This window comes from Ailuropoda melanoleuca, chromosome X (assembly GCF_002007445.2).
Source record: "Ailuropoda melanoleuca isolate Jingjing chromosome X, ASM200744v2, whole genome shotgun sequence".
NCBI lineage: Eukaryota > Metazoa > Chordata > Mammalia > Carnivora > Ursidae > Ailuropoda > Ailuropoda melanoleuca.
The window spans coordinates 110,486,407-110,550,728 of record NC_048238.1 but is presented as its reverse complement, the minus strand read 5'-3'; the positions used below and the strand labels follow the sequence as shown (position 1 = coordinate 110,550,728).

General features: G+C 49.1%; 1 protein-coding gene across 9 annotated transcripts; it reads right to left on the bottom strand.

Annotated features, from left to right (window-relative positions):
* Positions 1-3,597: 3,597 nt before the first annotated feature.
* On the bottom strand, positions 3,598-63,087 carry ZNF185 (zinc finger protein 185 with LIM domain). Of its 9 annotated transcripts, none has more exons than XM_019792885.2 (23): positions 62,899-63,087; positions 49,147-49,225; positions 48,855-48,978; positions 48,407-48,472; positions 46,348-46,386; positions 46,179-46,256; positions 45,469-45,558; positions 44,506-44,592; positions 43,429-43,512; positions 43,076-43,117; positions 41,678-41,761; positions 36,047-36,133; positions 33,209-33,313; positions 32,064-32,159; positions 28,746-28,835; positions 22,886-23,083; positions 15,138-15,335; positions 12,684-12,794; positions 11,707-11,787; positions 9,490-9,561; positions 7,807-7,909; positions 6,903-7,001; positions 3,598-5,953 (listed from the first exon to the last, which is right to left on the bottom strand). In XM_019792885.2, the coding sequence occupies exons 2-22, from the start codon at positions 49,178-49,180 to the stop codon at positions 6,903-6,905; spliced, it is 1,968 nt and encodes a 655-aa protein (XP_019648444.1). In that variant the 5' UTR covers positions 49,181-49,225; positions 62,899-63,087; the 3' UTR covers positions 3,598-5,953. The 9 variants fall into 9 exon arrangements, with proteins under 9 accessions (XP_019648444.1, XP_019648445.1, XP_019648446.1 ...); XM_019792886.2 differs by having other exon boundaries at positions 43,076-43,114; XM_019792887.2 differs by lacking the exon at positions 28,746-28,835.
* Positions 63,088-64,322: the final 1,235 nt, after the last annotated feature.

The following is a 64,322-nucleotide window of genomic DNA, read 5'->3' as shown; positions in this document are numbered from 1 at the left end:
ATGGAGGGGGGGTAATCAGAGGGGGGAATGAAACATGAGAGACTATGGACTATGGGAAACAAACTGGGGACTTCAGAGGGGAGGGGGTGGGGGAAGGGGATGGACTGGTGGTGGGTAGTAAGGAGGGCACATATTGCATGGTGCTGGGTGTTATACGCAACTAATGAAGCATCAAACTTTACATCAGAAAAAAAAAAAAAAAAAAAAAACTTTAGAGAGACATAAACATATTTCCAAGCAAAAAGTAGGTTAGGAAGCACCCAGAGGAAGAAATGTGCTGATCACATTATGAAGAATGCAGCAGACAAAAGGAATCCCTGAGGGTCACAGGCAGCATTCATGGGCAAGGCCCAGTGTTTAGAAGATATTCAGAGAGAAAGGAATCCTACAGATGGTGTTAGATGACAGGCCTGTCACATAAGTTGCTCCCTGGGAGACAGCACTGTGCAGGAAGTGTTCAAAAACAGTGCATAGAAAGGAGAGCCTGGAGCATGGGTCTTTCAGATGGTGTGGTAGAAAACATTCACAGGCAGAGAGCATGTTGCAGAGGCCATTTGTGTAGAAGAAGGTTGGGAGGAGATAGTGTTAACAGGGAAGCTCATCAGGAAAGCAGTGTAAGTCTTTCTCAAGCAGAAAAGCTTGAGAACAGGCAATCAGTGGTTTACACAGTCAATATAAGGCTGAATCAGCAAAGATCAGGGAGGCTGCCACTGGAACGTAAGGAAAAAACCGAATGATTGAAGCTGCCTAAAGGACTGTCATGGATGATCCTCAGCAAATTTTCCAGAAGCCACTGGGAAAAAAAAACCATGTGTACCCTATGTTTGACACCCCACAGTGTCCATTGGTGCTGCTAGAGAATAAGGGCTTCTTCTCTTCTGCCTTCCAAATCTGCTATAAGTATCTCTCGGAGTACTTGAGTACCTGGAGGATTGAGCCCAGAAGCACTCTAATGATGGATTCTGGGATGTGTATTTCTCAGGATTCTCCCTTATATTGAGGAGAGAATGTACAAAGAGGAAACTATGCTGTCTAGTTGCTAACATCCAGCATGGCCCACCTCTGTGACCACTCATCACCCATAATACTCTTCTATCCATATTTTTCTCCTAAATGATCAATAGCAACACTACGCTTCTGCTTAGTATAATGCAAACATCCTTCACATAGGTGACTATGACTTCACCTTCTCCAAGAAGGGGTGTCAAAAATCCCATTAGACACACTCTCATTATCTGGAGGATGTCTGTTCCTCTTCTAGTTCTGTCACAATTACACTTTGATATACTGTAATCCATAAACTACATTATAAGATTAAGCACCATCCACACAATTTAAATGAAGATTAATAAATGAGAGAAGGAAAAATTGAGCTAGTAGATTCAAATATATAATAACAAAGCAAGACAAAATATGCATAGCTTCTATAGCTCTTATTTCAGCTAGTCATAAGGTCATAGTATTTATAACTTCCTTCTTCCACCAGTATTTCAAGTTCCCTATGACCTCATTCAGGTGGTTGTGGTTGTTTACCTGATGGGAAGATACAAACCCTCATTCTTGACCAGTCTCAGCCCTTAGTGGTCCTGCCTGCACAAGTCACTATAGTTTTCCATTAACTTATATTATTGGACAAGGAAACACTAAGAGACACTCTCAGAGGATCAGCCTTCTAGGTTGCAGACATGGTCCTTCCTGCTCCCGCTGTGTAGCAGCAATACTACTTTCCCTTGATAATCAGGAGCAATCAGCCATCCAGTAACCCTCTTCTTTGTTGGTTCAGTGGTATGAGAGGCCCCAAATTGCCAGGTGGCAGTCTAACTTTCAATTCAATGGAACCAGTGTTGGTTCCCCTTGTGAAACCTTTCCTCCCTTGGGACCTTCACAGGGAGACAATATTGTGCAAAGAAGCATCACAAGAGGAATGCATTCCGTGGAGAGTCACAGGTGGAAGACATTCATAAGCAGAGTCCTAAGAGGACACCACATGAGGATGAATGGGTTGGGGGCCCTCACAGGTGTAGATCTATGGGGGAGGAGACTAAGTACTGGGATCAACCTGCTTGGTGGAAACCTGGTATGCTAAGTGATTTTTCAAAATAACACTACTGTATTTCTCTTTTAGGTATTTGTGCCATATACTGTCACCAACAGAGCTGTAGAAATATCTGGTTAGGAGCTACTACTGTAGTCCTTGTCTTTTGAAGTAGTAAATCCTCTTTTTCCTTTCCCAATTGTACTCATGTGGCCAAGATGGTGACTGAGGTTAGGGTGAGAAAGTAGCTCCAGGGACACTAATTCAATAGCTATTGAACATTGGGTTCCAAGGTCCCTGCTCAGTAGTTGAAGGATTCCTCTGTCATGTCTGCTATCTTTGGACTGACTTTTTTTTAAAGATTTTATTTATTTATTTGAGAGAAAGAGAAAGAGAGTGCGAGCGAGCACACAAGAAGGGAAGCATCAGGCAGAGGGAGAGGGAGAAGCAGACTCCCTGCCGAGCAGAGAGCCTGATGTGGGGCTTGATCCCAGGACTCTGGGATCATGACCTGACCTGAAGGCAGACACTTAACCACCTGAGCCACCCAGGCAACCCTGGACTCACTTTTTGATCACTTTTTTTTTGGTCCCTGAGCTGGATCAAGACATGGATAGCATGCAAATTATATTTTTGGAATCAAAACTCAGAAGCACGGATCACTTGACAGAATGACAATTTGACAGGATTCTGTAGCACTGGCCTCAGGGAGAAAGATGAAAGTCTTGACTATTGGTACACATCTGGAGGAATGGGGTTGGATGTGTGTGTGTGTACCTTTGAGAGGTGTTTGAGAGATACATATATTTAGAATTACTGTCAAAGAAGAGTTGATGGGGCCAGGGGTGTTTAAATGGGAGAAGAGGTGATGAAGGGAAAATCCAATAAGCATCATCATCTAATTTAGGGCTTAGCATATAGGACAGGGATGATAGATTACCAGTGGGCAATAGCTAAAGGGAAACATATTCTAACTCAACTGAAGAACGCATTTTCTGAAACTGGACCTGTCCACAGACAGAATGAGCTTGTATGGGACTGAGCTGGTCATTGCAAGTGTGTGATAAAGACTAGATGGCCATCTGTCTGCAATGGTAATGAAGAGGAGGATGGACCCAAAAGAATAAAATATTCTTTATTAAGAGCTGACGAGTCTAGAATTCCACACTTCCTTACATGCATGATTTCTAGGTTCTGCTATTTTTTTCTCTTTAGATTGGATACTTCTTATTTATTTACTTTTGTAAAGAATAGCTTTGGGGGCACCTGGGTGGCTCAGTTGGTTAACCATCTGCCTTCGGTTCAGGTAATGATCCCAGGGTCCTGGGATTGAACCCCAAGTTGGGCTCCTTGCTCACTGGGGAGCCTGCTTCTCCCTCTCCCTCTGCCTGCCACTCCCCATGCTTGTGTGCCCTCTCTTTCTCTGTCAAATAAATAAATAAATAAAATCTAAAAAAAAGAGAATGGCTTCAGGTAATAGAAGAAAATAAATTACACAGGGAAATACACCAAGTTATTGCACTTTAAAAAGGAAACCTTAACATTGACAACACTGACACATGTTAATATCTCAACATTTATTATAATTGTGTACACTAATTCAAGTTAAGCAAATGTGATTAAAACACAAGACAATTAAAAAGAAGCAAAAGTGTAATGCAACCACCACTCTTAAGTCTGCAGAAGTCTGTGTCTTCTTAGACATGAAAGAGGCTGTTTTGGATAGAAATCAACATTTATCTTACAAGCTTTCTATCAATTTCTTGCATATTGATTTTAAAACCCCTTTAAAGGCAGAGTGTAGCTTAAAGGTGGAGAAGTCAGCCTGTCTTGGACGTCTTTACCTGTACTCCACTAACTGGGCCTATACTGACTCGGGGTTGGTACCTCCCTCACTAAGGAGCAGCCTTTCTTTCCCTTTTACTCATTCATTCAGCACCTAGGTATCAGTGCCTCCCATGTGCTGAGTCCCATGCTGTGGGCTATACGTGAGGAATACCAGCTCACATTTAGTGTTGGTACATGACATATTGTACCACTTTTCCCCTCCAGAGCAAATCTAATGCACATCTATGCAAATAAATGGAGTGTTCCTCTCTATTCATTTGGTGGGAAGACAAATCCACCACCCAATGTGCATAGGACTCAAAAACCGGAGCGAGATGGAGACATTTCCTGATTAAATCAAGAGAAGAGACCCTCATTTTTCATCAGAAAAACTCACAGGTTGTTCTTTCTCTCAAGGACCTTGCACAGTGATGTTCGTCCCAAAGGCAGAGGGGCTTAGCTGAACCTGAGCAGAGTATCAGCTGACTATATGGATGGGCCTGCAATCTGTTAGGACGGCCAACAGGTTTCTGTGTTCCAGGTACTTGGGACCCCAGTAGTTGCTGCTATCTTGGGACAGTCTGTAGTGAAAAATAAGTTACTGAAGGCCCTGGGCTCAGATCAGGTAGTTTACTGGGGTTTCCCTGGGTTGACAAGCTGTTCTTTGGAAAGGTCTGTGAGTCAAATCTCTACCCAACAGAGAAATCTGAGTTCAGAAGAGCATCTTAGTTCAGAATTGTTTTCATGGGAAGGGGAGGAGAGGGAAGGCAGGCAGTTTGGCATTTGTGGTACTTTATGGGGAGACCTAGGATGCCCAGAGGAGAAGCATGATTTAAAACTTTCCTGTCTTTGTAAGAGTATGCCTTAAGGGAGGCCTGAGGAGGGCAGTGTTACCTGGTGAAATGAGATAACCTCCGCACAGTGCTTGGTACACAGTCACTACTATATCAATGCTTGGTATTGTGGTTACTGTTACTGAAGAGAACATGGGTTCTGGAGAGAGACAGTAATGGTTCCACTCAATGCAATGACCATCTTCTGAGCCTCAATATCTTCATCTGTAAACTGGGGACAAGAATACCCTCTGCATAGGATTACTATGGGAATTAATGCCATCACTTTGTGATAATGCGTGATAATGTAGTAAGGCCTTGAGAAATGCTAACTGCTTTTCTCCTTTCTTAATCCTGCTGGAGTTGATACACCCTAAAACCTACTTTAGATGATTTCCCTGTAACTATTGGGAATTGAAGGCAAAGGTATTAATCAACTACCAAGATTCAGACACAGATGTTTCTTTGGTCAGTGGCCTTCTAAGAATCACATCCAATAGAATTTAAACTTAACTGTGTAGGCTTTCTAATACATGCCCACATGCCTGCAGGAAAAAAAAAACCTCAATTATAATGAAAAGTGGGAAGGCAAAGATAATAAAAATCTGTTATATAACTCAATCAAAGGCAACTAACTACTTTTAAACGTGTATGGAAAATTAATTATAGACATATATATACCTATATATATCTATCTATATAGATGTAGATATATCTCAAATAGACAAGCCAAATATTACTCTATGCCAATCCCTAGCATTCAATGTCTGCAATTTACCCACCAGACATCATCAAAAGTCTTCAACCTGGCCCCTCAGAAGCTTCAGGGGATCTCTTGCTTTCAAGTCCCAAAGATACGCTTAGAACTGTGACTAGAATGTGGGTTTGCTTCTGTCCCAAAAGTCAGGACACACTGAAAACCATGCTCCTGCCTATTGTACGGGGCTGCCTAAACTCATCAGGAGGCCAACCTGCCTTAGGAAAGCTAAGATTACATTCTTGTTCAATCCTTTTTTCTTGAGCCTGAAATAAAATCATGGACATAAAGTGCTTTCTAAGGTATAAAAAGCTACACACACAAATAATTATCATAGCATCATATTCTACTGGATGTAAGCAGTTCAACTGGAGAGGGACAAAAGCATGAAGAAATTAAATGGGGAGGGAGAAAGTGAGGGAAGAGGAGCCAGCAACTTGGGGCAACTGGGGACAGCCAAACTTGTCCAGGAGTCATCAGCTTCTTCTCAGCCTGGAAGAGCTAAAAGAAAATAGTAGTAGCCATGAGATTGGAAATACACATCCAATTCAATAACCAGTCAATCGATCTTGGGGTGGTTGATATTTCCAGGCATTAGGAGTAACAGTCCAGGTTAATGTGCCTTCTAGAGAGAAGGCAGAACAGGCTTATAGCTGGTGGACAGCCTGATTGCTACCCATTCCCATTGTCTTCAAGGTAGATATGCTGCTCTGTGCTTCTAGCTGAGGAGGTGCGAAGGAGGAGGGGCTGCCAGGATTTGGAAAGGCAGTGTCCTATGGGCACCGGGCCCCATGCAACTCAGACACCTCGGTCAATTCTTCCGGCTTTTAGCATGCAAACCTGTCTTCAGGCAGTGTTGAAAATGCAGTCCAGAGGCTGCCCAAGCAGCCCTTCCTGGTTAGGCCAGCCCTAGGATGGCACCATCCCCTCCCACACATGCTCCCCTGCTGCTGGACTCCCACCTGTATCCTGTTTTATTGAACACCTTGGCTTTTGAGTTCTGATCTGATGCTATACAAGCAATGGTGGAGGTGGTCCAAGGGAATGTAGCAGAGAGCCTTGGATTTGAATTTGAAATCCTCGGTTAGATCCTGATTCTGTCATCCACTAGCTAGGTGTTTCCCCAGGCCCTTTTCCTTTTTAGGTCTTTATTTGCTTGTCCTCAAATAAGGCTAACAACATAGGCCTGCCCAGCATCCCAAGACAGCTAGAGGGCTCAACTGAGGTGGTGCCTGGAAGGTGCTTCTTGAGAGGAAGAGATCATGATCCCTGCAACTTAGAAGTGTCTGTGGAGAGGGTCTTTATTTGTGCCACCTAAAACTTCAAAGGCTCATAGGGCTTCCCTAAACATAAAGGTTAAGAGAGGTAACAGTATCCTGGGTTGAGACTCGGAGAGAGATCAGGGCACATTTCTTCTGCCTAATAACTTTCCTGGCTACTTGGCACCCACCTAGAAGAGCTTCTCATAGCATTTCCTGCAATGGATGGTGTCACGGTGAATGAAGATCTGATCCAAGAGCTCACCCATTGGTTTACTGCAAATCCCACACTGAAAAAGAAAGCAAATGAAGCAACATAAATGGGTGGAGTGTGGAGGGTGCACCTGAGCAGACACTGAGCTGATGGCACATCCTGGACTTTGAAGCAGACAATAAAAAAGAGTAGAAAACAGAGACAAACCTCAAGCAAACAAAAAAAACTCACACAAAGTACCCGGCAGGATGATCACATAGTAATTAGGAGCCCAGGTTTCAGAAATGGGCCTGGGTTTGAGCCCTAAATCCACTACTTACTAGCTGGGTGAGCTTGGGCAAGTTACTGAGGCTCTCTGAGCCTCTGTTTCTTCATATATAAAACAGGCACAGTGGCAGGTTACCATGAGGATATAGTGAGGTAGTCCCCATGTAGTATTCAATCTGGGGTCATACACAAAGTAAGTCATTGCTGTTATAGGAGGGCTGTGGGACTTCAGTTGTGATGTTTAAGATCCAAAGAAGGTGATATGAAAATCAAATAAAAGGGAAGGCTGTTACAGGAGCGTAGCTCTGCTGTCCTCATGACTCTTGTACCTGCCACTCTAGTGGACACCTAAAGGACAAGAGTGGCCAGCTATCTGCAGAAGGCCTTCTGGCAGACAGTCTTGAGTAAGAGGAGTCATGAGTCTCCAGGTGTCTGGGTCTCCAGCGATCTCCAAGCCTGCCCTGGGCTGAGCCTTCTGCTCATTCAGCTCCCAGTCCTGCTGAGCCTCTGACATGGAGCACAATCACACAGAGATCAAGCCTTCTTCACACTCTTTGATCCACGAGGGCTCCCTAACTCTAGACCATGTCAGCAGCACCACTGTTCTTGCTTACCTTAAAGCAATAGTCATGGCAGCAAATGCCAAGATGCTCTAGGGTAATCTTTGGACAGTCTCTGATCTCCTGGTTGCAGTAAGTACAGATCCTTCCACTTGTTCTGTGAGATAAAAAACAAGAACTAGGCAGTCAGGTTGACATGCAGACTACTGATGTCATGCAGCCAGATCTTCTGGTTTGATACATCCAGGCCTAGATGCCCAGATTCTCAGCCTGCCATTTTTTTCTGTAGTGTACAATTGGTTGCATATCCTTGGGCTGGACTGGGTCTCAGCCCACTATAGACCCTCATGATATTTCCAGAAATTGGTCATGTATCTTCTCCCTACTTGCAATCATATGAGGACCACAGGACCTCCTGGTATGATTCTTATTCCAGGCAGCTTGCCTCTCCCTGACCCCTTGCCTAGCATATTGGGGTACTATCCCCTCTAGAACAGGAAGACCCTTCTCTTCATGCCTGGGACCACTAAACCCTGCCTCTCAGACTCTACACTCTTGAACTCACCCTGCCCCACGATACTCCAAGGAGCATCACAAAGACAGTATGGCTGTAGAGCCTGATGGGACCTCATGTTGAAGTTTTAGATACTAACTTCTAGGTTGAGTATCTCCCCACTTTGAGGATTCCTGTCTTTGTTCTTGAAAGTCACCCCTGCTTTCCCTCCTCAGAGAGAACCTGCTGAAAGTGCCTGCCTGCCCTGATCCTTCAGGTGTAAATTGGGAGTGCTTTCTTCCAGAGATTTGAGTATGCTTTTGACAGGAGCTAGGAGTGGTGCGAACAACCTGGAGCCACATAGGCTCCTCCCTTCAAGGGCCCAGAATCACCATTAGCATCTCAGGTGCCTCCATCATGCTGCTGGCCCAGGGCTCAGTCTCTTGACAGTGTTGCTAAAGACTCCTGCCTTTATTAAAGACCTGTATTTTACCATCACCAGTTTCAGCTCACAGTTAGTCAGATAACACAGTAGAAACATCCCTGACCTAGGAGTAGTCAGGGACCTGGGGTTTAGTCCTGGCTCTGCCACTAACTCACTGTGTAACATAAGGCACATTATTTATTCTTTCCAGGCTTGTTTCCTCCACTGTGACCTGAGTGAACTGCATCTCTAAGATTCCTTTCTCTTCTGTTTCAAGAATTTTAAAATAGGACTTCTTTATCATTTAAGACCATCCTGTGACCACTGTCATCTAGTGACAGCTTTTGAAACTGCTGAATGGGGCACTCTCTGCACCCTCATTCAATTCAAATGAATGGCTCTCTCTGGCTTCTTGATGATAGCAACCCACTTTTCTTCATTTTCCACCCACTACTCTCTTTTGTAGTTTAGTTTAGTTTTTTTTCTTTCTGGTCATCTGTGCAGGTTTATTAAGTGATCATTTATATTCTAATCCCAAGGGCCTCTCCTGCTGACATGAGCTCCCTGGGCTTCAGATACCACCATTTCCCTTCTCAGTAGCCCTTTGAGTTTACCCTCTGGTCTGAACTGGGTTCAAAGGTTGCCACAAGTGTGACATCCCAATAAGGGAAGCATCATCCAAGCAGCAGTGTGACAGATCTGCAAGTGGATCAGAAGCAGCTAAGCAGAAGACAAAAGCAAATGGACTTAGTGAGGAAATGTCCCTCAGCTGTTTCTTCTCTGTAGACCTGAGAGCTCCCTGGTAAGATAGTAGACTTACCTCTCAGAGTACAGAGCGCTGTCACATGCAAGTTTCTTGTCCATGTCACATGAGTCCTCAGTGCTTCTAATACTGCAGAGAGTGTGATGGGGAAGAGAAGGGCAGAATATAGGAGCAAGATGACTACCACGGTCATGAGTGGAAATGCTTTGCTATGAGACATGATTCTGCATGACCCGCCATCATGTTATGCTGAGTGTCAGGGAAAGCTTTGAACTTCATGCCAGGGAGGCATAATTCTCTTGGAGAAGAGCCCTTCCAATGGGGAGCAAAGAATACCTGCTATGCTGAGGAGGATGACAAGAGGGATGGCTACGATTCACTGACCAGTAGGACAGGATCAGGGCTTTTCTCCCCACATATGTGTCTGTGTCACAGTGTGACGGTCACCAGAGGCCCACTCACAGCACAAATCAGACATTAGGAATGGGAACAAATAAAAGAAGGAAACATTCTAACATATTACCTGTGCTTGAGTTACGGGGGGATTGAGGTAAAAGGTTTTTTTTCCTTTTTGTATCTTCATTTTTCAATAATATGACTTTTTTTCTTTAGATTTTATTTATTTGACAGAGAGAGACGCAGCAAGAGAGGGAACACAAGCAGGGGGACTGGGAGAGGGAGAAGCAGGCTTCCCACTGAGCAGGGAGTCCGATGCGGGGCTTGATCCCAGGACCCTGGGATCGCTCCCTGAGCCGAAGGCAGACGCTTAACGACTGAGCCACCCACGCACCCCAATAATATGACTTTTGATAATAAACATAAATGGTTAAAAAAAAACCCTATTGCCAGGAAAGTGTGACTAGCTACATGCCATGGGACACATTTTAATGATACTGCCATTCTCACAGGAGCCATGTGGCAGCCCTAAGAGGTAGCCAGAAAAACTTTTGCACAGAGGTTAAGGTCATGCTTGGAGTAAGCTGTGAGCTAGAATTTCAGTCCAGGTTCTGTTGTTGTTGTTGTTGTTGTTGTTTTTTCCTGAGCATTAAGTTTATCTCTAAGCTTCCTGGAAGGTAAAGCAAAAGGGGAAATCACACTAAACTATACAATCCTCCAGTAAATAAACTCAACTGCTTTTTTCATAAGATATAGCATTTTAACTGAATGTAAAATTCACTTTTAAAATAAATTTAATTGTAAGACTGTGTAAGAACTAAACTTGACAGAGTGGTGGGAATGGGTGAAGAAAAACCGGGAGACAGAGTACAGTCAAGTGACACTCATAGAGGCAAATGCTACATGGCAAGGACAGCTCCCTGAAGAAAAAAAAAAAGCCACAGAGACAGAAAATAGATCAATGGTGGCCAGGGGCTGTAGCTGGTGGTGTGGGGGATTGCTAATGGGTATGGGGTTTCCTTTTGGGGTGGTGAAAATGTTCACTCTTTAGAGTGAATTTTATGATATGTGAGTTGTATCTCAATAAAGTTATTCACAAAAAACACCGTAAGGAGTTACAGATGAAGAAACTAAGGCTCAGAAAGCTTGAGCATCAAAAATGACCCAATCAATGGGGTCAAGCTGGGTTTTGAACTTGACACCTACGGCCATTATTCCACAGTACCAGTGAAAGGTGGTTGAGTCCCCAGGGGCCCAATCCTGAAATAAGGCCAGGGTATTCCTCTCTGTTACTAAAATCCTCATCCTAGCAGTGAGATGATGGGTCATAAAAAGAAAAAAAACAAAAACAAAACAAACAAAAACAAAAACGCTCCCAGAGGAATGCTGTGTCAGTGCAGATTACTTTTTGACTGAGGTGGCATGAAGGTATCTTTCCACGTGGCATCACGAAGCAACCAGATGAACAGATGATGAGTGAAAAGTTATGCATATATCAGGACCTGCAGTCAAATGTGTGTTCAAATGTGTGCAGTCAAATGTGAGGCACTCTGGCATGCTGGAAAGTGCACGGGAGCTTAAGAGAGGAGCCCTGTGCTCTGAAACACAATGGAATTAACTAGGTAAACAGTCCCTAAGGGCCTCGCCAGTTCTGTAAAGAGCAATGCTCTCAGAATTTTACTAAAGAAAGCTTGTCTACCAAGAAGCAAAACTAGACAAAGAGGGATGGCACTGGAAGTGGGATGTAGGATGAATTAACAATAGAGGAGGAACACAAAGGCACTGACTTGGTAGAAGAGCTTGAAACAACTCTGGGTCAAGCCCCGGATGAGGTACTGGGGATCCAGGATCATGGAAGGATCTGGGACTTGCTCTTACCTGCTGTAGCATGAAGACACTGGCTTCCCGGAGGATACCTCACTAGCATTCGTGTATTCTTTCACAAAGAGAATCCCTTTGCTGTAGAAGGAGCACAGTAGACCAGAAAGAGGTATGCTGAAAGATTCTAGGGGACAGGGCCTGGCCCAAAGGAGGGGTCTAGGGCTGGGAGGGTTCCCACCTGGTTTGAAGGAAGTGAAGGAACTTATGGCAAATCCTGGGAGTAGAAGTGCTGATGGGTTCTAGCCACCACCAGGCAAGGAAGATGGCAAATGGGAGCTGCTGCCCTGCTGAGTGCACTGTGGACTGGGCTGAAATTGAAGCCTGTGGGTTCAGCTTGCTATGTGCACATTTAAGAACCCTAGAAAAAGGCTCCCTGGAAACAATGTCAATATGCTTTCCTTCTTGATGCAGATCTATACACTATGGGAGGCTTGTCCCCCACCTCCCCAGACTCCAGTACAGTGAACTTTCCATCCTTCTCTCTGACTGCATTTTTTTTCCCTTTTATCTGGCCCAGGATAGCCTCCAAGTTTCAGACATAGACTGTTGGTCTTGCGACTCTGTGTGAATCTCCACCAACAATCTAATCTCTCCCTTCTCAGTCCTAGATAGGTCCCTGGCAACACTGGAAGTCTGCCTCACGTTGGGCTCACCGTGGCTCTGAATTTGGCCTTTATCAAGCTGGCCTGATGTTATCAGAGGGCCCTCTGATCTCCCTTCCCTGAAATAGCGACTTCAGCTTCTTACCAGGATAAGGGGAAGGGGATATAATGAGACTCTGTCCAGGCCTACAAACAGGACTTTATGTTGGGGAGATCTGGGCTACACTATGTGGCCAGTTGACCGACGGGATGCTGGGAGTTGGGGGCGGTACTAGAGCTAATATCAGGGAAGCGACATGGGATCAAAACCAAGTCCTTTAGCTCTAGGGAGGATATAGCCCAAAGAACACTTCCCAGGTTGTCTCTTCTTACCTGGTTGAACTAGAGTCCAATTCACTTGGGGAGGTTGGGATGTAAACATGAGGCTGCTCAGTAGAGGCAGTGACAGTAACAGTGACCATACAACTCGATGGATTTCTCACCCTGAAGGAAGTAAATGGAGGGGTGAGTGTGTAAACATTGAAAGCTGACATCTTCCAGCATCAAACAGGGTTTGGGGGGCCTACTCCTGAGACTGCCACTTCAAGGAGTTTAAAAATATGCCAATGTTTTTAAACAGAGCATGCAAATCACTGAGCTTGCGTTTTACAAGATTCCTGAGATCAGTGGATGGAACCACTTACTTTACATATAAGAAAACCCAGGCTAAGGGACCAGGTAACACTGTGAGTCAGTGACAAGACTTTAATCTTAGAGTATCCTCCCCCACTAGAGCCAAAAGCCTTGGCCTGTGACTCACTTGCTTTGAGGAGAGCATGGGGGCTACCAGGGCCTTGACAGACACATCCAGCTCACCTCCTTGCTGGATGGGACAGCCCCTTCCTAGGATGAGCTCTATCCCCCATCCTCCAGAGAACTCTCTGGAGAATAGAACACCGAGGGAGAGAGGAACAAATGAATTTAGGCAGCACCAAAGAAGAGACTTGGATGCACCTCATTCTGGAAGGCATCTGCCGTGAGCACAGGCAAGAAACTGACAGGTATGATGGTTTTTCTGAATATCTACCACTTGGCTGCACACACAGCTGTTGGCCTGGAAGCTGACCTCCTAGCTGGCTCTCAAGGTTTTTCTCTGACCAGGCCCTTACTTGCTCTCACTCTGCCCACTGCATGTCAGGGCATTCTGTTGGGCACCACCACTGCCTTCGCCATTGTGTGCCATCTACTTTACATATACCCACTCTCCAGTGGCCTTGGGACAGCTCTATGGGCACACACTGCCCTGGGCTGAATTTGGCTTCTTTCCAACATGTTGCTGCTCCGATCAGCTTCTGAATGTGGCTGCTTCCACCTGGCCCGGGCTCTGGGGCATCACTCCCTTGTTAGAGAATCCAGTGCCCAAGAACACAACTAGTTTAAGAGTGGGGATGGAGGAAAACAATCATGATCTTGCATTTGCATAGCTCCCCATTCTCATCTTCTCAAACTTTGTCATATGTACCTGAATCTCTGGCCATAGTGACTGATCTGTCTCATACCTTCACACATAATACCACCTTCTCCTCTGGGAAGACCTTCTGGAGTACTTGCTCTCTCACCCCAGGCTGGGTGAAGTACCCTGTTTCCATGTGCCCAGTTATGGGCACCTGTTCCTATGTCACCTTATGACACCTATTCCTATGTCACCTTATGATATAAGAATGAACCATGGAAACTGGAGGAGGTGGACTAGCTGGGAGGGGAGGCCCCACGGGAACCTGGAAAGACAGGGGATAAAATACAGAGCCAGAGAGTGAGAAGAAACTGACTGCAAGAGGAAGGAACAACTAGCAAGTGTCTGGCATACTGTGGTCCACACCCAGCACAATAGTTGAAGGGACAGTAGAGCTGCGGGGGCAAGGTAAGAAAATATCCCATGGGGATCCTTTTTGGACTGCAATGTGAGCAATGACAGACCTCCACCAGGATGACTCCTATCCCTGGTCAGGTAAGAACCTATCTCCCTCCCATAGCCTCCTCCTTCTAGTCTACAAGGGCCAGCCCTGGCCCTGCCCACCTGGTCTCCTTCTTTTCTGGGCTTATCACTGTGAGATAATAACAGTACCTCCCCTATATGGCTGGTGTGAGAATCTAATGAGTACACACAAAGCACAAGAACAGTGTTATCATTATGGTGTTATTGTTATAGTGTTTATTTGTTGGTGCATCATGCGCTCCCTCACGGTGAGTGGGCAGGGCCCTTGCCTTCTTGTTCAATGTGTATGTGGCTGCTACCTACAAATGGCTCACAGGAGGTACTTATATATTGTCTCTAGGCTCATGGCTCTTAGTTATTTCCAAACTCATTGCCACCTTAGGGAAAGATCTCCAGAGACCAAAGGGAGTACCCAAATGTTGCCATACAACGTCACCCTGGCTGTCAGTGGTGGCAATGGAAGGGTTCACACAACACTGTTTATCTCCAGGGAGCTCCCATCCCACGACACACCTTCCTCAGAGACCTTCCATCTCTGTTAATGGCAAAGGCGTTCCATATCCTCTCCTAACCTAGGTTTTCATGCTCCAAAGGGATGCCAGAAAACATGGTACTCTGTGCACTTTCTCTGTTCCACGCTTGGCCTAACAGTTGGATGCTATAGCTCTAAACTGAAGCCCATGAAGACCTACCCCTGGGGCATTCATCGCTGGTCACCTTCCCAATACCTACTAGCCACTCACACCTGCAGAGAGTAACAGATTTACCTAAAATGATAGGGTTTGTTCTGCGTAGTGGACCATCAAAAAAAACTGGGCTGTAGCAGGGGCCCAGCACAGCATAATCCTTACCTGCTGGCCTGGCTGTCCAGTTCCACAAGTTGCTCAGGTCTTCTGGGGCTGCCCTGTGGCTCTGGGGTCCTGGGGACTGCAGGCTGCTGGGAGGGTGCAGCTGGGTCTCCGTGGCCACCTCTCAGGGCTGCGGGCTTCTCCTGCCAGGTCTCTCCCACTTTGGCAGCCACATTCTTCTCTTCAGAACCAGCCAAGGTGCTGAGGAAGAGTAAACATCCTTATGGAGCAAATGCTTTGGGACCAGGCCTCCTTTACCCACTGCCTGTTGATGTCACCTCCTCTGGCCATAGTGGCTTCCTCTTCCAGAAGATGGGGAAGAGAAGAGCCCAGTATGGTCCCCACCACACAGAGACCAGTCTTTCTCATCTTTGGGAGAACCCCAGTACCACTGCTCCCTTCCCACTTGACAAAGAATCTCTGAGAACACGTGATGACTTCAATGAGGTTTTAAAAGACACCTTCTAGCTGGAAACAAATAGTGGCATTCCTGTGCCCCTCCTCCCACTGCAGTCTTTCTTTTCTCTAAGCCTTCCCCGTCCCAGTCCATCTGTCCTGCCTAAAAAGACTCAAGCCATCTGGTCTCCTTCCCAGGCCCTGGCGCTCAGAAGACTTAAGAACACAGGCAGTCCTGCAGGGGCCCAGCTCTCTTGCAAGGAGCTTCTCCCCTAGGCTCCCCTGGTGGGCTGGGTGAGGGTGACAAAAGGGAAACGCTACCATTATGCTCACTAATTTTCAAAGAGGCTGGTGACCCCACAATGGGTCAGCAACACCCAAAGACTCCCAGCCAGAGCAGAAATGCGTGACTAGGCCCCATTTGTGATCCTCGCGCGCCATCTGCTGGATGGCGCTGGCAAGACTGCAGCTTAAACGATGCCAAGATCCATCTTGCCCAGGGCAGCCATTTTCCTTATTGATGGTCACATTTCCCAGAGGGCACCGCGGTCGAAGCTCTTGGCTGCAGGAGATGGCTGTGCACGCAGATGCACACAAACTGAAATGTGTAGGAGCCCGGCACATGCACAAGCAGGCACATACGTATTGTTGTGGCAGCTTTATTTTCACAGTTAGGAGTAATTTGGCCTTTATTGCTAAGTAATCACAGCTATTATTATGAGGCAATTGCATTTTCATCCCCTTTTTACAGATGAACAATCTGGGGTGAGGGTTCCTTTGTAGCTCATAAATGGCAATCAAAGGGTGCCTGGGTGGCTCAGTCAGTTAAGCGTCTGCCTTCAGCTCAGGTCATGATCCCAGGGTCCTGGGATGGAGTCCCGTGTCAGGATCCTTGCTCACTGGGGAGCCTGCTTCTTCCTCTCCCTCTTNAGCCAGCTCTACACTTCCCATCACTAAGTGGAGATGGAACTGGGGTGGAAGCAGAAGCAAGAGTTCATTACTTAAATGTCCCAAACAAATAAACAAAAAGGCCCTTCTCAACTTCAGTTTCCTCCCCAACAAATGCCAAACATTATGAAGAGCTATCTACACTCACTCTTGTGACTTCATTCCGTTTTCCTTGTCGACTCTCCCCTGAAGCTACTAGTGCTTCCCAATATCCCAAATTATCTGTGCCTAATGCCACTATGTGATCCTTTAGGTCCCTGCCCCCACTGGGGGCTCTCCAGGATCTCGGGGATCCCAAAAGCAACCATTTGAAGCTGAAAAACCTAATTTGAATGCTCTGGATATTTTATCCAGGTAGACGAACCTTAGAGACACCCCAAGGGCTGTTTCTCCTTGTTCCGTCACTCCAAACTTAGTCTACGTCTCCATAAAATTACTCTCAGGACAAAAAAACTTTCTTAAAAGCCTCCTCTACAAATATTAGTAGGAAGCTTTAGTCTTCATGTTAAGCAGGTAACCTCAACTTGTCTCATCTGCCACAAACACAACTCTCATAAAAAAATAAAGTGGGGCAAAGATGAGAGCCAACACTTATAAAACCGATGAGTTTTGCGTTTGTGTGTTTATAACTGACTCATGGCTGAAAACTTAGAATTAAAGCCATGAGATCTCTCTTTTTTGTGTCTATCTGTATGTTTATGTATATACATATGTTATAGATGTGTAATATTTTCCTATCTCTGGAAAGTATACCAAATTCACTTACAAAGACCTTTATTTTCTATTCCAAATGACTTAGAGATAAATAAGCACTTACACTAATTAAATATTCCTAAGACTTTCATTAATTAAATAAGCACTTTCTAAACTTTGAATGTAAAAAACCAGTATTATAAAAACTAACCCAAATGTTTTAAAAATTCAAGTTCAAAACATTTAGCTAAATCGTTGGCAAACAATACTAGTTTAATATTCCTAGTTTAATAAGAACAGCTGTGTCTCATGAGTTATCAACCTTACATATAATAAAAGCACATATTTTTATTCTACTTGAGTATAATCTTCCTAAACTTAATGGGTTTACTAGCCCAATAAGCTAGTATTAAATCTACTAGATGTTTAAGATTACAAAAATATAAATTTGCTTTTAGTCAAATTGAGTCAGTATTCTCACAAACTCTGTTTCAACAGTAATTATGTTTTGTAATATGTTGGCTTCAAGATGGTTTCTAAGATCTTTTTGGAAATTTAAAACCTCACATTCGTGCTAAATTAACAGATATTCACTAAATACCTCGATCATTTCTAAGGAAGATAAAATACTGAAACATTAGTTACTAAGCCTAAGTTTATATACTTTTTGCTGCTTATTTTTTATAGTACAGACAGGCTGTAGATAGATTTGTTAATAAATGTCTTCATTTGTCCACACTGAAAAATTATATTATAAAAAAGTATGTAACTCTAAAATTTTATGAGATATATATTCATAAGCTTTACTAGTCTACTATAAAATGCTGGTATATGACAAATAGTTCAAAATGATCTACCTCCTAGTTTTCTCTCTAAAATAGAAGCTACTAATAGTTAAAAATTATAATCAATATGTATAAATAAGACTACCAAAAGTAATAATGGCAAAGGAGAACAACTTTGTATGGAAGGTATGCAAATATATTTTTGTTACGGAAAAAGAACAGTTTTGTCCTAAATTAACCAGTGGTTCCAAAATTTTGTAAGATGAGATGTAAATGGATATTTTTAAAATTATAAAAGGTTTACAGAAAAGAAATTTTATTTGTCATGGTCAAAATTTATTAAAGTTTAATTAGATTATTTATAATATTTTCAAAAAGAGCTCTAACATCAAGTATTGAAATGATAGAAAACTAAAATCTGGCTTTCTCTCTGTTAAAATAACAAGATTTTCTTGAGGTGCCTGGGTGGCTCAGTTGGTTGAGCATCCGACTCTTGATTTCAGTTCAGGTCGTGATCTCAGGCTTGTGAGATGGAGCTCCATGTCGGGCTCTGCTTGGTATTCAGCTTGGCACTCAGCTCGGAGTTTGCTTGGTATTCTCTCTCTCTCCCTTGCCTTCTGCCCCTCCCCCCACAATAAATAAATAGAACCTTAAGAAAATATATTTTCTTGGCTCATTGGCCTGCTGTTAATTAAAGGTTAATGGTCTTTTTTCCTCAGTAATCTACTGTGAAAATTAATGAAGGGAAACCTCACTAAAATGGAGTCAGGAGGCCAGAAGTGGAGCTCTCATGCCCTACCACTCTTTCACACCCTTTGCAAAACCAACAGGAAGAAGCCTATATTTTACTACTCCAGCAGGAGGAAGATTTTATCCTTGCCTGGCAACAGCCAAGCCCATGATAGACTGTCACAACTCAGCCAATGAGAAGCCACTACTACACTTAGAAGTCCCAATTTACTCCAATGGACGTTTTGTTTATAACAAGCCCTCCTAATGTGTTTCCCTTTCTTCTATAAAAGAGTGTTCCTCTCCCTTGTTCTCAGCCTTGGTTTTGCTGTAGTTTTTATGTCGTGAATTGCAATTCTCTACTATTCCCAACTAAATCCATTTTGCTGGTAAAATAACTGCCTATTTTATTTTTAAGGGTAACATGATCTAAAAAGCTAAGTTTTTATGTCTTATCAAACTAATGTCTTATTCTTTATGTTGACTTTATCATGTCCTCAATTATTTTGAAAAGGCCTTAATTTTAAAGGAGCTAAAAGTGTTTACAATCATGTTATTTTCTCTGTTTATTTTAAATTTTTTTGTCATTTTGATTTAATAGCCAAGTATTATTTCTCACTATCCCATAATCTTCATCAAATGTTCAAAACTCCTGATAACATTTGACATTTTGTCTTCCACAAATCAAATCTTGAAATATCTTTTATACCTAAAACTGACATTGGGATTTCCCAGGAGGCCCAAACAGTTTATTTGTTCTTTCACCTTGTAACAAGAGAAGTACTAAACTAATTAGGTTTATTTAATATTGTATACATTTTATGGAAAGCATTGTCAAATCCAAAATAATGATAATTCTGAGTCTGCTTCATCAGCTGACATTTATCTCCATTTTCTGTTCTTCTTTTGTCTAAAAAAATAGGTGTTATTTGGGGCACCTGGGTGGCACAGCGGTTAAGCGTCTGCCTTCGGCTCAGGGCGTGATCCCGGCGTTCTGGGATCGAGCCCCACATCAGGCTCCTCTGCTATGAGCCTGCTTCTTCCTCTCCCACCCCCTGCTTGTGTTCCCTCTCTCGCTGGCTGTCTCTATCTCTGTCAAATAAATAAATAAAATCTTAAAAAAAATAGGTGTTATTTATTGCCCCCTTAAAACTCTGAATCTATACAATGAAAAAAGGTAAAAGTAAGAGAGAAACAAGGGCAGATGGGTCAGAATTCTGGATAGTAATATTGAAAGGTCTTGTAGCAGAAGAGGACCTGAAGAAGGGCACTGAGAAGGAAAGTTTTGGATAAATGGAAGAACCTGGAAAGAGCAGCATCATGGGACCAAGCCAGGCTGAGCGAACTTTCCAGTATGCTGCAGACCCTTACATAAGCCCACAGATCTGGTAAAATGGAGTTTATGGCTGCCTTAAGCAGGGGGCAGATCAGGGGAGCAGAAAGATTATGGTTGACTTATGGTGGATTGAGGAAGAAGTGGGTGGTGAAATGGTGTAGTTGGTGGAGGTGTACAACTCTTTCTAAAATGTTGGCCAGGAATTGATGGAGATTGGATGGGTGAGCAGATAAATGCAGCTACAGGGTGATGGTAAGGGCTTTCTAAAGTGTAAGCTTATATGTGCAGGTGAGGAAATACACGCTGGGTAAAGAGAGTTTGATATTTGAAGAAAGAGTGAGCAAACCCAAAGGTGAAGTGTCACTGAATTTATGGTAAGGGCTTAGGGTGGTAGGTTCTAGAGTCTTGGGAAGGAAGGAGATGGCTCTGTCTTAGAGACAGGAGGGAAGGATGAGTGCAAATGTAGTTTGGAGGGCAGTGGAAGGAATATGCAGAGTAATGTGGGCTCCTTGATTTTTTCTGTGAGTTAATGAGCCACACGTTCTATAATTTTACTTAGTAACTACTAGCCCATGTACTAAGCACTGGGGATACTGAGAAATAAGATTTGGTCTGTGACCTCAAGGAGGTATGGATAAGGTATAATGGCAGCACAGTAAGAGTATGTGACTTGGTTGGCGTCATTGAATCAGGGAAGGCTTCACAGAGGTGACAGTTGATGTTCCTCTTGAAGAACTTTGTGAGAAGGTGAAGGATTCCGGGAGTAAGGGGAATCTCCTGTGTTGATGGGTAGATGACAGTGTCGCTGCTTGAGGAGCACCTCGTGGTTTGATATGGCTGTAGTTTATTGTGAGAAGGCAGTGGAAAAGTTGATATTGGGCAGATGGTGTACAGACAGTAGTTTTCTAAAAAAAAAAATTTATTCATGTGTCAGAGAGAGAGACTACAAGCAGGGGGAGCAGCAGGCAGAGGGACAAGCAGGCTCCCCACTGGGCAAAGAGTCCGATCCAGGTCTCCATCCCAAGACCCTGGCAGCATGACCTGAGCCAAAGGCAGATGCTTAACCAACTGAGCCACCCAGGTGCCCCTGTACAGACAATAGTTAACCAAGCAGGGCTGAGACTGCTGTCTTTAGAAAGGGCTGCTTGTAAGATGTGCCTCTGAAAACGTGAAAAGGTAAACAGTTCTCTACACTGATATGAACCTTTCCCTAAATGTTAAGAGATAAGGCTGACCACCTGGATAACTAGTATAAACAATGTACTTTATGCTGAATCTCTGCTTGCCTCCTGGGAGTTGGGAATTTTGGTACATGCCAGGCAGAAAGTGCCTATGTAACCAGTCTCCAATCATAATCCTGGGCTGTGAATGAAAACACTGCCTTTTCCTTTCACTGATTTTGCTTGGTATCCTTTTATGGTCATAAATCTTAGCCTTGAGGATGACTATATGCTGAGTCTTGGGAGTCCTCCTAGTGAATCACCAACTCTGGGGGTACTCTTAGAGACACCAACACACCATATCAGTCTAATAAAGGACAAAAGCCACGTGTTCACAGATAGGTCAGATCCTTATGCCTTAACAAGGACTTGGACTTTCTCCAAGGACGAAAAGAAGAGGGAAGAGAAGAGAAAAGACTTTCTCCAAGGACGAAGAGAAGTCAGGGAAGTTTTTTTTAAAAAAAAAATCATTGTAAAATTCACACATTCATGTTGTTGTGCACCCAGTCTCCAGAATGATTTCTGTCTTGCGAAACTGAAACACTTTCCCCATGAAATAACTCCCCAGCCCCTGGCACCCACCAATCTACTTCCTATCTCTATAAATTTGACTACTCTAGGTTCCTCATAGAAGTGGAATTATGCAGTATTTGTCCTTTTATAACTAGCATCTTTCAGTTAACCTAATGTCTTCAAGGTTCATCCATGTTGTAGCATATGTCAGTATGTCCTTTCTTTTTAAGGCTGATTAATATTGCATAATATAGACTCACTGTATTTTGTTCATCCATTCATTTGTCAGTAGACACTTGGGCTGCTTCCACCTTATGGTCGTTGTGAATAATACCGCAGTAAACATGGGTGTGCAAATATCTCTTTGAGATCCTGCTTTCGTACTTTTGGGTATGGAAGTGGAATTGCTGGATCATATAGTCATTCTATGTTTAAATTTTTTTGAGAAACTGCCATGCTATTTTCCACAGTGGCTGTTTTCTACCATTTTACATCCCCATATACAGAGCCAAAAAGTTTTAAGCAGGGGAGTGATATGGTCAGAGTTTTGATTTAGAGTTATCTCTGTGGTGGCAGTGTGAAGAATGAACTGGAAGTGGGAAGAGTAGAGGCAGGAAGAACTACAAAGTGGTTCCAGTCCATCAAGTAAGAGATGAAGGGGCCCCAACTAGGGCAGTAGCTATGGATACGGAAACAGAACTGTTAAATAAATATAATGGACCTAGAATTGGGCAACTGGTAAGACTTGGGAGAATGGTGAGGGAAGGGGAGGTGTTAAGTCAGTAAGCCCTTCAACACTGGTGTGTGAGTGCCAGGCACTGGCATGAACATGGGGTAAAAGTGGATCCCACCTGGGGTGCCTGGGTGGCTCAGTTCATTGAGCATTTGACTCTTAGTTTCAGCTCAGGTCATGATCTCATGGGTCATGGGATCGAGCCTTGCATTGGGCTCCACATGCGGTGCGGAGTCTGCTTCAGGATTCTCTCCCTCTACCCTTCCCCCACTCTCTCTCTCTCTCTCTCTAAAATAAGTAAATAAATCTTTAAAAAAAAAGTGGGTCCTACCTGGGTCATGGTCCCTGACAAAATTTCGGCTCAGGAAGGCAGGGGCCCAGTACAGCATAATCCTTACCTGCTGGCCTGGCTGTCCAGTTCCACAAGTTGCTCAGGTCTTCTGGGGCTGCCCTGTGGCTCTGGGGTCCTGGGGACTGCAGGCTGCTGGGAGGGTGCAGCTGGGTCTCCGTGGCCACCTCTCAGGGCTGCGGGCTTCTCCTGCCAGGTCTCTCCCACTTTGGCAGCCACATTCTTCTCTTCAGAACCAGCCAAGGTGCTGAGGAAGAGTAAACATCCTTATGGAGCAAATGCTTTGGGACCAGTCCTCCTTTACCCACTGCCTGCTGATGTCACCTCCTCTGGCTATAGTGGCCTCCTCTTCCAGAAGATGGGGAAAAGAAGACCCCAGCATGGCCCCCACCACATGGAGAGTCTGTGTCCTCTTTGGAATGACCCCAGCACTACTGCTCCCCCTCCAACTGACAAAAGCAGTCCCCACTCATACTAGAGAAAGCCTCTGATGCTTTTCCTATCCCCTGAATATGGCAAAGGGGAAGTGGCTTCTCAGCTATCCCACACATTGAGCTCTTTGGGAAATCTTTCTTCCTCTCTGGCTTCATGTCACATCTACACTTGAACACCCCTTCCATCACCATCCCCTTCTGAGCTGCTTCCAAGGGCCTTGTTCTTTCTTCTGGGGCTTTCTCCATGACCTCTATGCGTGATGGTACTGCTACTTGGAGGCCTCAAAGATGTTAAATGCCCGCTAGGCCAAGGACACTGAGTCCGGTTATTGAGAGCATAAGCCTAGCATTCTAGAAAATAAAAATCTAGTTCATCACCACCTTGATACTGGCTAACCCGAACTCAAGCCTCCCAACATCAGCAGCATACCTCCAATCGCTGGTGGTGCTACCATGGGACAAGAAGATCACACTACTAGTTACCTCTAGCCCTGGGACTCCTTATTCATAGAAATTAATCCCATAATAGGTATGCTCCCTTCCTTCAAACTGAAATAACAAGTGGAGTAGTGACCATACTTTTTGGAGTATGCCCTGAAAGCAATGCTATTCTTCAGCCTCAAGTGACATGAATCAAAATACCCTAGCAGGGATAATAAGCTTATTATCACTACCAGCTGCCCAGGCAAATCTTCAGGCAAGTGGGTGTTGTCCCTCTCTGTGCTGCTTCTACCCTGATGGTCTGCTGCAGCCCAGCCAGATCCCAAAAGTGGTCTGCTCAGATAATGCCAATCCCTTACCCAGCAGGATACCCTCACACACCCACCCCACCCGTACTTGTGGCATACATGCTTGAGCCAAAGACAAACCTAGAAGGCCTAAAGAGCTTGTTTCCTGCCTCTGTAAGCCCTGAACTGGCTTTGCCATGGACTTCATCAGAATCCTGTCCCATCTCCTGTCCTTTATAGAATTATGGTAACAGAGATTGTCCTCATCAATTTGTGAATCAAGTCAAGATTCTCTGCAAAGAGTAATTTGGGGGTCCACTGCAACACAGGGACAAGTGGATGAATAAGGTACCTTTGCCCTAGGTCTCAGAGCAAAGTCACTACAGTCATAGGAGGTGTAATAAGGAAATCTTAGTAAAACATTCACAGGAACTCTTGATGAACAAGTAATACCCCAGAGGTCTCCCATGACCCTAATGAATTGCCTGGAAGTCAAGTGTTTAGATATGGGCAAGGTAATACTTCTGGCTGTAACTAGATCAGAAATTCAGTAGCCTAATACAGTTACTGTCTTTTCCGGACACAATCACACTCCCCACATGGAAGATAACACCCCCTGGTTGATAATGGTTGTCCACAGTGAATACACATGCTTAAAGTTTACCTGTTCGTCATGCAGAAAGAACATAAACGTGGAAAGCCCAGACTTGCAACATAAAAATAAAAAGATACCAAAAGTTTGGTGGGGAGAGGATGAACTACTCTGTGTCTTATTAAAAGAAATCCAGCCAATAAAACTGTAAAGGGAAACAGAAGTCAGCTTTCCCAGTGTTTTTGAATAGTTCTGGTAGAAGGAAGTATTCCTTTGGGGCTGCTTTATTTAGCTTGAAGTTTTTATAAAAGGAGAGTTTGACATAGTACATAGTACTTTGTGCCAGGGAATGTCATACATGCTTTCCACAAACAAACTCTCTTAACCCTCACAACAACCCTGTGTGGTAGGAACCATTATTACCACTATTCTGTAGGTAAGGAAATTCAAACACAGAGTGTAATAGGAACAAACTTAGCATGTTTGACTCCATATTGCTTCTATTTTCCTTGCTACTATGACGTATAGCTTAGAAACTTCTGTTTAGCCCTGCACAGAGGCATGCTACAGCTAAGATTTGCAAAAACCACTCTTTACCCAAAATTTACCTCACCCAAGGAGATAAATAAGTATGCACAAAAATGACTATGTTATGTTTAAGATTTACAGGAACAACATGACCAGATTCCTGTTAACAAAGATAAACTGACCAAGGGCACAGAAGTTATACAACCTTCCTGGGATGTCTACAGATGTCAGCCACCTTTTAATTCCACCCCTTCCTGTTTCCCCCTTTGGCTAACTTTCTTTTGATTTTTTTATGAAGCTCAAATTTCATGCCAAGAGGAGGAGATAGTGCCTTCGGATAACAGTCCACCATCTCCTTGGTTTGCTGGCTTTCTGGATAAAGTCGCTTTCCTTACCCTAACATCTTGCCTCTCCACATACTGGCCTGTCCTGCAGTGAGCAGAATGAGCTTGGATTCGGTTTGAAGAGGAGATGACAAAGATACCCAAGGCCACATAGCAAGTAAGTGACAGAGCTTCAGGAATACATGCTCTTGATCATCATACTATACTGACTCTCCCAGCACATGTAATGAAGCAAGACTAAGTTAGAATAGGGAAGAGTTCCTCAAGTTTGGGACAGTTTGACTGCCCTACAGGATCTCCTTACCCACCCCCATCACCCTTCCTCACACAACTCCTGGGAATTGAGCTGCCTCTCCAGAGCCCCAGAGCCGTGCCCAAGGAGATCCGCCCAAGTGGTCCCTCATGGATGGAGGATTGCCTGCCCTCCCTGTGTGTCCACAGCGCCTGCCCCCGGGGCAGCTCTGAAGATCAGTGGCCAGAGACGACCAAGGCCAGCCTGTTTGGCAGGGGCCACAGGAGCCCCTTTCGTCTCCTTGCGAGGAGGCCACTCCCTGTCTCCCAACTCTGCCTGGACTGCGTCGATGGTCCACACAGGGTCAGAGGGACCTGCTGCAACCGCAACGTCGCTGACACCAGCAGCGCCCGCCGGGCCACCGGTGCAAGGACAGTGAGAGCCCAGGGCAGCCCCAGACGGACGACCCGGCCCATTTCTGATCCTTGTGCGCCATCTAGCGGCCGGAACCAGCACGGCAGAAGAAGTTACACGGAGGCTTCTGTAGCCCTAAGCAGCCATTTCGCTTTGTGGATGGTCGCATTTCCCCAAAAGCACTGCGACCCGAGCTCCCCGATGCAGGAAATGGCGGTGCGCGCAGGCGCACACAAGCTTCAGCGCGCTCGCCCCGCCAGGCAGGCGCACAAAAGACGGTGTCGCGCTCCGCTAGGCGCGCGCGTCCAAACAAAAGCGCACGCGCGAAGGCGGCGATGATTCTCAACCTAGACTGGACATGAAAATAAACTGGGAGGTTTTTTAAAAACATGGATGGTGTAAGCCACCCCACAACAATTAAGTCAAAACCTCTGCATGGGGCTCAGGAACTTTGTTATTTTCTTAATAATATTTTTTTTTATATTATGTTAGTCACCATACAGTACATCCCTAGTTTTTTTTTTATTATATTATGTTAATCACCATACAGTACATCCCCAGATTCCGATGTAAAGTTTGATGCTTCATTAGTTGCGTATAACACCCAGTGCACCATGCAATACGTGCCCTCCTTACTACCCATCACCAGTCTATCCCCTTCCCCCACCCCCTCCCCTCTGAAGTCTTCAGTTTGTTTCTCATAGTCCATAGTCTCTCATGTTTCATTCCCCCTTCTGATTACCCCCCTTTTCTTTATCCCTTTCTTCCCCTACCGATCCTCCTAGTTCTTATGTTCCATAGATGAGAGAAATCATATGATAATTGTCTTTCTCTGCTTGACTTATTTCACTTAGCATTATCTCCTCCAGTGCCGTCCATGTTGCAGCAAATGTTGAGAATTCGTTCTTTCTGATAGCTGAGTAATATTCCATTGTATATATGGACCACAGCTTCTTAATCCAGTCATCTGTTGAAGGGCATCTCGGCTCCTTCCATGATTTGGCTATTGTGGATCCCTAGTTTGTGATGTAAAGTTTGATGATTCATTACTTGCGTGTAACACCCAGTGCACCATGCAATACTTGCCCTCCTTAATTTCTTTTTAAACACTTTCCTGGTGATTCTCAAGTGCAGCCAGAGTTTTCTCCATTGTCATAATGCATAAGAAGAAGCCAGATCCTGCCCCAGGTTTGGGGAATATTAGATGAGATCATGCAGACAGGATGCTTTACACTTTAACTAGCTGAGAGTTACTTGTCCTGGATTTTGAGAATAGCCTCCACATGACAGATAGCATAAAATAGCTTTTTAAAAAGTTTTTCCTAAAGTGTTTTTTGTTTGTTTGTCTTTTGTTTTGTTTTTTTAGAGGCTCTTGCATTGGAACTCAGCTTTGCTGCTTGAAAGCTCTTGGGCAAGTCACTTAACCCTTCAGTGCCTCAGTTTCCCTAGCTTATTCATTTTATGTGGTTGCTTTGGAACATCCTAGTGTATTCCCACTGCAGTATTTGTTGTCAGTTCTCTATCTGCAGCCTTTTTCTTCTTGCTCTTCCTAGGAACCTTACAGGAGCTTGCCTGAGTTACCCCATGTAACTAGTAGCCCTCTTCACGGCCACCACTCTATATCAGCACCCCGGTTATCTCTTTCAGAGCACCATTCTTCCCAGGAGGCACAGATACCTAGGTTCCAGACTTTTGTTCTTCATTCTAATTAGATGCAAACCTCACAGGATTGTGGGGAGTACTGTATAACACACAGTGAGTCTAGGGCTGTGCACACAGTAGGTGACCCAAAGTTAAGTAGTTGTTGTAGTCATTAACAATATCTGGTATTAAAGTCCAAACAGCCCCTTCATACCTCGACAAGTCTTCTATTCCACAGTCCCTGACAAGAACCCTCAGTACTAGCCACACTCAACTACATACAGTGCCCAGGAAATAGAAGGTTGTTTGGAGTTCTTTGCATATCCTGTTTCCTTTGCTTGAAGGACCTCTATTCACCTTTCAAGATTCAGCTCAAAAGCCACCTCCCCCAATGAAACATGAGAGACTATGGACTATGAGAAACAAACTGAAGACTTCAGAGGGGAGGGGGTGGGGGAATGGGATAGACTGGTGATGGGTAGTAAGAAGGGCACGTATTGCATGGTGCACTGGGTGTTATACGCAACTAATGAAGCATCAAACTTTACATCGGAATCCGGGGATGTACTGTATGGTGATTAACATAATATAATAAAAAAAAGCCACCTCCCCCATGAAGCTGTCCTGGGCCCCCCATCTCCCTGCTCCAGCATAATGTATTGTTCCAGTCTGGGCTAGGCTTTACCTCCCATCAGCCATATCTGTGTGCTCTAGCCTCCAGCACAGGGCAGGTGCCATTCGAGTGAATGTTGATTGAACGAGTGGGTGACTTCCTGATTATGGTAGACTTCCTGGCTGGAGGTAACAAGGTGTAGTGGAAAGCTTTGTGGTCCCAGAGGTAGAGGCCAGAGGGCTCTAGCTGGGGTTTCAGCTTTTGCCACAAGCTTTGGACCAGCTCACAGGCCTTGCTGGCCTCACCTTCCAAGCCAAAAGCTAATGTATACCTGAATTGCTTTCTTCACCTCAGAAGCTCAGCACTGTTGCCTGATGCCTTACCCCTTCAGGTGTGCCTCTCTGTCCTCCAGGTCTGCTGGACTGTCACACTTCCGGTCAGTTGGTCCAGCAGAGGCCAGAGTGGCACTGGAGCTGAGGGAGAAAGCACACATGCCCACTGAGGCCTCAGACCAAAGGAGACGGGGGGCCCTTCCCAGTTGCCTTCTCACAGGAAAGGGGGTCCAACATCTGCCAGTAAAGGACAGCATCTCAGTCCTGCTGTTAGTATGGCACAGGTGCCACTGTGTGTGATAACATCTTGTGAGCCATGGCCTTAGCACCTGAGTTCTAGATCAAGCACTGCCCCTGATCAGCTCTTGGTTTTGGGTTCCAGTATCCTGGCCTGACCTGCATTTCCTGGGGCTGTGTGGGAGTACAGGATGGTTGTTCCTTACTAAATGCTCCACACACCCACAGCAAACTAGCCACTCCTACTAGTGGATTGGTGATGAAATAGGGCAGAAGCCTGCTGTGTAGGGATGCACAACCCCTTCCCATTGCACCTTAGCATCCCTGGAGCCATGTGCCCTCTTCAACCACCTCCATGTGCTCCCTGGGACTGAGCCTCCTAGTACTGGTTGGCTATCCCTGGTATTCCTCCTACTGACTCCTGCTTGCTAGGTTAAGCTGCAGTCCCTACAGAAGGATCTCTTCCCAAGCTCTGCCTCCCAATGCCATCCCCTCTGCCACCTCAACTTGGGTCCTTGTGAGTAGGTGCTGGGCTTGCAAGGCTGAGAGTTGGCACCACACACATCCTGGCCATCCAGGAGAAGGGGGAAGCCAGCAGCTGAGCACCGTCTGTGGAAGGAGTCCAAGCCTGGTCTGGGTTCAGGACTTTGTGTCTGTATGTCTATTTCCTCCCCAAAGGATGGCTTCTATCTCCAACAGATGATGAGAGCTGAAGGGCTGCTCAAACAGATGCTCAGGGCATAATACTCACTTAGAGCCCACAGATGTCTGACATTGGGGCAGTGTGTGCTCCCTGTGGGCACATTGCCTGTGTTCAAATCAGGACTTTGCTACCTCCCAGATGTGTGACCTTGGGCACATCACCTGACTTCTCTCAGCCTCAGTTTGGTCATCAGTGAAATGGGGATGATAATTGTGTCTGCCTCATAAGTTTTCCAAGAAGAGTAAATGAGTTAACAGATATCAAGTACTTAGAATAATGCCTAAGCCCTAGCATGTGCTAAATTGCTCCTGTTATTATTAATGGGGCCTGGGGCCATTTATAGAAGCAGCATCCCTTTGCAGTACATCTGTATCCATCAGCTTGATACAGATTGAGTGAGTGGGTTGCTGTCTTACCCAGTCTTCCCAGGGGTAGGCTGCATTCTTTTTTTCTGTTAATCAGGCAGATTGATGCTCACAGCATGCTGGGCAGTCACAGCTCACGTCATCGTCTGTGCAAGCCTGCACTTGAGTAGCATGCTCACTAAGAGTTCCTCATGTTTAATTCTCAAATCTGTTTATCCCAGTTGTACTTGCATCCATAATTAAGTTCAATTATTAAACTCATAAAAGTGAATGGAAAAAAGTGAATGGAAAAGGAGTGGTTGTTTTCTGCATAAGAAATAACATTTTTTGGGATGCTTGGGTGGCTCAGTTGGTTGGGCGTCTGTCTTCAGCTCAGGTCATGATCCCGGGGTGATGGGATCCAGTCCCGCATTGGGCTCCCTGCTCAGCGGGGAGCCTGCTTCTCCCTCTGCCTGCTGCTCCCCCTGCTTGTGCTCTCTCTCTCTGACAAATAGATAAATAAAATCTTAAGGGGCGCCTGGGTGGCACAGCAGTTAAGCGTCTGCCTTCGGCTCAGGGCGTGATCCCGGTGTTGTGGGATCGAGCCCCACATCAGGCTCCTCCGCTAGGAGCCTGCTTCTTCCTCTCCCACTCCCCCTGCTTGTGTTCCCTCTCTTGCTGGCTGTCTCTGTCTTTATCAAATAAATAAATAAATAAAATCCTTAAAAAAATAAAAAAATAAAATCTTAAAAAAAAAAGAAAGAACATTTTCTGGGGTGCCAGGCTGACTTAGTTGGTAGAACATACAACTCTTAATCTCGGGGTTGTAAATTCAAGCCCCACGTAGGGTGTAGAGATTACTTAAAAATAAAATCTTAAAAAAAAGAAATAACATTTTCCTTGGAAATATAATAACGGCAAATTTCTTAAAAATCATTGTCAAAATAAGGATAGGTAAGACAATGTAAAAACTCTTGAATCTTGAAAGGTTAAAAGTCATAAATATCTAGACTATTCTTCAGATTATTTTGTAAGGTAACTTGATGTTTGGCTTCATTTTAAAGAAAATGAAAGCAAAAAGCAAGGACTTCATTTTATGAAGGTGTGTAAGCAAGAAGGATGATCTGGAAGAATATTCAAACATGAAACAGAAGTCTACAAGAGCAACCAGCAAATTAAATTAATAGCACAACTGTTCTGGCCAGCACACAGTGATGCAGGCTGCAAGTGCTGGGCTCTCAGACTGTCCTCCCCACTAGTGGCAGCTCAAAGAGCCAAGGTCCCAGCCCAGTGGCCTTTCTTTGCACCTACTGAGGCACAGTGGTAGGGCAGGTGTGCTGGCTGGCAGCATGCCCTTGTGGCTCTCTGCAGACACTGGCTTTGCCATTCTTCTTTATCCATTTGCTCTGAACCATAAGGGCGTTAGCACAACTGACCTTGACATTTTCAGAATCACCTGAGAAAGTGGCCCCTGACTCCACCCAGGTCCAGGAATTTGAGCCCATCCAGACATGCTTGTCTTCTCAGAGGGGCCACTGCTTCTCCTTTCACTGAACCACAGAGCATAACTGGCCAGGAAAGGCTGGTGGGGCAGGAAAAGGAGCTTTGGGGTTTTTGGAAGGGAAAGGAGAAAGCAGAGACGAAGGACCTCCTTCAGCTTGTCCTCAGAGGTCAGCCAAGAAGAAAGAAGGCACTGATTCATCCATCATTTGGCCATTTGTTTGTTAGTTTGTCCTTTAACTCATTCCCCACATATTCATCCTACCTCCTGATGCCTGCCCAGGCAGGGGCTGGGCCTCCAGCTGCAAGTGGGCCTTTGTGCCTGCTCCGGAGGATCTTGAAAGCCAGTGGCAGAGGGTAGAAAGAGCAAGATTCAAGCATAGGCAATTCCCATAAGTGGAAAGCCCAGGGACAAAGGATGTGGTGGCAGCAACTGGAGAAGCAAGCTGTAGACAAGACTATGGGAAATGACAGTGGCTCAGCCTCCAGCAACCCAAACAGTTTTGGCAGCTTAACCCTGGCCTGTCACCAGAGATACAAGAGTATAAATAAGTTGGGTCCACCTGCCTCCTCCAGGCAGCTTACCCTCCTTTCCCAGAGCCAATGTCTGCTGTCAAGACTTCAGGTAGGAAGCCCATGGCTCTGGGTCCCACATTGCCATCACTTGACTGTGCACTTGACCTGTTATGGGAAGAGAAGCATTTGCTGACTCTGGTTAGGTTTTAATCTAACTAAGATGTCCTGAGAGCAAGCCTCACAGACTAGAACCCCAGGCTCTCGGCTGCCACCCTGCGCTGCTCCAACTAGAACCAACCTGACATCAGCAAGTATTTCTGCTTTTCTTCCAAACCTGATGGACTGGGAGCAAGAGTGGAGCCAAAAAATAGAGCAAAGTAGCAACTCAGGAGGAGGCTGGCACAATGGAGGGATCAATGGCTGACAGAACAAGTGGCAAGGCATTTGGGGCCACTAATAAACCATAGAGCCCAGGGCAGAAACAAGCTCCCCCAGACATCTTGAGTCCCCTTCCCTCATTTCCATGCTAGTCCCTACTGGGGATCCAGAACTCCATACTGAGAAAATGGTGGCAAGCAGGCAAGGTTGTGGGCTCTTATCCATTAGCAGCTACCAGCATCCCATTGAAGAAATATCTCTCAGTCACTGCTCACCACACCTAGGCTTCCCTGGTCTGGCTTAGAGGACAACTCAGTGAGATGGTGACAGGATGGCTGGGCACAACCATCCCTTCTGGACTCATCATACCCCACTGGCTCTGCCTCACATCCTTGCCAGCCTCTACCATGTCTCCCTTTATCCACAGGTCATCCTGGAAGTCCATGCTAGATGCTCCATTGAGGCCCATGTATCCTTTGGTCACTGACTTCCCTAAACTGCTGATTTGGCAGCCTTGCTTGCCCTGGCCATCAGCAGGACTGCTTTCAATGGGGGAAAAATCACAGTGAAGTTGGGCCAAGGGCTAGGGTGGGGGTGGTCTGGCCTAGAGTTTGGTCCAGGTCTACAATTGGCTCCCTGAGGGATCTTGGCAGGGGCCTGCCCCTCTCCAGGCCTCATACATTCCTTCATTTATTCTTTCAACAAATATTCATTGAGGACCTATACTGCCTCAGGCACTGGAGACACAGTGGGGAACTGGACAGTCTTGGTCCCAGCTCCATCCATTGACCTTAGACCAAGGGCCACATGGGCTCTCTGTCCCTGCACTGAGTTACCTTTCAGGGTCTGGACTGGGGCTCTTGCAGGCCTCATCACCAACCAAATCTCTCTTGGCCTCTCTAGGGCTGTGGGCCTTTTTGTCTTTGGAGCCCAGGGAAGAACTATGGAGGAAAGAAACATAAGTTAATCACCCAGTAGCCACCCACACTCAGATGAAGGCAGTTACCTCATCCCTAAATGCCAACTGTCTCCAAGGAACTTAAAATTTGATATTGTAGGACTGGCCAATTCTCAAATTCTCATTACTAATAGCCACTGTTGATTGAGGGTCAGACTCCATTCTCACGGTCCTGCATGCATTAACCCTCCACATAAACCCCAGGATATGGGTACTGTATTTATCCATGCCTACTTTCCAGATGAGTGAATGGGGGCACAGAAAGCCCAAGCAACTTGCCCCCAAGTTCCCCAGGTAACAAGGGAAAGAGCTAGGATTTGAACCCAAACAGTCTGATTTCAGAGTTCTGGATTATAATCCTCCATGATGTTAAAACTGCTCCTAGCCTCCTAATTCCACCTCCCTCTATTCTCTCTGACTTAGTGGGCCACTCCTGCCTTCTTTCCCCATCTGTCTGTCGTGACTCCGTGACACCATCTCCTACCTCCCTTACCATACCTTCCCAGGCTCCTTCACCTTTTTCTCTTCTTCTGCCCTGTAATTTTGGTGTTCTCAGCATTCCTTTCCATGTGCATGCTTCACCATCCTGCCCACCTCCTCTGCTCCCATGGCGTCAACTGTTACCCTCAAGCCAGTGACTTCCACTTATTCCCACCTCTCAGTGCTACTGATGCATACCTCCAATGCCTTTCAGACTGGCCCTCAGGAAGCTCACCCCCAACATTGCTAGAATTGACTGCCATCCCCAGCCACCCTCAAGGGGGATGACCAGGCAGTTGCCACCTCCACACTGGGGTCTGTGCTCAGCCTGCTGGCCCTTCTCTCCTTGATTCCCTTGACATTGTACCCCATGTACACACTAACATTGAATCCCATTATTTCACTCTCATTTGTCTGCATATAACATGGAAATTTCTTGAGCCCTAACTTCTCTCCAAAACCTCAACTACAAACCCTCAAATGCCTCCCAGCAATTACATACTCATCATATATTCATCAAAAAATATCAAGTATTTATATCACCCCTTCTTGCCCCTTCACCCTGGTCCCCAGTGGTTTACTGAATTATGGAGCAAAAGGCACAGAGTGGGAGTCAAGCAGCCTGGGTGGGAGTCTTGAATCTGCCTGTTCTTGGCCGTGTTGCCTTGAGCAAGTTACTTGACCATTCAGGGTCTCAATTTCCACATCTGTAAAATGGACATGGTGACTGCATTTACATCCTGCACGGGGACACCTGCTAGTCTGTTGGGGCAGGGCAGGGCTTGGTGAATTCTAGCTTTCCCTCTTTCTTCTTCCCCCAACTTGATTCTCCCATTGGAAAGGGGGTGGCACCCCATGGGATATCAGTCGGTTGTCATAGCTTTGCCACTCCCAGACAAAGTACCAGAAACCTTGGGGGTTCTGAAGACAGGAGACACAGCAGGGATGTTCATTGGAGGCAGCCTGGTTTCCTCCTGCATCTCTTGGGGTCACTTTGCCCTTGTTTCTCAGAAATTGGTCACCTTAGGGAAATCAATGAAGCAGCTTCCAATATTGCCTTATTAAAGAAATCGTCACACTGGATGATCCTCAATCATTCCAGCAACAAACATAATGTTCTGGGCCAAAGGGAATGTACAGAACACTTAACTGCAGCCCCTGCCCTCCAGGAGCTCAGAGTTCTTGGGGAAGACTGATCTATGAGTGGACAACTGTGCACAGGCACCATATGGAGGCTTGTGAGGCTGGAACTGAGGGCCCAAGGAGGAAGGATATATGAGGGGTAGTGAGTTCAGGCTGCAGAGCCCAATCAGGGTAGGAGGCATTGCAGGGTTTTCCCCAGGAGGCTGGCATGACTACTTTTGCCTTTTAGAAATCTCACACAGGTACATAGAGATGTGGAGTGTCTAGGTATTGGGCAATAGGAGAATAGGAATAGGAAATATCCCTATTAAAAATGGGTAGGACCCAGTGCCTGCCTGGGGTGGGGAAGTGGAGAAGGAGTCGTCAAAGAGAAGAGTAAAGGGAACCAGAAATCCATCAGAACTCATCTTGGATGCCTCTTTCCCCAGGAAGCCTTCCCTTAACCATCCCCACCTCTAGCTGGTGACAGGCCCCTGGTTGGAGCTCCCACTGCCCCAGTGGGCATACACTCTGACCTCCCTCCCCAGACTCTGGGCTTCATTAGCAGGGTCTCAGTCTGGCTGCTTCACAGCTGCCTTCCAGGCCGTAGCACAAGGGTCAGGTGTGCATCAGGAGCTCAGTAAATGTTAGTTGAGAGAATAGCTAAATGAGTAGAAGACAGGATCCCTCCCTCCACCTGTCCCTCCAAAGAGAATTGGCCCCTCCCTGCTTAGATCTCCCCTTGCCCGCACCCCAGCTTTCCTGGACCCCAGCCCCTAGCAAACCCTGCAAGCTCCCCCCGCCACCCCACCAGCCTGCTTGCCTGTTGCATGACTCTCTGCCTCCTATCTTGGGGCAGGGACTGGGCCCTCTGTGCTCCCTGCTGATTGTGGTTCCCCTGGCCCTCACGCTCCCCAGCACCAGGTGCATCAGATGGTTAACATTTCTGGCCAGGGGGTAGTCACCACTGGGGTGGAAAGAATGAGATGGGAGTTGAGGACCTAGGTTGACCATGTCTCTCACCAACCAGCCCCTGCTCCTGATCATTTGCATCCCTTCCCTATTGACCCCATCTCTAAAATGGCTTGGAAGGAGCCCAGCAGCACCCCCATACCTCATTCCTTCCAGGTCTGGGGCCATTAGGCGGAGTCCTGTCCCAGGTGTCATGATCTGCAGGCGGACAATCTCCTCACCTCTTGTACTGTAGCCAAGGAAGAGAGCCAGAGAGTTGGTAAGAAAAGCCTCCCCCTTCCCCATCTGTGCCAGGGGTCCAAGGGCACTCTCCCTCAGGAGCCTCCTGGCTAATGCAGCGGGATACCCAGACCCATTGCCTTTTTTCCCCCTTGTCTCCTCTTTGGCCTTAAGCTTTCTTGGTGCTATAGCTAAGTGTGGGCCACTGACCTCCAGGGCCCAGAGGAAGAAGGGTGAAACACCCCTTTACTAATCCCCCACCCATGAACCCAGACCCTTTCAGGCACAGCAAGTGGCCTTCTGGGTGGAAATGGGACCGCCCAGCTCCAACGCCTGTCTGTTGCTGCTGCCATGATGCTGCTATCCACTTGCAGAGGTGACCCCTGGCTGTGGTCCCACTAGAATGTCCCAAGTGGCTATTTGTGAGGCCAGTGGGAATTCTGGGTATATAGACTGATGGGGACTGATGACAAACAAGATACTCTGGAAACCTGCAAACCAAATATGGAGTGAGAGCCACTGGGTGTAGGATATCAGAGACTTGGGGAATGAAAGCAAGTGACCAGGTGCCTGTGAGCTGCTCACAGAGGATCAGACATTCTCAGCACTCAGAGGGCCCCTTTGAGGATTCCCATGCTCAGAACCTGGCCCACAAGTGACCACACATATCCCTCCAAGTGCGATGAACTTTTTGGTTCCACTGCAGGGTCTGATACCCAGCAGGCTTGGGCCATGGTGATGGCCAGAACCAGAGAGAATCTAGAGCTCCCTGGCTTTGTGGGGGTACTCTTCATCCCAAACCATACCTACCCAGGTCCACAAAGTGAGGCCTAAGCCATCCTTTAAGACCCAGCCCACTTACAGCAACTAATTCCTTTCTTCAGCTGCCTCTGGGCACTAGGCTGGGTACTGGAGTACAGATGGGGGTGAGCCCCAGGCCTGCCCTGGTGAAGCCTCCAGCCCAGTGGGGGGTAAAATGGGGGGCACAGTGGCATGGGTCCTGACTCTAGTAAAGTGTAAGGCTGTACACAAATCCAGTCCCAAGGACACCTGAGAAACTTCATGGAGATGTAGCCCCACTGGAGGCCAGCTGGAGGGAGGTGGGGAAGGAGGAGGTGGAAGCTGGCAGGAGTCTTAAATGCTGAAACCAGATCTGGTGTGGCAAAGGGAAGCCAAGGAATGGGCTTGAAGTGGGGGGTGAAGGGCTTCACATGATCAGACTGGCAGTTTAGAAAGGCCCCTCTGGGGTCCCAGGAAGAGGAAAGGAGGAGCCAGGGTGAAGGCCGGGAGGTAGGCTGTTTTCACTTTGGGTGAGCCAGGGTGGCTTGGCTGCTCTCCTTGGAAAGTCACCTTGGAGTTGATTCTAACATCTGGCTCCAACCTAAACTTGGAGGCCTTAGAGGACCGGGTCAGTGGGCTGCTTGTCTATGTCCCTCCTGGGGCTTAGGCTGAGACCTAGCACATTGGAGATGACAAGAGGGAGATGCAAGGGCTTCCAGGTATAGGGTGCCTGGTGCACAAGGGCAGCTCTGATCTCTGTGTCCTCCCATGATAGCAATGATGACAGCATAAAGCACCTGGCTGGGACACACCCCACTTGAGAACATCACAGGCAAATAAAACATACTCCTTCACTGGTGTTTTTGTTATGTCAGAGAGGCAATAGGAACAAAGTATCACCGAAGCCTGTCCAAGCTGGTGCCTCTCCTTCAGTGCCTTCCTCCTTCTTTGTCACCCCCTTGAGCAATTCCTTCTTGAAGACCCAGCTCAAATGGCACCTCTTCCACGGGGGCTGTTATGGGTTGCGTTGTGTTCCCCTAAAAGATAAGCTGAAGTCCTAACCACCGGTATCTGTGAATGTGCCCTTAATTGGAAATAGGGCCATTGCAGATGTAATTAACTTAAAATAAGGCCATACTGGAGAAGAGTGGGTCCTAATCCAATGTGACTGATGTTCTTATAAAAAGGGGACATTTGTACTCGGACACATGGAAGGAATATAGCCATGTGAAAACAGGGGCAGAGATTGGAATGATGCATCTAAAAATTAAGAACCAACAAAGATTGCCAGCAATACCAGAGGCTAAGAGAAAGGCCTGGAACAGATTCTTCCCCAGAGCCTCTGGAGCCCCGCTGACACCTTGATTTAGGACTCCTGGCCTCCAGAACTGTGAGAGGGTAAGTTTCTGTTGTTTAATCTGCCCAGTTTGTGATAACTTGTTACAGCAGCCTCAGCAAATTCATCCAGGAGCCCCGGCTGCATGCGGCAGTACCCACACCCGCATTTTTCCTTCAGAGGCCCGCAAGGTGGCGATATTGGTTTCTTCATTTGAAGAAGGCCCTGCAAATCAGCAAGCCTATCCCTGGAAGCACCAGGACTTTATATGTATTATCCCATTGAGAATTTGGGGCAGTCTCAGGAGGCAGGTATCACTACTCACTATTGTATATGTGAGAAAACTGAGGCTCTGCTTTTACTTACTGCTCTCCGGCTTACTCTGCCAGACAGCATGCTGGGGCACAGCCTACAGGCCCTACCATGATTGGGTGAGGCAGAAAGCCAAGGAAACCTGACCAGTGCTGTGATGGGGACGGTAGCCAGTTTCTCTGGAAGAAGGTACTTGAATAACCTCCGTCCAGAAGGTGGGTAGGAGTTACCCCACAATGAGAAAGTTAAAGACAAGATGAACCCAAGAAATCAAGCCCCAGGGTGCATGGAGGGAAGGGCTCTTCCATGGTTGAGCAGGGGGGGGGGCATGGTGGGGGTGACAGTAGAGACAAGTAGTTCAGATGTGGATACTTGGACCTGAGAGGTCTTTGGGATGCCAGGCAGGTCTGGTGTCTAATGGAAGGAAAGTGACAGTTGGACAGCCCCAAGGACACAGCCTGTGGGTTTCCTTGTGTGGCACTCTTTCTGTCCCAAATTTTCAGCCCTCCTTGAAGTCCCTCAAGGGTTTGGCACCTAAGACAAGGACTTCCCTCCTGGTTGGCCCACTGCATGAGATGAGGAACTTACCTCAGACTTGAGCCAAGGGAGATGGGGCAGCCTCAGCAAGGCCATAGCTGGGGACAAGACTGTGATGTTCTCCTGCCCCACTATGCCATAAGTCAGCTTTTTCTGAAGTGCTACAAAACCCAGAATTTGGTTTAGTCACTGCTCCCCACAGGGCTGGGCTCCTTCAAGGGCACATCCAGGCCTGGAATTCTCAAATAACTAGGCACAGTGAAGCTGGGTGTGGGGCACTGATGATGGCTGCCTGACCTGACCAGTGCAGGACCTTTCTGATGCAGTGGGGTCAGAAAGGAAGGCAATCCTGAACCAGTCAGCAGCTCACCTGGAAACTGTCTAGAGGGCTGCAGATATTTTGTGACTGCAGAATCTGAGCAAAGAAGTATTATGACAAGCATCACACTGAGCCTCCCTGACCAGTCCCTGTTGCACACTTCTGATGACAACTCCTTCCTTCCCACCAGAGGCTGCCCCATTGTGAGACATCTTTGGTGTCTGAAACATTCTGTAATCTGGTCCCAGTTCTGTTTCCTGGGGCCTCACAGGCAAGTTTGATCTTTGATTTTGGGCCTCCAGAACTATGAGACAATATATTTCTGTTGTTCGAGCCACCAGTTTGTGGGCTTTTGTTACTGTTGTCCTGGCAAACCACTACAGCCACCTTGCTATGACAGCCAGATGATGGGTATTAAACATCCAAAGGAATTTTCTGGCATAAATGTTAAAATGCCTCTCAAATACATAATACAGCACAACCGAATTCTTCTATGGTCTCTTTTTAAAAAATCTGAAACCATTCATCGTTTTGGTTTGTTTTTTGTTTTTTTACACAAAACACAAATAAGGAGAAATCAGAGATGTGTACTGTTTGGGGCTGAAATTATGTCCTCTCCAAAATTTATATGTTGAAGTTCTAACCCCCAGTGCCTCAGACTGTGGCCTTATTTGGAAACAAGGTCACTGCAGATGGAATTAGTTAAGATGAGGTTATACCAGAGTAGGGTGGGCCCTTAATCTAAAGTGATTGATGTCCTTGTAAGGAGAGGAGATTAGAAGAGATACACACAGGGAAGAGCACGTGAAGAGACACAGGGAGAGGTGGCTATCTACAAACCAAGGAGAGGCCTCCCTCCAAGCCCTTGGAAAGAACCAAACCTGATACTCCTTGATTTTGGGCTTCTAGCCTCCAGAACTGGAAGATAATACATTTCTGTTCTTTAAGCCATCCAATTTGTGGTACTTTGTTATAGCGGACCTAGCTAACTAAGACAGCCCCCATGTCCCATCAATCCCCAAGTCCCACCAATGCTGCCTTGTGAAGAGCTCTCAAATCTTCCATTTGTTTTAAAGTTCTTACAAAAGTTCACAGAAACAGGGAGTATCAAGAGAGGGAAGGAGTGAGGAAGAGGGGCAGTCCCGCTGCCGGGGGCTATGACCTCAGGATGGCCTCACACTCCCGCTCCCTCTAGACAGAGAAGGTCTGCAGCCTTGCTCTCCTTCACCAGTCTGTGCTGTGGCAGATGGCCCTATCCTTCTCCTGGCACAGAGGAGGTGGCCCTGAGGGACCGTGGTCACATACAAATGGTTAAATGGTTGTGGGACTTGAACTGGGGAGGGGAGTAGGGGCCTGCAGTGGCATTACGAGAGCTAGAACGGTCCTGAAAGTGACCTGTAGGAACAGGTACTCTGCCTCTCTAGCCTCGGGATCTTCCAAGGGTGCCACGGAGACATACAACTTAGCAGATTTGGATTTGGACAAAGCTCCCAGTCTAGGCAGGAGCTTTAAACAGCAGTAACAACAGGAAAGTGGTGCTCTCAACAGGACTTAGCTCAATTCACCACAAAGTACTAGGAGGTATTGATTGCTCTCCATTTGCAGACAAGTGAGCACCATCATTTGCCCAGATACTCAGGACTCAGAAATCAGAGCAACTCAGGGCCCCGTCTGTAGTGAGAGCACCAGTGCTCAGCCTGTCCCAGATCCTCCCATCTAATTGGCTCACAGGCCAGAGCCATTCACAGCACCCACCTGGGCTCCCAGAACCCTGCAGGGCTAGGCAGACTCTGCATGCGCTCAATCAAAATTACCCAAGACAGTTTGGCTTTGCTTCCATCCACACTGGCAAAGAAGGCAGCTGTGAGCAAGGCTGGGGACTGTGGAGCCTCCTTCTCCAGAGGAGGCAGAGGACACAGCTGACAGGTTGAACTTGGACAACTTACGGTAGAGCTATAAACAAGCCCAAGAATGGCAGGGCTAGGACCCAGATGGTAGGCCCTCTCAAACCCTATGGTTAGTACTTTTTCCTGAGATGTCATGGCTGCCATTGGGTTAAGTTAACACGGATAAGCATTAAACAGACAAGAGTGACATACTCTCCCTGGATGCCAGGCTGTTTTGCTCCATTCAGCCATAGGACATCCAGCCAGACAGGCTCTTACCGATTTCTGTGCCTCATCTTGTCACTGGGCACACGGGACACCAGTGACAGTGGCAGGGCAAGCCTTGAAGCCACCAGCACCAGGCAGAGATGAGTGATTGATTACCTGCTTGAGCCAGGAGGGGATCTTGCTAGAGCAGGTAGGTCTTGGCTCTTCTCAGAAGGCCTGTCCTCATCCACCACACCAACCCTTGGGGCAAGAAGAGAAACAGATGCACTGCATGTCCCCTGCGGCACTGCTCAGCTGCCCTAGAGCTTGCTGCTACTGAAGGACATGCTTTCTTTCAGTGGTGTCTGTGGCCATGAGGTGGCCCAGCCTGGAAGCTCAGCGACTCCAGTTTGGCATAAGAACAGCATATCAGGTTGAATAGTGTGCCTCCAAAATTCATGTCTGCCTTGCACCTGTGAATGTGGCCTTATTTGGAAATGGGGTCTTGGCACATGTAATCAAGTTAAGATCAGGTCACACTGGACTAGGGTGAGCCCTAAATCCAATGACCAGTGTCCTTACAAGAAGAGGGAAATTTGGACACAGACACACAGAGAAAGGAAGGTTCATAAGATAGAGGCAGAGATTGGAGTGATGTGTCTACAAGCCAAAGAATGTCAAGGGTTTCTCTCTCACAGCCTCCAGAAGGAACCAATCCTGCTCACACCTTGATCTTGGACTTATAGCCTCCAGAACTCAAAGACAACACATTTCTGGGGTCCAGGCCACCCAGTTTGTGGTACTTTATTACAGCAGCCCTGGGAATCTAACACAGCCAGTAAGATAAACGGTGTGCTCTGTCACTTCCTTTGTGCTGCCACCGCCCTTTCCTAACCATTCCTGTCTTCAGCTCACTATGCTACCTCACGGATGCCTTCCTTGTTTACCTCATGGAATATCCCTAAAATCCAACTTTCCAGAAGTTTCTTCCCTGTGCTCCCCAAATAGTCTCCTCTCCCAGAAGATGTTTTGTGTCAACTAATGGTGACACTCCTCCCTCACTCAGCTGGATTGTCGTAACATCCTGATCATTCCCTGTTGAACCCTGTTCACCCTTTAGGGTCCATCTCCAATGTCATGGTCACTTCCAAGAGCCTGGCCAGGAGGAGGCCCCCAATGACAAACCTCTGGACCCCAGCCCAATAATCCCGCCTGCCACGGCATTGTCCAGCCTATCCCTGGCAGGGTGGGAAGGAGGGGGACAAGTCCTTTTTACCCGGGTAGCTACTTTTGCTTCAAAACCTCAGAGGCCTTGGAAACACTATGGCTCTACCAGAAGTCAGGGGCCTACCCGTTAGTAAATGGAAGTTTCCAGCCGCAAGCTGTGTTCTGTCGGCCAGATCCTGCCTATACAGAACTGGCCGTTGAAGCCACAAGTATCACCACAGCCACTTAATTGCTCATCTGGCCACTAGATAGAAGCCACCAGCCCCTCACAACTTCCCACTCTGTGCCTGCTTTCCATGGCGCCCATACTCCGCCCCTGCTAGCAAGGCTTCCCTTGCTGACATTTACCTCTTCGCAATGAATGGGGCCTGCATCTCCTGGGTAGGGCTGCTGAAAAGGAAGCAGAAAGGCAACGTGTTGGACAGAACCCATGGACAGGTGACATCATGACCACTCTGCTTTACAGGGACCTGGGCTTCTCTCTCATTCCCAGTACCTCACTAGTCCTGATGGCAGGAGCCAGACCTCTCAGTTTTCCAGAAAGTGCATCTGAGAATCCCAGGCGGTCTGGCGAGGAGGGTTCTCTCAACCAACCCCTCACCAGCTAAAGGAACCCTGAAGCCCTGAGGGGACAGGAGCCAGTTGGTGGCTGAGCTGGCCCAGAAGCCAGGCCCTGCTGTGTCTCCTGCTGTATAACTCACCTGGTACTCTTCTTAGCGGCTGACAGAACATAGGAGTGCTCCCGGGGAGCTGTCTTCCTCACCACACTGCTTGCAGCCTCTGACCTGGGGTGGCACAGAGAGGGGGCATCTAATGGCCTAAGGCAGGACTCACTCTGCCAGCATAGCCCAGCAGCTAGTGGGCCACCCGAGAGGCAAGCACATGAAGCCAAATTAGCACCTGCTCCCAGAACGATTCAAAGGAAACAGAGAGACACACGAGGCCCAGCCCTGTGCTAGATGCCGGCTCATTGAATCCTTAAGACCCAGGAAGGTAGGTGCTAGTTTCACCCACAACTTACAGTTGAGGAAACTGAGGCATGGGGAGCTTTAGTGACTTTAGATACCACACATCTAGCCGGTGGCAGAGCGGACAGTCAATGCCCAGCAGCCTGGCTCCAGAGCTTCTGACTCTTCCCCTGTACCCCCCAGGCCCAGGGACCTCTGCCACTGTAGACTCTGCCCTTAGAACTGCCCATCTGCCAGACCCTCAGCACAGGAGCTTCACCAAGCCCAAGAGACACTGGGATTGGAGTCAGGCCGAGCCCACAGGGCCTTTCTTTCCTCAGGACCTAGCTGCTGCCGAAGCACCTGGCCTCATTTGGGGGTAAGGGGCACTGGCACCTATGGAGACTGACCGTCCCATCCAGGCATGCAGGCTCTGCCCAGACTCTGGGCACACAGCATACACACAAAGGGCTCCTCCCAGGCTCATGGTCTATTTTGGTCCAATTTGCTCAGGACCCTTTTTAACAAATTGATATAAAGTCCCAAAGCACCTCCCTCCCCACAGTCTATCCACCCGCAGTTGAAGCTTCCCCCAGACCCTCATTACCTAGGTTCTGCTCCATAAAACGTTCATAAGAGGGTCCTCTGAACTGGCCCAGCACTGAGTAGATGGTTCTGGGACTCAGTAAATGCCACCTGTTGCTGGCAGCCAGCACTGATATTATACATGTTGTGCATTTTGTCACCCCACCTGGCACAATTCCTATGTCACTGGTCCATGCAAACTTGGGCCACTGCCCTGCCCGTGGGATGCCCGGCGGGCACCGTTACCTCCGTTTCTGCTCATCAGACGAGAAGGGCACCTCTTCCTCTTCAGCAGACCCTGATGCTGAGCTGCGCCTGACGTTGTAGGGTGCCCTGGTGGGGGGAGGGTACTGTTGGTTGTGGCCCCTCCTCCCCCACCTCTGCCCCTGCTGTCACAGGCTGCCACCCTCAGCAGCCTGGCTTCCTGACTTACAACAATAATAGCACATGTTGGCATTGTTACCTCTGAGCCTTTGCTCATGCCACTTCTTTCTCCTCAAGAGCCAGCCCTCTTCTCTCTCCTTATTCCAACCTTAACTGTCCCTCAAGACCCAGTTCAAGCCTCTCCCCTTCTCCAGAAAGATTTCCTAGCTGTTCCATGTCACTGGATGATTGTGACAAGGGATATACAGCAATATAAAAACATGGGGCCCCTAGGAACTACAGGTAAAACCCACACCTCGGCCCAGAATCCCCCCTCCTTGGGCACATAGTGGGGGGCTTCTTTGATAGGGGCCAGAAGGAAAGCCCCAAAGATTTATATCCAAGAAGCAGCTGAGATTTCAGGACAAAATGCCAATAACTGATAGGCTGCCAGAACCATCAGGATGCTTGGGGTCATCAGGCCCCAGCCTAGCCTGGTCTGAACCCCAGAGGGGTGCAGAGCCATATCCCGGAAACAGAGTCAACCAGCAGCAGCTCCGGAGCCAAGATCCATAACCCTTTCTCCAAACCCACTGGCCCCTTTGATAAACTTCTTTACAGCCCCTGCTTTGCCTCAGATCAGAACTGCAATGCGTACAGCTGTCCAACTTTCTGGGGTTTGTCACCCTCTTGGTCACAGTGGCAACTGGCAGGAATGTCAGGCTGGCAGGACTGGCACTCCTTGGCCATGCTCAGAGGCAACCAACCAGCTGCCCTCAGCAGACCTGGTGTTTGGGCTGGTCCTTGGAGGAGGGAACTGAGCTGGATCGGCAACTGCGTACTTACAGCTTCTTGTAATCCTCAGTGGTCATCTTATAGCCAGAGGAAGAGGGGCGGGGAGGCCCAGTAGGAGCTGCTCTCAGCAGACCAGCAGAACTGGAGAGGAAAGAAGTTTCCATGTGCCCACTCCCAGGCCCCCTCTTGCTTCCAATTTGCCCACATGTCCCAACAGGCATGTAGCTGGTGGCCTTTCCTCTTTTCTTTCAGCCCTGCCAGACACCCAGAACATCTGCACCACCCTGAGCAGGGCAGCCCTCCTGCATCAGGGTGGGCTGCATCAGAAAGGCAGGGCCAAGGGGCCCAGGTTGAACTTGACACCAGGGTGCTTTGACGACATGTCACCTCAGTCTGCCGGGAAGAAGGTGGACTAAAGCACTCAGTGCAGTCAGCCAGAAGTCAAGCCTAAGAAGACCTCCCACCCTCCTCCCTGTGTCTCTGTCCCAGTGATCAGTGTCAGTCAGGTAGTGGCCCAGGGTCTCCCACAGGCACGGCTACTGGGAAACCCAAGTGTCCACACTGGGCCATACATCCACCTGGGGGCTTTCTGTCCCAGCACTGCTATCCAGGGCCCTGACCTACACAGGCAGAGAGCTGCCCCCTACCACCCTTTCCCCTGGTCCCCCGTAGTGACAGAAAGAGTAATGTCTCTGCCATGAGCTTGGCTTAGGCCCTCATACCTGCTGCTTGGCCTAGGCCCTCACCCCATGGACACACACCTTTTTGGAGTTCCGTTGGCCTTGGGGAAGTGCTGCTGGGGCTGACATGAGCTGTCTATGGGCTTGGTGAACACTCCCCTAAAAGAGAGCCCAGAAGAAGTAGCTCAGTGAGCTTCCCTGTGAGAAGCCAGGGAGCAGTGCAGGCAGCCATGGGGAAGTGGGCACCTACCGGATGATGTAGCCAGCGGGAGCCCTTGTGCTTGGAGGCCTGCCAAGGGAAAAGAAGGTATGAAGTGAAGCAAAGATGTCCTACTTTCTCCTGCACCCAATGTCAGCAAAGTGGATTGGCCAGTGGGTGTCCAAGTGTGGTCAGAATGAGAGGAGCAAGAGTGGCTAGCCACTTCCCAAGAGAGGCAGCCACCCCTTCACCCAGGCCAGGGTGCCTGTTATGCTCTGCCCATCTCTCTCACGCTCCCCAGGACAGGTACCTATGGCTGATTCTTCCAGGACTGGCTCAGTATGATCCTGGCTCACACAAGTGCCCAGAAAGGTGTATTCTATGGCTGAGCATTTGCTGAAGAGGGTTCTCCTCCAAACTCCAGCTTTTCCCTGGCCTGCCAGGCCCCAACACTCCCATGAGAAAGAGGTCTTTTGGGATTGCTGAGAGCCCTCTCACCCTCTGCTCTCAGAACTGGAGGCTCCATGGTCAGAGGCCTGGGCTGAGGCACGGCAGGGAGAGTCCATGGTCCCTGACCTGACGTCTCTGCACAGCCTCCTTTGGGGAGGCTCACGAGGGCCCAAGGGGTAGAACTAAAGCCAGCTGCCCGTCCCTTCCTGCTGCTTGGGGCTTCCCTCCTCTAGCTTCTGAGATGCCCACATCACAGTCTTGATAAAAGTTTGGGACTGGAAGGCATAAGTGGAAAACAGACTGCACATGCTGGGTGCCTCTTCCTTGGGAGCACCTGAGGGGGCTCAGAGGACTGGTAGTGGCAAGCAGACAAGAGCTGTGAGGTTGGGGTGCAGGGGCAGGAGACAAGGATTTGGCAGATGGCCCTTCTGTCTGGGAACAGAGGAGTCTGGTGTTGGAGTGGGGGTGGGGGAGTGGGTCTAAGGGAACCCCATGCAAGCAGGTGGGAAGGGCAGCCCAGAGCCTTAGTGTTGTCCATCTTGACACCCTCCTGGAGGGTGACACCCTGAGAAAGAAAGGTCACTTTTCCCCTGTCTAGGCACACAAACAGTATTGGCTGAAATTCCTGTGCCTAGGAGAGAATGAGAGCCAAAGTTTATGTAGACTTTCAGCTATCCCTGCTTTAGGCCCTGAGTCATAGTGCCCCAGGATGTGCTTTCCAAATATACCTCCAAACAGAAGCCCAGGGTGAGAACTGTACCACCCAAAGTAAAAAAGCTCCCCAATGAGTAGACTATCTTCAAACTGTCTTCAGGCCTTCACCAACTTTGCCAACTGCAGCAATCACAATGCATTATTCTCTCTTTTATGATCATCTCTCTACTTGGGTCATGCTTGTGTTCCCTAAGATGTCAGTTCCCTGAGGAGAGAGCTGTGTCCTCTGTGCCAAGCACAGGACCTGGCTTGGCTGGTAGTGGGTGTTGAGTCAGCAAACGGTGGTGATGGGCAAGTCCATAGTTACCAGACGCAGCCCCTAGGACTTAGCAGGGAACTTGGACCCCTCCCTTCCAGCTGCTGCCACTGCCTCTACCACCACCCGAGAAAGGCCCTGGCAACTGCACTCACCGTCGAGTGCCAGCTGTGTAGCAAGGCCCCTACCCTCTTACCTCTCAGGAGCTTCAGATCATCCCTAGACACTGACATGCAGAAAGTCCTCAAAATAGAGAGGTGATGGGCTGTTCCTTTTGGCCAGCTGTCAAAACATGTCATCCTGAACTTGGGAGACTGTTGGAACCAATCTGTGAGTCTCCTCTGACATGCTGATTATCAAGTGTACTCAGCAATCAGGGCTGCCTGAACCACCTCAGAGAGGTTGTCTTACCCCCTACAGGGGCTTCTCAATGTCCTGTAGACAGCTGGAACCATGGAGGCTCATTGGGCAGCCAGCTTCATGGTCACACAGCAAGGCCAGGTACCTGAACCCAGGGACTCCTTCATTCCCTTTCCCAAGAGGGAACAGAGCAGAAAAGCCTGTCCTTCCTGTGGATTTGAAATGACTCACTGCAGACCCTGACATGTCTTCCAAGCTTGGGCTCCTCCTTATCCCCTGAAGACTGCAGCATGAGGTCCACCCACCAGCCATCCGGGCACCACCTCTTACCTGGCCTTCGGCACTTCCCCAGCTGATGAAAAGGATGTGGCACGACTCCGACCAGAGGGCAGCTCTCTGGGAAAAAAAGGGTCATGAAAAAGTGGCTCCCTACCATCAGCCACCCTGCAGCCTTCATCCTAGAGGCTGCCTGCTGACCCAAAGCAGGTAAGGTGGGGTGCAGCACATGCACCTCAGTAACTTGGCCTACATTCCACAGGCATGCATGTACATGCCCACTCAGCCCCCAGGGCTTTCCCACCCTGTGACTTTGGTTGAGTCTGGCCTCAGCTGGATTGCTTTCCCATGCTCCACCCTCCCTAGCTGGCCTGTGGCCACATGGCCCCGCAGAGGTCTGAATGATAGAAATCCCTCAGCATCCCCAGGTATTGACAGGCCCCTGTGGATCACAGCCCCACTCCACCCCATTTTTGCTGGCCTCCCAGCTTCCTGGACTTACAAGGTGTGGCCCTCCGATTCATCCTGCTTGGTGATCCAGCTCTTGTCCCCCTTCAGTGTGGTTCGAACCTTCATCTGCTTGAGGACATTATTGCGTTCCTCCTCGCCTGGTGGTAGGGGCTTCCCTGGAGGGGGCAAGGCCAGGCAGCCTCAGAAGGGGACCCCAGCCCCAGAACCCTAAGGCCTCCCTTTCAGTGCTCCCAATATGCCACTCTCACTCTGTTGCAGTGCTTGTGGCCTTTGCAGGGCAGGCCACACACAAAGCCTGGGACAAGAGGGAGCCCAGGCCTCACCTTTAGTGCTGCCTCCGAGAGCTGAGATACTCATGGTGCTTGCTCTGCAGATCCCTTCTCAGTTGATTCGACAGGACTCCTGGGGGCAAAGGCAAGCATATGGCTTGTCACTTCATGCGTTTATAATGGCTCACAGGTCATCGTGTGGTCCCTGACACACCAAGACCACACAGACTGTCCTTTTGGCATTGGGAAGCAAGAGTTGGAGTTCTGGGTGGTGGGCAGAGGCCAGGGAGTGAGCACACACTGGCTCTGCCACTGTCGGGTGGTACATCCACCTGTCTGCCCAGAGCTGCTCACCTGGGGAACACGGCATGGGCTGCCGGGGCTGTCTGTTCAAGAGATAGCTGATAAGGGCAGGCTACAAACCCTCCTAGAGCGAGCTCTGATGGCCAGATTCCAGGATCAGGGGAGTATAGGGGAGAGGGTGGCAGCGGTGGAAGCTCCACAGAACAGGCTTCCTGAGGGTTGGCACTGGTGGACTTGGAAAGAGGGACTAGGGCAAGGGTGGGGGCTGGGAGACCAGCTGCTTTGGGGTTAGACCATCTCTCTCACTCTTTAGTAGCTGTCTGACAGACTTTGGGCTGGTCAGCTAACCTCTCCAGTCTGCCTCAGTGTCCTCATTTATAAAATGGGATTTTAAAAAGTCTACCCTTCAGGACTGCTATGAAGGCAGAATGCACCAATGTTCTTACAAATGCCGGGCACCACCTGGCACAGCAAAGATCTCAGGGAAGTTGGATAGAAGCCAAGCAGCAGTGACTCTCAACCTGTCCTCACTGGGAGAGGGGACCGTCAGTGGTCTTCCATCAGTACAAGCACAACCTGAGGGAGTGCAGCCCTGTGTGGCTCAAGGGGTTGGCTAGTTGTAAGGACTTCCTGCTGTGCTCTGCTTTCTTGCTCTTCCTCTCTGTATTCTTGCCCTGCTGTCCCTCCTTGCCTTTTCTCTGCCCTTAAGCCATGTGCTTCCCTCCCGTGGCCAGTGAGGGGTGGACCACGGTGGTCTCTGAGGCCTGCACAGCACCATGAAGGTCTTTGCCTCAGAAGGGGCTGGGGTGAAGAAGCCGACTCTCCAGGCTGGGACTGGCATGGTGCTTCAGGGAGATGGAAGGCCCATATTGTGAGTTTAATCCCAGCCCTGGCCTGCCACAGCTGGCCCCTTGGACCTCAAGGGAAGGGCTGGAGGTTCAGACAAGCAGGCATGATGGGAAGGAGGGGCTGTAGCCCTGCTAGAACAGTTCTGAGGCACAGCAGTCTCCCTCTTAGAAGCCTGCCACCCTCTGGACCTCTCCAGGGCCAGGCCCGGAGTGGCCAGGCCCTGCTGCCAGCTGGCAAAGCCTGGACATGTTTCTTTAGAGGTTAGGGGCACACTAAAATAGGTAAGGCAAGGGCCAAGAGAAAACCAAATTTGCCACATCAGCAAGAGCTTGCTTTCCCATAAACCACACTGAATGAGCAGCCCAGGAGGCCCAAGCCTGCTGCGTGCCAGGAATGGCACCTCATCACAGCGAATGGCAGCCCCACTGCCCAGCCCCTGACCAAAGCTGCCACGTCAGAGTTCTATTGAGCAGAACTCATTCCACAGGTGATCCTTGGACCTCATAGGTCCAACTGTTCCATCCCAGCAGCCCATGGAGTAGCTCTACTGGGCAGGACACACAGAGTTGCCACCTGGGATCTTGGCACCTCGGTCTGCTGGTGCTTCTGACTGTGAGACCTTGGGCAAGTCTCTCACCTTCTCTGGGCCACAGCTCAGGCCCTCCTACTGCTGAGTCTTTATGTTCCTTCAGGAAGTCATCAGTTTCCCCTTGACAAGCCTGTTGCCCACATTGCCTAGAAGTTTTCTGCCAAATCAGAACCAAATCAGCCACCTCCAAAATCAGGACAGATGCCCACACTTGCAGAATGATGGAGACAGAGGGGCCATTAGGAACTCCTTGGCCAGAGGCGCAGGGACATGTGTAAGAGCCCACAGCAAGAGGGAGTGGAGTTGTCTTAGGTCCCATCTTTACAGCTAAGACTCCATTCAGAAGACTCAAGGCTTATTGCCCCTGCCTCACCAGGCAAAGTGCAGGGCTGATGCCACATCTCACAAGTTGAATGTCCTTTTTTGATAGGATAATACATCTGAAAGAGGAAGGAAATAGAGTCTTCCCATGGGATTGAAGAAGGCAGCTCTTTGGAACAAGGAGCCTTTAAAATGATGAGCCCCAGCCAGACAGATGGACATATGAGGTTTGAATTCATGTCCCAGCTACAGAGCTGGCTTTTCCCTCCACTTCACCACTCCTTCCTCTTCCTGCCCCACACAGCCCTGGACCCCTGCTTTCATCTGTGCCTCATCCTGCACGTTGGCCCACATCAGCCCTTGCTTCTCACTCAGCTTCTGCTGGCTCTCCATTGTCTCTGAGCCTGGAGGCAAACGCCCTCGTCCCCAGACACTTTTCTCACAAATGCCACTTGGTGTTGACACTGTGCTCCAAGAAGACGATGTGCCTCAACATCCCTGGAAGGTGACCCTACCATGGTAATCCCTACGCCTTTGCTTACACTGGTACCCTCCCACCTGGAATGCCCTCCAACTCCGCCTGCTGAGCTAAGCCCTGCCCCTTCCTCAGGGGCCCACTTGTTTTGCTTTTTCCTGCTCCTACTGGGCTCGCCCCTCTTCCGACCTGAGTGCTTTGGTACCGCTGATCAAAGTCTTCCCAGACAAGACCTGCTCCCTCTCCCAGCCTCAGCAAAGACAGAACCCAGGTACCCCCCCACACACACTCCCAACACACACCCTGCACTCATTACCTGCACAGGAGGCTGGCAGGAGCCGTGCTTATGACTAACCAAACATTACCACCCCTCCTTGGACCCAGGTCTCCTCTCAGAACCACCATCCCTGTCATCCCCCATCAACAGCTGGGAAAACCCTCACTACAGACAGGCAGCTCTTATGCACTGCTGATGGAAAGGTCAATGGACACATCTTTTTGGAGGACAAATCTCTATATGTATTGGAAGCCTCAGACAGGGTAAGACCATTGGTCCTTCAGCTCCCCAACACAGCAATCTCTCCTAGGGAGACAAATGAGTAAGCAGAATGAAGTATATTACAGGGATGGTATCCTAGCGTTGAGTATAATGGCGAAAATTAGGCAATAATCTAAATTCCCAACAGTCATATTTAAACATATTCTGATCCATTATTCAAGCAAATACTATGTAGTCATTACAAATGATATTGATATATAGTGGTATTTAACAAGCCTTCATGTATATGGTTTCCTTATATCACTAAGTGAAAGAAAGCTTGGGAAAAAAATGTTAGAGGGGCGCCTCAGTAGCTCAGTCAATTAATCAGCTCAGGTCCTGATTTCAGGGTTGTGAGACCGAGGCCCACGTTGGGCTCCATGCTCAGTGCAGAGTCTGCTTGAGATTCTCTCTCTCCCTCTCCCTCTGCCCCTCCCCACACTCTAAATAAATAAATAAATAAAATCTTTAAAAAAAGATGTGTAGGATGGTGTCATTTACTTAAAAATCTAAGTACATTACAATGCACAGGAAAATAATCATCTGAATGGATATATACCAAAATACTTTGGTCTTTGTGTATTCTATTTTTCCTATAATGAATGTGCATTGCCTGGGTGATAAAGACTAAACAAACCATAGCTTAACCAAATGAAATGGGAGCTGGGGCTGCTTCGATAGCTAATGATGGATCTCAAAAGTTGATGCCAGGTGAGCAGTGCTGAGGAAGGACTTGGAAGTGAGGAGAGCCAACGGATACAATGGGGAATTCTCTCCCTCCCCCAGGATAAACATCTGGGGGGGTTGTGCCCTGGGCCTCTAGGAACCCTCTGTGCTGCTCTGAGTAGAGCCTTGCCACCTGAAGGCACACACGACCTCCTCTAGGATGCTGGGTTCTCTTTGCCCACAGCTTACGTGGGAGGGAGAACAGGCATGTTCCCACCCCACTTCTAGACTTCCTCTTCTTCTGGGCACTTGGGCTTCTTTCAAACCCTCCTAGGCCCCCTGGCACATGAGACCTGCCATCCAGAAGGGCCACCTGGCCTGGCAGCTCACATCTTTGCTCCTCATCCCTAAGTGGCTTCACATGACTGCGACGTTGTCCCACTGTCTGGGCCTCAATTTCCTCATCTGTAAAGTGTTGTCAAGCCACCAAGCCCACGGACCTACTCATTGGGTCTCCTCCTGGTAGGATACCCCTAAGCCAGAGCATGTGTCATTGCCTAGAATTTGGTGCCAGCTCTTTTCCGTCCCATAGTTTGGGTGTCATGATGTTGGTGGGTGTCCTTGTCTCCTAAATGGCCTGTGTGAGTGCATTTCTAGTCAGGACAGCCACTCTGTGCACCCTTTCAGTACTACAGCTCCTGTTTCTACCTTGATATGGAGAAGTCTCCCGGTACCTTAGGAATGGGCATATTGCCCTGCTTAGGGGCCTAGCCTGGGCCACTAAAGAAACAAGGTGGCTTATCTGCCACCCTTCACCCTAGCTATCCCCCATAGAACAACTCATTGTGCCAACTCCAAGCAAGGCCCTATACTCAGACTACACTAGCCTGTCCCAGGGCAGCTCAGGACCAAGTCCAAATCCTCCTGAGCAGGCCAGGCCACCTCAGACACTAGTCCCACCCTCTTGGCTCTTCACACCCTTCTTTCTATCCTCCTGTTAGCCTGCAGATGTCTCTTGGGGCAGTAAGGGGGAGCATCCTTAGCAAGAATGAGTGGGGAGGATGGTGATAAGCCCTCCCTAATGGAGATGGCCTCTGAATGCTCCTTCCTCCCTACTGCTGAAGCTTCTCAAAGGCTTTCCAGCAGCCTCCCAGGAAGGGGCCTCTTGCCCTGATTAGATAGAGAGAAGCAAAAAGCCAACGAGGGAGTGCAAGGAGCCTGTTTTCCCCAGGCCACAGCAAGCCTGGTGTGGTCAGGGAGTGGAGTCGGAGCTGATGCAAGCAGGAGCTGATGCAGGCAGATTAGCAGGAGGGAGGGAGCCAGGGAGTTGGAAGACAGTGACGCAAATGCTTGGCTGATGCACAAGGAGACAGAGATGGAGAGAGAAGCAGCAGGACGAGGGACGTCCCATCACCCCACAAGGACAGGACGTGCTCTGCCTTCAACATGAGAAGACTAATTCAGAGAAAATTTTCTAGAATTGCCACCCTGCTTGACTTTCCACGTTGTGCATGCCCCTTTTCTCGAGCAGGCTTCAGTGTCTTTGCCCTTGCAGCTACCTCCTTGCCAAATGGCCTCGAGCCTCAGCCCAGGCAGCACCTCCAAGAGGAGCCCTCAAGTCCCACAGCTCCTTGGCTGAGGAACACAGCCTGGTCCCATTCTCAGTCACACTGCACTACAAATGTCTGCATTTCCCACTGGCCTGGAAGGAAAAGGGAACCATAGGAGAGGAAGAAGGCGTAGAGGCACAGAGCCCACCTCAATCAGAGAGCACAGCATCTTCCCTGGTGGCTGTCTCTGGCCCCTGAGTGTCACCCATCCCGGAGCCCTTACTCTGGTGCTGCAGCTGCCCCCACACCGGCCCGCCCCAGGATTGAAATGCCCTTCCCCGCCTCTCCCCGCACAGCTGGGACAGGCTGGCTTCTTCCAGACAACTGGGTGAACAACAATGAGGGGGCAAGGCCGCCAGGCCTGAAAACACAGGCAGCACAGCCCTCAGTCCCACGGGCCCACCCCATCCCCTGGGACTCTGACTTGGGACCTTTGTGCCAAGGGCTTATGTGAAAGAAGACAGCAAGCTGAGCAAGTGGGTGGCTGGGGACTGGGGGAGTGCTGGATGCCAGGCAGGGACCTCATAGGCAAACTGGAAGGAAAGAGGAATAAAACACCCTTAGCTTCACACACGAAGGAGCCGCAGCCAAAGGACACAGGTGTTGGGGCTTGTCTGAATGTGTGTGTGCTGGGCGCTGGCCACAGTGAGCAAGCATGAGTAGGCACACCACAGACAGAAGAGCAGGGCAGGACTTCTTCCCCAGAGGTGAGTTTTGACAATCTGTACCCAGAGGGCTGAGAAGGAGCCCGGCTGTGTTTCCCCATGTGTATCAACTTTTTGTGGGCCCCATCCCTGGCCAGCAGGGATCACATGCAGTTCTGTCTTTTGGAACCTGAGCCTGCAGCTCAACTCTCGGCTGACCCCTTCAGTGTAAGTCAGGGGCTGGCTGAGGAAGCAGTGGAACAGGACAAGAGGGCACAACCCAAAGCATGGCCCATACGGTCAAGCCCAGTGACCAAATACAGATGTGGCAAGTGACATCTAAACAAACACATCGAGGCCTTGGGCCACCCAGTGCACAGGCCAGTTGCTGGGCCAACTTCAGGCCATATTGGAGTAAAATTCTGTCTGTGAGCATTTTCATGGGGCTCCAAAGCAGAGCCCAAGAATCACTTCGGCAAAAACGTAAGTGCTCCCATCTGGGTCATGAGGGAAGAGGTAAAATGATGAAAAGTCCCTTGTCTCTCAGCAACTTGTTCCTAAGATGGGTAAACCCAGCCAGTTCTGATCCTTCCACCGGGCACTGTTAGGTAGTCTCACAGAAGATAGCTGGCCTGGAAGGATGGAGACTCCTTTCCCCCATGGAACCTTGGCTCCCCATCATTGGGTGAGGGTGTCAATGACTGAACTACGGAAAGACAAAGCCTGCAAGGAGGACCCCAGCTGTCATACCTGTCCCCTCTTGCCTTCCTATAACAGCCTGATTTGGGCTCTACAATCCCAAGGCCCTGGGCTGCTAGGACCCACATAGCTCCCCTGACCAGAGTCCCCCCATGGCTCCTTTCTGGCCCACTGGTGATGGGGGATTCTGAGCATGGGGATGAGGCTCCTGCTTATTCTCACTGTAAATGTTCCCTCTGGACAAACTGCCATCAGTGGCCCCAGGATGGGGGGAAAGACTAAAAGAAAAGACCCGTGCCTTAGATCCACATTCCAGAATGGGTATCTGGGTCCTCTTTGGGTGTGTTGCAAGCAAATGCCTTTAAGCTTCAAGGTAAGAGTCCTCCCTTGTGCATAAATGCCCATGAGAGGCCCCCCCTCAAGCTTCTTCAGGGTAATGAACTATACCAAGATTGGGGTGGTCTGGGTTACCAGGATAAGGGTAACACTGAGGTAGTCAAAACCTGCCTGCTAGACAACCCTGACTGCTACCTTTTCCCTCTAAGCAGCAAAAATAGAAGCTAAGAAGGGGGTAGGAGACAATGCTTGTTCAGAAAGCTGTAGAGCCAAGCCAGCTGCATTCATTATGTGTCATTTCATGGGAGGGGCACACTCATTCTGTTAGAGATGTGGAGGACTTGGCCAAGGCTGAGAAGCCACACATCCATGATGTCTCTTCCAACTCAGGTGCAAATGAAAGAGCACTAGACAAGGAGTCCAAGTCCTAGTTCTGTCCGAACAAGTCACTGGACATGTCAGTCACTCTCTGGTTGAAGATGAAGTCCCTAGTCAGGGGGGGAAGGCATGAGCTCATCACCAGGGCACGAGACCCCATGTAGTGTGGTTTTCAGGGAGCTTCCCTCCCTGTTCTGTCCTCCCTCTGGAACATCCCCCGGAGTCAAAGGCCCAGCGTCTTACAGAGTGCCTAGGCCATGGGGCAGGCTCTCCCAGGAGGATGCAGAGGGAAGTCCAAGGATGAGCTGGCATGCAGTCCACATGCCAGGCTGAGAAAGGCCTGGACAAAGAGATGAATGGAGTGAGGCCACAGGCAGGATATAGCATGGAGTGTGAAGGGGCTGGGAATGCCAAAGTCAGGGAGTGCAACCCCTCACCCAATCCTTTTTTTTTTTTTAAGATTTTATTTATTTATTCGACAGAGATAGAGACAGCCAGTGAGAGAGGGAACACAAGCAGGGGGGAGTGGGAGAGGAAGAAGCAGGCTCATAGCTGAGGAGCCTGATGTGGGGCTCGATCCCATAACGCCGGGATCACGCCCTGAGCCGAAGGCAGACGCTTAACTGCTGTGCCCCCCAGGCGCCCCCCCCCCCAATCCTTTCTGAAGGTACTTGGCCTAATGTCTAAGTTTAGACCCAGGCCAACACTCAGGCAGCCAATGGCTGGAATGATCAAATGTTTTATGAAACAGCCGCCTGTGGCCAGGTCTCACGAATGAAGACATCCTGATTCCCAGTCTCAGCATTTGGCCAGAGGACAGTATGCAGACAGGTTGCTTTCCTCCAGGAGGGGTGGAGCAGGCACTGTGCTGCTGCTCCAAGGATTCCCAGGATCCAGAGGGTCTCAGCAGCACTCCAGGAGTAGGGGTCCCTTCAGAGACCTGCCAGAGTGATGGCTGAGTGGCTGGGTCATGTCAGAGCTCCCCCACCCCCCAGTCTTCTGCTCAGCATGCAGCTCCCAGGAGCCCCAGAAGAGCAGAGTACCTTGACCTGCATATGACACTGCAGTCCCAGGGATTCCTGCATGGAGGCTAATAGGGCAGCAAGAAGGAGGTGCACCACGTGGAAGAAAGAGCTGGAGGAGACTCGGATTACAGAGAGAAAAATGTAATATGGAAAAAGAATGCGTGCGTGTGGGGGGGGGGAGTATTTGTAAATGTGCTTTACAGGTAAATGACTTCTACATGAAAGTCTGGAATTTCACCTTCCCCCAGTCCACCCCCAACATCCCAGAATCTAGACTTCTCGGCGTCAGTGCTGGAGGGCTCTGGGAGCTGAGGGCTCTGGGAGGCAGCTGCCTGAGGGTCTGAGGCAGGCCAGCTCTCTCCAGAGGCAGTGAAAAGTTCAAGCTCCAAGGGGGCAAAGGGAGCCATGGCTGCCTGTTCCTCCTGAGGGGCTGGGATTTCTCCTGGCTCTCCTGTGCCCATTTTCTAGTTCTCTATAGGCTGGATACAAGTGACTGCTTGGGGTGACTGAGCCATTTCAGAGGTGGCTTAGCCTCAAGGGTCAGCAAGGGCTTCGGGGCAGGGCCCTCTGAGATGTTCTGTGGAGGCCAGGGGCCTGGGCAGGGCTAAAATGATGGGGAGAGCAGAGCCCATGAGGCCTCACTCCAAACAGAACCCCTTGCCAGAGCCACCTATGTGAATTATTCCTATTGTTTCCAGGGCCTTCACCTCCCCTGCTGTAGCAGAAGAAGGGGCCCAGTGGAACCGTGGGAGTTTTCCTTCAGGGCCTGGGCTGGCTCTGTCCTCCACTCCCTGTACCCTTGTAGCCTGAGAACCAAGCGGTCTTAAGCTTATCGCAGTGGGGCAGAGATGCTATCCCAATCTGCACACAGACAGCCAAAGGGGTTGAAAAGGAATCAGGGGTCATGGAGCCCACCCCCAGCTCAACCAACTCCCTCCTCAGGAATACCCCTGTACTGTCACCACTGCCACCTAGTCACCCTTTGCCAAAGCAGGCTTGGTGACACGGAAGTCTCCCCCAACTTGCCCCTAACACTGGCCAAAGAATTCCTTTTGTCCTAGTCACAGGTGATCATGAGTAAAGCTCAAGAGGAAAGGAGGTACCCAGCCGCCTCTTCCCACCAACAACACCTCCCACCTCAGCAGTTTTCTCCCCTTCCTGTCAGCCCCAGACCCAGAGTCTCCTACACTCCACCCTTACCTATTATCATTGTCCCCATGTTTTGGACAAGAATATGGAGACTCAGAGAGGTGAAAGCATTTGCCCAAGGCCACATTTTCATTTATTCAACAACCATTCATGGAAAGTTGGCAGCCAGGCTGGGTGCTGGGCAAACAAACAGACAGACAGGAACCTAGGGCAGCCCTTCTAGGGCACAGCCAGAGTGCTGCATTTCCCAAGGAAGTGCCGTTGGCTCAGGCCTTCCCAAAAGAATGAAAGAATGAGTAGGAACTCACCAGGCAGAAACGGTGAGACAAATCCTGGGTCTTTGCTTTGTTTTTTTAGTCTAAACCAGGCACTGCCTGATGTAAGCATTTTCACCCATTCTTGTGACTGGAACGCCTTGCCACATCAAGCTCTCTGGAAAACTGACCTAGTCATCAGAAAATGGTGTGCCGAGCCAATGATCACAGGAACCAGACTAAAGGGTCCAAGGCCAGGACCATCAGCGGCAACCTGCTGCAGCACGGGGCCTGCCCACCGCTGGCCCCAGAGGCCAGGTCTCCTCTCTGACCCAGGGCACGGCCACAGGGCTCTACAGCCACCTCCACCATCACCACTAACGGCTCTGCTTCTTGGCTCTCTCTGGAAGGGGGAAGTGAGCATGCTTCCCATGGGAAAAACCTAGACGGTGTTTCTGAAAATGGCCTCTGGGTCCCTCTAGAATCCAAAACTCCTGGGACATGTGCTTAAGCTGTAGTTTCCTGCCTCCCCACATTACAGTTTGACAACAGGCCTCTTAACTTTTCATTTTCCAGGCCCTTCTCCACCCAGACCTGTCCCTCCTGCTTTCCTGCCCCCACCCTTCTCAGTTCTCAGTCATTGCCCAACACAGGCAAGTAATCAGAAAACACTCACCAACTGCGTACATGCTTGTCTGTGAGACAAGGTAACCTGACTCCATTCCTAATCCTCAAATGAGTCTTGACCGAGTGCCCCTCTGTGCCTCAGTTTCCTTTCTGGAAAAAACAACCGACGCCAGCCCTGCCCACTTCCTGACCCCTCCATGGCCACTCCTCAATGAATGTGACTGTCACACAAGTGCTCCTAAAGAAAGTCATCAGAAAAGTTCACGGCAGGGGGTCCAGGTCAAGCTTTGAGGCAGTTCTTGGTACCATTCTCACAACTTTTCTGTGAGTTTTAAATCAATCCAAGATAAACAGTTAAAAATGAAAACAGCAAACATTTAAAAAGAAAGCAAATCAGATTTTAGTAGGCATGCAGAAATGACCAAAGAATTAAATGTCCCTAGCAAATAATTTAACTGTGGGTAGACACCATATGCTTCATTGGAACAGACTAGCAGGGATTTTTAAACCATTTTTCTTTAGGTGGGGAGCCCACATTCCTTCCGACCTGGCCCCAACCTCACCCCTGGCCACCATGGCCCCTGGAGGACACTGTGGTCCTGGCTCAATCTATGTCAGCCTCCAGCTGCTTGCAGCTGCTTGCAGCAGCTCCTGGCTTCAGCCTCCCTTCCGTAGAGGTGACAAAACTGAGGCCTCCAGGGGTTGGGTGATGTGCTCACGTTTGCACAACTAGCTGGTGGCTGAGCTGGGGTTTGAACCCAATCTGACCTGTGAGCTGCTCTCTTACCACTAGGCCTGTTCCATCACACACTCTACTACCATTCATCTCCTTGCTCCACTTCATGAGTCTCCTGCCAGCTCACTGACTCTCAGCAGCAAGGATGCCAACTTCTCCCGAACAGCACTCTCAGGCACGTGGGTCCCCCAGGTGCACTGCCCTTGTCCTGCCATCAGCCAGGCACGTTGGAAATGAATGCAGAGTCCCTGATGATTCCCAACCACAGGAGCCCAAAGGCCTGGGGCACCATGTAGGTTGCTGTTCAGAGCTCTGAAGCCATGGAGAAAACAGCTCTCCTCTTCTCCAGCCATGGTCCTATCCCAGCCCAGGAGGGCCCGGCAGCTTGGGAAACCTCAGGGCTCAGCAAGCAGAAAGCAAGCTGGTGTTATGCATGAACTGGCACCTTATGGGCTGTGGCTTGAAGCAAAATCCAGACCAAATGGATCAGTCACCCGTGGAGGCTGAGTGGGGAAGGAAGAAGGCAGACTTCCAGCTTCCAGAGTACACTGAGCCAGATTTGGGACTTCTCTCGGCATGAGACGGAGGACAGTTCAGGGACCAGGTGCTGATGCCTATCAGGGCCACTAGGCAGAAACACGGGGGAGGCTGAGGTGAAACACTGGCCACCCCTGGGGTCACTGCCCTCAGGTGGGGGACTGTCTGAATTCTGGACTCTAACTGAAGAGGAAGTGAGGTGGGCGCTTTTGATGCTGGTGGTAGCTCCCTACTGAGTGGCTGACCATCTTCCCAGCCAGACTGTCACGCCTTGAGGCAAGGCCTGCATCTGATTTCTCTCCAGGTCCCCACTGCCAAGCTCTATGTAGAACATACAGGGACTTAGGAAGAACTCACTTTGATTTTTCAGGAATAAGAGGGAGTCTAGACTCATGCAGCCTCAAAGGATATGGAGACATTGATCTGGCAACTGCTGAGCTCCTCCCCTTGCTTCCAAGCCCTCCTTCTCTAAGAAGCTTTTCCCGATCCTCCGAGTCAGAGCTGCTCCCCTGTTCCAGTCTCCCACAGCCCCTTGTGTTTATGCCACTCAGAGCCGCAGCACCCAATATGGTCATGGGCCACCTCTGTCGCTGACTTGTGAATGTCCAAAGGGTGGAAATGAACAGATCTGGGGCACGTGCTGTGTGCTGCTCTGGGTACCTTCCATCAGCATTCCACAGCTGGGTATAGAGCCTCCAGGCGGGCCGGAGCATCTGAAGTCCGGGCCAGGAAGGCACAAGGGCTGGGGCTGATAATTGGTGGAAGGAGGGGGTAGGGCAAGTGAGGTGGATCTGCTCCTTCCCCTCTTGGGATGGCCCAGGGGTAATGAGACAAACAGCACAGGCACCAAGACCAGCCGGGAGGCTGGCCCCTGGTCTGTGCATTTATGTCCTGGCTAGATGCTTTTGAGTGGCAAGCAGGGCCTCTGACCTCGCCCCTGGGCTGCCCCTGATTTTTCAGATGGGGCCGCGGAGGCTTTGGGAAGGAAGCACCATCCCCTTCTTCCCTTTCCCCCCAGACTTGCCCTGCAGCATTATCTGAGCTGGCGAGGAGCAGGAACCCAGAGCTCTTCCCCACTGCCCAGGCTTATCAATCTGCCCATGGGACCCTGCCTCCTGTCCCAGCCAGGTACCATGACCAGAAATCTAAAGGGTTATGACACCAGAGCAAGAGCGGGTCCAGGTGCAGAAGGCCTCGACCACTGCTGAATGGGGTGTGAGGGGGTTCCCTCTCACAGGGTTCACAGAGTGTGATCCTGAGATGCACAGCCTTTCACAATGTCAAAGCTAAGTGTAAACAGCTCAGTGAAAATACAATTCCGACCACACCACAGATGTTCCAGAGCCCAGTCCCACCCACTCACACTAAACTCATCTGAGCCCCCGGCAGCCCTGGGTGTCCTGATATGTCACCTCCTTGGACTGATGGAGCTGCCCGGGTGCCCCCAGCTCAGAAGTGGCAGAGCAGTCGGGTATCACTCTGCTTTTCCAAAGAGGACAGGCTCTTGGCTCCCCTGCCCCCATCCAAACAATTCAGCCATAGAGCCAGTTTGCTGCAGATCCCGTTGATAACACCCAGTGACACTTGATTCGGCGCCTTCTGTCTGGGGCAGCTACCTTTCTGGTAGCCCTCCAGGAGGTAGCCCTGTGCCCAGCACATCCTCAACACAAGCAACCCTCAAGCCCCCTGCTCTGGGCTTCAGGGAGAGCCAGCCTGTGGATCTCAGTGTTCTTACCTATAAAATGGACACAGTGAACTAGCTGATCTGAAATCTCCTGATTCTTTTGCCTGCAATCAACTCTCAGAGCACCCTGGCCCCAGGCCATTCACTAACAATCAAACCCTCTCTTCCAGAAAGGGTGAGGAGGCCAGACTTCTTTGCCTCTCTAGGTTAGTATCTTTGCTTACAGTGAAAACTAGAAAACCAACTGCACTGCCTGCCTGGTGATGATTATGGAAGGGGAAACTGAGGCCCTGAGCTGTCTCTGCCACCTGGCTGGTAATGGGCCAGGCGTCCCCCCGCTGCCTCTCCACCGGGCCTCTCCACCGGCGGCGACTCGACAGCCCTACCTGGCACAGGTGCCCGGCTCGCGGGGCGGGCAGAGAATCGGGCGGGCACCTGGTGCGGGGTCCCTCAGGTGGACAGCGCCCAGCCGGGCCGGGGCGGCGGGTGCGGGGCGGCGGGCCCCGTCCAGCGGAGAGAGCGCAGGGCAGCGAGAAGGCGCGGACTGGGCTCCACCCGCAGGAGAACAAACAGGTTTTCACCGGCGCCCAGTGCCTCGCCCCTCGCCCCTCCCCTCGGCCGGCCCCTTCCTCTGCCCTCTCTTGGGGTAGGTAGATGCGCCTGGCACATTCCGCACATTCTCCCGCCAGTGTCCTCGGCCCGCCCGCCCCTTCCCAGCCCCGCCCCGCGGGGCTGCTGGAGAAATCAAGGCCGGGGCTCCCCACGCCGAGCCCAGAGCAAGTTCCAGAAGACTCTGCCACGGTGGAAAACTTCCAGGCAAATTCCTTCGGGCTTGTGGCCCTAGGCGGGGAGGTCTCCGCCACATGAAGGGCCCCGGCTGCCTATTGCGCCCCTGCCCGCAGCCGACGCGATCTGGCCCCCACTCAGGGCCAATGACTTCCACAGATGCTGCGAGTTAATTCTGTTGAGAACTACTGTTCCTAGATCCATTTTACAGATGAAAATCCCAGACAGGGGCGGGGAGGGGACCGGGGGGCCAGAGGCTGAGATCATACAGGAAGTCCCAGAGGCTGGGAAGGAGGAGAAGAAAGTGAGGGAGCCTGGTTCACTGCGGGCATTAGGGAAGTTCTCACCCTGGAAGGCCGTACTGGGAGCACCCTGCCAGCAAGCCGGGCCACCTCACAGGTGACACATCCAGACCCCTAGGGCCAGCGCAGTTTGATAAGTGTCATTCATTCATGCTTTTTGAGTACTTGTGTCATTGAATCATGCTTGTTAAGTACTTGCTGTGTGCAAGGCACGGGGCTAAGGGCTGGAAAGGAGGGAGCATCAAAAGAAGCCCCAACCCTACCTGTGGGTCCAGGGAATGCCTCCAAAGCGAGGGACAGTTAAATCAGTCCAACAGAGGCATAGAGTTGGCCAAAATTTGGCCTATCAGGATGACAGGCTCAAGTGTAAGTCCCAAATGGCCCGCCAATCTATGGACTTCTGCGCATGCCCGCTGCCACCACCCTAGTCCAGGCCTGGGCTATGGAACCAGCCTCCTTGCTGGTTTCCCTGCCTCTGGCCTTGCCTTCCTTCCCATCCAGTCTCCACACAGAGGTCAGTTTAATAGTTTACATGCTTGCAACTCTTTGATGGCTTCCCATTGCTCTCAGGATAAAAGCTAAACTTTAAGGGAGCCCAAGGATAGGTGGCGCCAACCTCTCTCTGCAGATCCAGCCACACTCTCCTCCTTCTGCCTTCTGAATATCTCCTATCTCCTTGGGGCCTTTTCTCCTGGCACTCAGACTCCCTAGAATGTTCTTTG

Bases quoted from the DNA above. Each gene is read 5' to 3' on its own strand.
- ZNF185 (XM_019792885.2), bottom strand. From the start codon at position 49,180: ATGAGTATCTCAGCTCTCGGAGGCAGCACTAAAG. The intron at 43,513-44,505 runs GTAACGGTGCCC...GTGCCACCCCAG, and splicing joins TCTGATGAGCAGAAACGGAG to GTCAGAGGCTGCAAGCAGTG. The intron at 23,084-28,745 runs GTAAGGCATCAG...ACTCTTCCTCAG, and splicing joins AGAGAGGCACACCTGAAGGG to CACCTTGGCTGGTTCTGAAG.